The 72,089-nt window shown below is 41.4% G+C and overlaps 2 protein-coding genes across 6 annotated transcripts in view; both read right to left on the bottom strand.

The window, feature by feature from the left end:
- Nucleotides 1-3,813: 3,813 nt before the first annotated feature.
- On the bottom strand, nt 3,814-44,314 carry ptpn11b (protein tyrosine phosphatase non-receptor type 11b). The gene is made up of 11 exons (XM_018741946.2): nt 44,188-44,314; nt 25,853-25,975; nt 9,756-9,950; nt 8,967-9,159; nt 8,754-8,870; nt 8,083-8,196; nt 7,562-7,658; nt 6,713-6,807; nt 6,465-6,620; nt 4,115-4,246; nt 3,814-3,972 (listed from the first exon to the last, which is right to left on the bottom strand). The coding sequence occupies exons 1-11, from the start codon at nt 44,199-44,201 to the stop codon at nt 3,814-3,816; spliced, it is 1,395 nt and encodes a 464-aa protein (XP_018597462.1). The 5' UTR covers nt 44,202-44,314.
- A 15,498-nt stretch (nt 44,315-59,812) lies between these two features.
- The window catches only part of agrn (agrin), a 230,540-nt gene continuing 218,263 nt past the window's right edge, over nt 59,813-72,089 (bottom strand). For 3 of the 5 annotated variants that reach the window (XM_018742004.2, XM_018742003.2, XM_018742007.2), the window contains 5 exons: nt 71,491-71,674; nt 71,176-71,263; nt 65,925-66,149; nt 65,317-65,420; nt 59,813-62,538 (listed from right to left, as the gene is read on the bottom strand). In XM_018742004.2, coding sequence (XP_018597520.1) covers nt 62,381-62,538; nt 65,317-65,420; nt 65,925-66,149; nt 71,176-71,263; nt 71,491-71,674 — 759 coding nt within the window. In that variant the 3' untranslated portion in view covers nt 59,813-62,380. Of the gene's footprint in view, nt 62,539-65,316; nt 65,421-65,924; nt 66,150-68,639; nt 68,673-71,175; nt 71,264-71,490; nt 71,675-72,089 lie in introns of all 5 variants that reach the window. The other 2 variants (XM_029249477.1, XM_029249479.1) reach the window with 1 other exon arrangement.

A 72,089-nucleotide genomic window follows, 5' to 3' on the forward strand; every position in this document is an offset into this window, starting at 1 on the left:
TGCAAATTTTCTTATATACACACACACACACACACACACACACACACGCACATTTTCAGAACCGCTTGTCCCATATGGGGTCGCGGGGAACCGGAGCCTACCCGGCAACACAGGGCATAGGGCCGGAGGGGGAGGGGACACACCCAGGACGGGACGCCAGTCCGCCGCAAGGCACCCCAAGCGGGACGCGAACCCCAGACCCACTGGAGAGCAGGACCCGGTCCAACCCACTGCACCACCACGCCCCCCTTTTTCTTATATATTTGTAGTTAATTTCCATGATCATACAAGCTAAACTGTACCTGAACAAAGTCTAGACTTTAATGTGCTTAATGAGTATTAGTATAATTGGTACGACTTTCAGAGCCCAGCTGGAGGAGCCCCCCACACGTTATGTTCTGTAAAAATGTATATTCCTTAACGCATAATATTAATCATTGTCCAAAAAAGCTCAAATTGGCTTGATTGAAGTGTGGATAAATTTGTTATACAAGTATAATTTAATTTGTATGCATTCATGTCTTTATTTATTAGTTTCATGTATTTGTTTTCTCGTTTTGAATTTAGAAGCAACTTTGTAAAGCAAGAAGCTTAACTAAGAATAGGCGCAATGTTAATTATACAGGCAGCTCTCCATATGACAACAAAGAAATATTCCCCACTTCAGATTCAGTTTCATAATTGTGTAACATATACTTGTTTTGCTCCAAAATTAAGTGATTTTCATATTCTATAGTTCCAATGAATCCGTTAATGAAAACAGCTAGGGTTTACTAGTTTCTGTTAGAGGGCAGCTGCTGGCGTCGTGGTTGGGCCAGCTGTAGTACCCTTGAGCAAGGTGCTTGTCCTGCAATTGTTCTAGCACCTTTGCCTTGGTAACGAGTTGTGGCGTTGCGATGGACTGGTGTCCTGTCGAGGGTGTGTGACCCCCACACCTTCAGCCTTGCGCCCAATGTCTCTGGGATAGACTCTGGCTCATCACAAACCCGCTTGGGACAAGTGGTTATTGCAATTGGTTGGTTGGTTAATTTCTGTTTGTAAAAGGTACAAGAACAGTTCTCTAGACATTAACTAGAATTTGGTGGAAAGTCTCAGAACCATTATGCTTCCACATAAAAAAGATTGGCAGCTTCCAGGTTGCATGGTTATGGTTACATATTTGTAAGTTAGCTGAATCAAATTCTGAAAGTGCCAGATATTGAATTGCTCCACTAAAACACTCAAATGTGTAAATGGATCAAATTATAAGTTGTGTTGATGAAAGGGTTAACTGAACAGTAAAATAATTATAGAAATTAGTCACTATGAAGAACAAATAAGGGAAGGCCACCTGTTCCTTGTCCAGCCTCTTCTGGATCTTGTTGATGTACTGCTGCACAGCCATGTAAATGAACTTGTACTGGGCCTCTGTCTGCACCATTCCTGAACGCTGCCTCCGGACCATCTGGATAGTCTTGGGGATGTCAATGTCACAGTCCAGCCCTACAGGACACATCAAGGTCACAGGGATCAGTGGGTACTCTAAAACAGCAGGCTCCTCTGTGCTACTACAACACAGAAGTTAATGCAATAACCATGAGAGCTAAGTAAGATAAGTTTATCCCAACTACCAAGTATTTAACTAAGATTTCATGCACTGTAGACTGCAGCCATATGTTACTGGTTCGATGCTGGGTGTAGGTAGATTACACACTGCTTTTTTGCTTTAGTGGCTTAGCAGCACTGCATCATTTAGTGTCAATCTCCCATGACACAGACAATCTGTCACACATTAATAGATGCCAGTTAAAAAAATAGGTATGTGGAGAGAGAGAAGGTTATAAAAAAAAGAAATGAAGAAAAACAGCACTTAAATTAAATATCAAGCTCTTATAAAAAAAACAACTACAACCTTTAACAAAAGATAACAAGTGCTTTTTAGGGAGTGGAATGGATTCCTAAACAAATAAAGTTGAGTTTCAGAAGTCCCAATTAGCCAAGCAAAGCAAAAGTAACAATCTTATGTATTCAGATTCAGCCTGGGTTTTGGTAGAAGTACACAAAGGCTCATCGGTGAGATTTTATTCATGCTTTTTACCAACAGATTCTCACCTTGTCTGTTAATGATGTCAATGAGGATATCTATCACAATAATAGTTCCAGTCCTCCCAATGCCAGCACTGAAAATGTAAAAGAAATAGGAAAACAACATCAGTTACAGGCTGTGCCTCAGTTTCTGCTGTAATGAAGATTATGAATAATGATGTTAAGGGATTTGATTCTAAAGAAAATTGTTCTAATTCTTTTAGTACAATCATTGGCTTTTGATAATGTTCATCATGCCTGTTACACGCTGAACATCTGTTGTTTATTGTTTAAAGTCATTCGCTGCTTTGATAATTATCAAAGTTCAAGAATATATTGTTACGCTGAAGTCTACTTTTCCTGCTGTAAAAATTGTGTCCCACACAGTCCCATATTGAGTCCTACTGTACATAGAATGCATATTAACAATTGGACCTATATGAAATTTACTTCACCACCCCACCATATCTTGTATAAAATAAATACCAGTTCATGACATTGGCTAAATTAAAGGTAATTGCATTAGATATTAAAATAATTCCTAATTAAAAATGTGGTCAGCTGCAGTCATTATGTGAAAAGGCCTCTTTACCACCTTCTGATTATCTATCCACTATATCGTTGAGCTTATTTGTTGAGCTGAGGTCTACAAGGGGTACCTCACAAAATTATTTTCTTAGATTAAAACCTTTTTACATCAGACATGAAAATGCCAGTGATAAACACTAACAATAACATCACTGACACTTGAATAGCTCACTGCATCTTACATTAAAACTAAAAAATAAATATATATGAACATCTAACAAATTATTAATAATCAAAGACCAAATCATGAGTAGGGCTGCCCTTTGCCTTTTGAATAGCTTCAGTCCTTCATGGAATGCCGACAGGTCACAAATTGTGTGCAGTAGGATACTGCACTATTCTTCAAGAAGAAAAGCCTCAAGTTCTTTGAGGGATGAAGGAGGTGGAAATTTACTTTACACTTTCTGCTCCAGAACTTTCTATAAAGATTCAGTGATATCTAGATCATGATTAGTGAGGCCATGGAAGGCCTTTGACTTTATCCCGGTGTTCATGAAATCCCTTTTAAATTGGTTTAGCAGGTTTTACAGTGCATTCGAATCCTGGAATATAGGCGCATCATGAGGGAACAGTGTTTGAAATACTGGGTACAATATTTTATGTATATATATTTAGATCAATATTCTCTCAAAATGGGGGATGCGTTGGTGCAGTGGGTTGGACCGGGTCCTGCTCTCTAGTGGGTCTGGGGTTCGAGTCCCGCTTGGGGTGCCTTGCAACGGACTGGCGTCCCGTCCTGGGTGTGTCCCTTCCCCCTCTGGCCTTACGCCCTGAGTTGCCGGGTAGGCTCCCGTGACCCCGTACGGGACAAGCGGTTCAGATGCTGTGATTCTCTCAAAATTTAAAGGAGTCACAATATGTAATGGGGAATGATTACCCTCACAATCAGTTTAATTGGTATATTCAACTGCAGAACAAAATATCCCTGGCCCTCCCCGATGAATAGCAAAACCAAACTCTATGTGCTAAGATCAGTACAGGGGAATCTGCTGAACTGAGGAACACTCTATGTTTGCACTGGGAAGTGGTTACTATAGTACCCAAGTGCTGAGGTTTCAAAGAGTGGAGTTAGTTCATATCTATATAGACTTTTACAGTACTTTTACGATATATCTTTGCCTGTCTAGAATAATAAGAATGAGTACAAGGAAATTGTATCGACTACCTGCAATGCACAACAATGGGTCCGGCACCAGGGATGGCATTCTGAGCCTGGTTGATCTGCTCCAGAAAACTAAGAACTCCTCCAGACTCACTAGGGACACCATGATCAGGCCAACTGAGGTACTGGTAGTGCCAAATGGTTCTTGGAGGCTCACTCTGGAATCAGAACAAGAAGCACATCAGAACCAAATTCAGGTCCAGTGCGACTCTGATACAGTCCCCCAAACTGAGTGGCACCACAGGTTGGGGTCTGCTTGGATGGCTTTGAGCGATATATAATAGGCCGGGGGGAACTCACTCGGTCCACACATAGCACCTCCAGTTCCCGCAAGACGTAGTCCTGGGCATTCTGCTCCTCTATGTTCTTCACACTGATCCGTCCAAAGTCCATGGTGGAGTCACTATCTGGCCAGTACCGGACACATTTGTTCTGAGGAGAATGTTCAACATGGAATTAAGCCACAATTTTACATTTACTGATTTTCCAGTAGCTGTTCTCCACAACAAACCTGAATTCAGAGTATACAGAAGTGCATCAACATTAGATGGGGAGCTTTAGATACAGATGCAAAATTATTAAAGCACTGCTTATTTGTCTGTTTATGATGCAAACCACTGAAGCAGCTGTCGACAAAAGTGACAGTCAAACAGCAAAAATATAATCATAGCAGATGGTGTTGAGTAAATTTATGAATCTGGAATAACTGGAGGTAATTGGAAGTTCTGCGGGAGAGGGGAACTTTGATCCAGAACATAATATCAAGGCTGAGACCTGGCAGGCTTTCAGTTTTTGTGCCCTTATTAGGAGGAGAAGACAGAGGTGCAAGAGCAAGCAATCAGAGGAAGACGACCATAATGATCTTGTTAGGGTGTAAGGATTGATCATGTCCTGTCAGTACTGGGTTGCTGATCCTGTTACCATCTTGTTGGTCACAAGCAGTCTTGATCTTAATACGGGGAACCACAGGAAGCCAATGCAGGAAGTTGAGGAAGGGAGACAGACAGGAACTCTTTGGCAGGTCAAACACATTGAGGAACGCTGAAGGGAAGAAAGTTAGCCACATCAAAATAGCTAGTAAGATCTATGTGACAGGTAAGAACGAAATCATTTCAATGAGGGTCTGTTAATTTCAAGTTGTTTGGGCCAGCAAAGTGGGGTCTGGTGAATGACTAGGTAAAATGTTGCTGAGAAGTCAAGAAGAAGCAAGGAAAAGAAGGCAGCTCAAGCAGACAAGAAAGCATGTCACACCCCAGGAAGGGCAGATTCAGGGGAATGACAGATTTTGAACTCAAACTGATATTGATCAAGGAAATTATCAGCCACATTCAAGGGCTTTGAAAAGAAAAGGGAGGATGGAGATTATCCTGTTGTTTTGGGCTGTGTTTGTGTTCAGTGGTAAGGCATGAGCAATTGTGAAGATATACATTTACATTTACTTTATTCATTTAGCAGACACTTTTGTCCAAAGCGACGTACATCACAGCAAAAGTACAATTTATGCATTACATTAAGAGAAAGAGACACAGCTGCAGACATGTGACTCTCAAGTAAACCTAGTTTGCTACCCTCTGCTTGCTGCACTGATGTTCATCGTTCAAATAGATGCATTAAACAGAGGATAGACAAATCCTGATATCACTGATATAGAGAAAGCAACCAGAAGAGACTCAGGAGTGAACGTGAAAGATTAAGTAAAAGGAATAAGTTTCAGAGAAATTTATTTTGAAAAAGAAGGAGAAGGAACGAGTGGTGTCTGGTGGTAGGAGGTCAAGGGATGTCCATTTCAGAAAGGGATTAAAAAGAGGAAAACAAGGCCTTACTGGTAATGTTATTATGTACTAAGAAGATGGGTATGGAGAATTTACTGGTGATGGAATCAATTTTCTCTTTTAATAATGAGGCCAAATCTTCCGCAGTGAGGTTATATGAAAGCAGTGGTGAGGCAGGGTCATGGAGCAATGAGACAGAGCCAAAAAGTTAATCAGGATTATGGGAAGCCAACTTTAATTCTCTGTGTAAAAAAATGTGCTGCTACTACAAAAACAGTGAGGTAAAAGCAAGAAAGGAGCTCCTTATAAACTGTTCAGCATGTGAGAATTAGATTTTTGTGGTGTTTGATTGTAACTGTGTATAACAGGTATAATGACAATGAGCTGGAGGTGGGATTAGGTTTTCTGGAGGTAAGAAGAATGTGGACTTGAAAACAAGAGATTTAGTGGCATTGTCAGTGACCAGATATAAGAAATTCACAATATAATTAGGAGAGACCACAAAGGTAGACGGAAGAAAGCTAAAAGTAACAGAGGAAAGACGAATGAAGGTTAAGAGGTATAAGGTGGAACAGGAGAGATATGGAGGGTGAAAAGAAAACAAAGTCATCATGAAGGGGAATAGTAGGGAGCACCAGAGATCAATAATTCCTAGTGAAGACAAGGTCAAGGTGGTTGCCTGGAACATAGAGAGGTTAAAGTGGCTACATGAATGTCCAGAAGATGCAAGTTGAAGTCACCCAGAAGAATCATCAAAGCACTGTGAACTGACAGAGAGCTCAAGACAATATCAAGGTAATGCAAGAAGTAGCATGGGACCTATCACAAAAAAAAAAAACGTTATCACATAAATGAAAAAAATGTTAATAAACCATTACCCGGCCTCGCTCCATCTCCTTGGTCGTCATGACAATAACATGTGTGTTCTCCTGATACACCATCTTCCAGAAGTCTATTACAGTGTTCTGCATGCATCCCTGGGTGGCAATGAAGACCTTGCTCTCTGCTGCATAGCGCCCTTCATTGTGCATATTCTGGGGGGTGGGTGAGAACAATTGGACCACAGAAGGATACAGCAAAGAATGCTCATTATTTAATTGATATAAGACAGTTCAATGGTAGCCACAACTCTACCACTCACCCGGATGTAATTGGCATTGATGTAGTCAGAGCCGGGCATATCCAGGTCTACCTCCTTTAGCTCCACACGAGTGGTGTCAACTTGGACAGATAGAATGAAGACCAGATAGATGACACTCAAAGTAACTAATCAAAGTACAACACGCTTACAGGGTAAGTACACTGTACATTTGTATGCTTTTGGAAGGATCCATATACTCTCACCATGCACTTTATTAGGAATATATTTTGACAGTACAGACTTTTGGCGGTGGTATAATGGTATGGGGTTTATATTTTGGACACACATTAAGTTTTTAGTACCGACTGAACATTTGAATGCCGAAGTACCAAAATATTGCTGTAGCCTTTCTCAAATTGATATTCCCAGCAGCATTATGCACCATGATACAAAGCATGGATCATTTCAAGATGCTTCCACATTTACAGTGCCTTTACTTCAGTCCACTGGCCTGCACAGACCCCACCTATCAAAGCAATAGGGCTTCTTTGGCATGAGATGGAATACGATGTTAGCAGAAAGAATGTGCAACCAAAATATCTACAGAAATGGTATGAAGCTGTTAAGCAACCATGGACCAAGAACCCCTTTGGAATGCATCAAGGATATTGTCGCTGAATTCATAGAGTTCTGGAGGCAAAAGTTGGCCAAACCTGGTACTAGCTAAATGCTCCTAATACTGAGGTCAGTGAAATTAAGTGTATGTAAGATTTGTGGTCTATTTAGTTTTTTTTTTTTAATGTGTTTAATTAGATGTATTCTATTTCCCAGTTTCTTTGTGGGCATTCACAATCATCTATACAGACACAGATGGGTGTGTGAATGCAAACTCACAGGGTAGGATGTTCTTGTATCGATTCTTGCCCTTGTTCTCTGGCCTCTGCCCTTCTTTCCTGGGGTACAAAAGCTTGCACTCCTGCTGCTGTAGCATCTGGTGGATGGAAGAGTGGGGATGACAGATTGAAGACAACAGTTAGGACCTCATCTCTAATAAATCCAGCAAAAGAGGAAGCCATGATCATTACCAGACGTGCAAACAATGCAAAAGCGACATATGGGAGCAGAGAGTGAACACAACATATCAGCCGCATCCACTCTGAGTTAAGCTTAAACTGAGCTAAATTGTTTAATGATCAAAGAAAGTAATTTGCAATCAGTAGGTTACAGGGTTGACACCCAAACAAGGCATACTGCTGAAGTTGAGAAAAAGGTCCTTATTTATGCAACAATTTAAACAGAGAAACATCATTCAAACTGAAACATTGCATGCTGGGCTTGCAGCACTTTCCAAAGGAGGTCAATAAACATTATTTGTTTATTTATTAATTTATTTATTAACCTAATTAGAAACGCACCTCAAACTCCTCCCAAAACCCCTGTTTGGGCTTCTCTGAACTGTCCGCCACTTTGTTCAGCTCTCGCACCCTGTTCTCAATGTTGGCCGCATTGATCCTGGTTGTGTTGAATGGCTGCAATTCGGAACAAGTGGAAAAATCTTATTGGTTTTTCTTAATTATGAATATCTTTAATCTTGTGAAGCGATACAAACGTAAACATGTAGGAGAGACAGTGGAGTTGACAGTTAAACAGCCACTGATTGTCATATTGAATGTTATTCTTGTACAATATGTTAACAGTCATAATTAATAATCTTAAGTCACACACAGGCTGCACATTACTACTGTATAGTACAACTATATTATAAGCAACTATGTTTGTTTTTGTTATTTAGAGTTGCAAAACTAAGGGCAGTTACCTATTTTATTTTTTCCTGTTGAAGCTTTGGTTTAGAAGAGTCAATGTTGCATAAAATAGCAAATAAATGAATACGGTAAAAAACAAAAACTTCAGGATTTGAGTATTTAAAAGTGTTAATGGATTTTACTCATGATAAATATGATACACATACCCTGGTGATGGGCTGAATCAAAGGTACGACTTTCAAAAATTACCCCAAGAGACACAACACAGCAGTGCCTTGTATGTGACATCACTTTTGGTTGCTCTCCAGGGTTATTGGACTCACCTGTCTGAGGTGTACCACAATGCCGCTCTTCTCCACCATGGGATTTTTCTTGTACTGCTCGACTAAGTCAGACAATGTGTCAAACGTCTCTCCACCTCCCACATCATACTTGCCGTCCTACAATTTTCACACAATAGGATAGATTGAACTGTCTGTTCTATGCAAGTGTTGCTGCCCTACAGGTGGTGGGCAAGAGATGCTTTTTTACCGTACCTGATGGTGGATCATGACGTGGGTGACCTTGGTCCTGCGGTCAGCATTCTCGGGCTTCTCCTCATGAGTGAGAACAGAAAGCACAAAATCACCTGGCTTGCTTTGGCTCTCGCGTACTAGGAAACTGCCAAGCTTGCCCTTTTCTGTCAGTAGTTTCTCCGCATCCTTCCCAGACACCTGTCCGTGGTACCACCTGAAGAGGGAGCCACAGGCTGTCATCAAATTGGCCTCTCACATCACCAAAGCATGTATCATACCCACCAAAAAGAGGGCAGGATGTTTCTATCTATCAGTTTTATTATGTCATTTAAGGTTACACATCAGAAAATGCAGTATATATTTTGGCTTTCAACATTTTTTTGGGCCTTAATTGCAACTCTTCAGAAAACACAATGCTTGAAAAGTAAACTTTTCAGAACTTTCTGCATGTTTGATGTTCCTAGTACTTAACATTTCCGTACTAAAATTTACTAGAAAAATTGTAATTTAACTGACAAATTTATAGGAGTTGCTTGATCAGCCCAGTAAAAAAGTCATAATTCATCAGGAATTTAGTACGGGCTGACCTGTCGGACAAAAAAAAAAAATATTTTCCTAGCACACAAGTCTATTTTTCCAAGGGGTTGCAGTGGCCAGTTGCGGCACAGAGGTGGCCATCAGGGTGCACCAGACAGCAGGTTTTTCCCCATGAAACAGGAAAAACCCTGCTGTTTGTCTGGTCTGGTCTGGTCATGACATTTAGTCACCAGGTGGCAGCCTTTGCCACTGTAAAGACAACAAGCAGCTTACCGCTCAGAGGTGGGGTCCTTGCAGTTCAGGGGGTATTTGAGTTCAATGACATTGCCGTTTTTCTCCCGCAGCAGGCCCTGCTGTTCAGTGTAGTACTGTATCAGTTCAGCCAGTGTGGCAAACTTCTCCCCGCCATACAAGTCGTAGTAGTCTCCAGAATTCTGGATCTTTATATGGGTGACCTCGCTGTGTCGCCTGCCCAGGAAAAACATGACAGTCAGTCTGTCAACAATGAAACGATAACATTTATTCACAATATGCAAACACATAATGAAATGTAACATTCCTCCAAAAAACTACAAAGAGGGACACTAATGACAGGGTTGACAGAACTTGGGAAAGACATTGGTGAGTTCACTCTTTGGATTGTGCAACTGTTCAGATGCTTTCAGGCTGTCGGCACGTTGGTATAAGGACACATCCATTAAAACAAAAAACATGAAAGGGGTTATTGGCTATTATGAACTTAACCAAATTGCTGTGTCATTTAGAAATCATGAAAGTGCCACTAGAGTGGTTTTTATTAAAACTGCTCTGCATGTGGTTAAGACGAGGTTGACGGAAAGATGTCTCCAGCTCAAATATTCTTAATATTTCAAACTGTAAAATAGCCACCATATTGTAAATGGTGGTATGTAGGAAACTCTGATATAACTTTGAACCAAAAGCAAACTGTATAATTATAGCAACCATTGAACAGCCAAAGCAGAAGAGTAGTAAACATGACCAGTGGCTCTAAGCACCAGATCTTCCTCAAGTTCAGGTCCTCTACCAGAGGCCTTGGAGTTTGAGGGTTCTGAACAGTATCTTAACTGTTCTTAGGACAGCACTCTTTTGGAGAGAGACTTCAGATGTTGTTCCCAGAATCTGCTTGAGCCACTCTCCAAGTTCAGGGGTCACACACACACACACACACACACACACACTGTCTAAACCGCTTGTCCCATACGGGGTTGCGGGGAGCCGGAGCCTAACCTAGCAACACAGGGTGTAAGGCTGGAGGGGGAGGGGACACACTCAGGACGGGATGCCAGTCTGTCTCAAGGCACCCCAAGCAGGACTCAAACCCCAGACCCACCAGAGAGCAGGACCCGGTCCAACCCACTGCGCCACCCAGTCACAACCCCGAGTGCTCCTATTACTACTGGGACCACTCTGGACTTCACCTTCCACATCCATTCCAATTCTTCCTTCAGCCCTTGTTACTTCTTGATCTACTCATGCTCCTTCTTTCTGATATTCCTATCATTTGGGATTGCTACATCTATCACAATTGCCCTCTTATCCTCCTTGTCGACCACCACTTTGTTTGGTTGGTTGCCCAGCAACTGCTTGTCAGTCTGGAACTTTAAATCCCACAGGACCTTAGCTCTGCTGTTTTCAACCACCTTTGGTGGTGTCTCCCATTTGGACTTACGGACTTCCAGTCTGTATTCTTCACTGATGTTCCTGTACACTATCCCAGCCACTTGTTTATGCCTCTCAGTTTATACAAATATACAGGCTTAATGGTTGTCATGCATGAAAAAAAGACATTTGCTTCTGCATTTTCATTCATTTTAGCTTCATTCTCAGGCAGTCTCTCAAGCTTCAAATTATAATGATTCTATTCTTCTGCATCCAGTTACGTTTGATACAACTTAATCTTTTGCTCCAGACCAGCTATAGGTTTAGATTGGTCTGAGTCCTACTTATCTGACAAATCGTATCAAGTGGTCTGGCGGAGCTCTCATTCTTCTCCTCTGCCTCTCTCAACGGGTGTCCCGCAGGGCTCGGTATTGGGTCCTCTTCTTTTCTTGATCTACACTTCCTCCCTTGGTCCGGTCATAGCCTCTCATGGATTCAAATACCACTGCTATGCTGATGATACTCAGCTCTTCCTCTCTGTTCCACCTGCAACTCTCTCCTGTGTGAGTTCCTGCTACTGCCATCAGACCTCTGCAGCTTCAACAAAATGCTGCTGCACGAGTTGTGTTTGATTTGCCAAAGCGTTCCCACGTATCTCCTCTTATCATTTCTCTGCACTGGCTTCCTATAGCTGCCCAAATCAAATTCAAGACCCTGCTTATTGTCTACAGTTGCATAAATAGAACTGTTCCCAGCTATTTACACGTCTTGATCAACTGCTACACCCCAGCTAGACCCCTTCATTTGTCTGCTTCTGCTTGCTTGGTGGTCCTGTGCACAAAAGGTAAAACATGGAGGTTCTTGGTTCTGGCTCCGTTGTGGTGAAACGAACTGTGGAAACTCTGTCTACATTCAAGAATGGTCTGAAAACTCACCTTTTCCGGACCCATTTTGCCCAAGATCTCTCCAGCTCATATACGGTGCAAATGTTCATGCACTGTAACTTCATGAGCATCACCAGATAAAGCCTTTTATCAGCCACTACTCCGGCATTGTATTTGCTTGCTTCTGCATCTTAATATTATTAAAAAAAAAAAATGGTAGTAGGGTATCAAGATTTGTCAATCCTGTATTTTATGCACCTAGTCGAACGATGAACCTTGTTGCAGCAAGCGGAAGGTAACAAACTTGAGTCACATGTCTGCAGCCATGTCTTTTTCTCTTAATGTAATGCACAAACTGTGTTTTTGCTGAGATGTACGTCGCTTCGGAGAAAACAAAGGTGTCTGCTAAATGAATAAATGTAAATGTAGATTGTGAGTCATCAGTCTTCTCCGAAGCAGAAATCCTTTGTTCAGTGCAGGTAATGCAATTTTCCAAACTGTTCATTCGACCAGTTAAATTTGTGAATTTATTTTCATTGCCACAACAGATGAGAAGAGTTTCTTTAGATCAGCAGTGAGATCGTCCAACTTTGCAGTTTTAGCTTCCGTACCACTTAGCTTAACTTCCATATTCTTGTAATCACATATGATTTGGCTATTTATCTCTCTTGTCCCATAGCTCATCTCTTTCATCCTAACTCCCAAATCTACTTTTGAAGGTGAGCTGGTACAGTTCGCAATAGAACAGGTGGTCAGAGCCCCAATTTCTTCTTTTTCATCAAAAGATTCAGATGCGTCTCTGACAATGATGTTTGATAGCGTGCTCCATATCGGCCTTTTCCCTCTCTGAGAATGTGTTGAAGACAAAACTTGGATAATTTTTGAAACGACATATGTTGAATTCTGTCAATTGTTGTAAAATGACATGTGGGGAAAGTATAAAAGTTGTGGGACTCTGTAGTGGAGCCAGAGTTTAAGCGGCCATATTGGAAAACAGCCACATGACAAGTTTGGCCAGGTCTTTTTCAAAACTAATATTTTCCCAGTACTTCGGTGACTTGACCAGATGTTATGCCACAATATTTGCCTTTAAAAGTTCAGGCTTCCTACAAAGTTTATATTTTTGTAATAACTTTTACAAATATTTATTTGTATTATTTATATTTTATCTATATCATGCGAGCTAATTTCTTGAAAACAACACTAATGCTTGGCATAGTCAGTGTGAGGAGAAGAAGACGCTGGCTGGACATCATTAAGGCCGATACGAACATGCCCTTAAAAGAATTAAAAGACATGGACAAAAATCGTAAAGCATGGAGAATGATGATCCGTAAAGTGACCGAAAGTCGGCCTCGACTGAAGGCTTAAATCATCATCATCATCATATTTTATCTGCATTTCAAGCAGTAGCATTTTGTCACAGTAGACTGTTCTCATTGTATGGATGTAAAGTACATATTATATGTATATTTTAATCTAATTCTTATTTATTTTAAGTGTTCTTTCTGCTGCTGTTTTCTGAGGGTTGCCACACAAAATTTCATTGTATTGTATACAATGACAATAAAGTATCTTACCTATCACAGCATAGCTATCATTTGTATTATTTATATTTATTCACGATGTCTTGAAATCTGTTCATGAATATGTCACTTTGAAAAATGCCTTTCTTCTAGCTTTTACAGGATCATGAAAATGTTTGCTTGCAGCACCTTAAGGAAGGAAGGTACATTCTTGTAGTGCATTAACTTCAGTTAGAACATAATATATTTTAGTATAGTAGATAAGTACAACCCACTTAAAAGTGTTAAATGAAAAAGTACACAAACAGAATATGAACTGAATGCTGTTTTAGCAGGAATGAGATACTGACCAGCTAAAAGCAAGGGGAACAGCTATATAATTCTCAAAATATCACTGGAATGATGATGCATTTGAAAAGGTAGGTCTTTCAGTGTAAGAGACGCTTGTGTAAGGTGATTAAGTTGTCTTTTAGTCATATTTACCTTTGAAACCCTTGAAAAACTTTTTTTTTTTTTTTGACAGGAAACATGACGCACCCTGTTCAATTTAAAGGCGTGAAATGTCGGCATGTTACTGGCTTTATGGTTTTTCTCTGGGGTTTTGTGTTTGTGTTGCAAAAGGTCAACAGGAAAAACAAGATCTTCAAAATGTCGGTGCATTCACATATCTCTAAGACCGTGGCTTACCTTCAAGCTCAACAGAATTCCTACAACAAATATAAAATATATAAAATTCTAAAGTAGGTTTTTAAAGCTGAGCCCATGCAGTGCTACATGTTAACTGATTGTCCAAACTTCTTTCTATTTATTCATTTAGCTAATGCTTTTCTACAAAGCAGCTTACAATATTAAGGTACATACCATTGCTTCTGCTTTTATGCAGCCCAGTAGTTTTTACTATAACAATTTTAGGGTTAATACTCTTCTCAAGGGTATTACAACAGTAGGTCAACCTGCAACTAAGGGGGGGGGGCAGTGGCATGGTGGGTTTGAAGGGGTCCTGCTCTTCAGTGGGTCTGGGGTTCAAGTCCCACTTGAGGTACTTTGCAACAGACTGGTGTCCTGTCCTGGGTGTGTCCCCTCCCCCGCTGCACTGCCAGGCTAGGCTCCAGCTCCCCACAACCCCACATGGGACAAGTGGCTTCAGACTGTGTGTATGTGAACCCACAACCTTTGCATTCAAAGGCAGAAGCTTGATCCACTACACTATCTGCTGCCCTTTCCAAAGTCTAACTGATCTAGTTCATTTTCATCATATTTACTATGAATATATACACACACACACACACACACACACACACACACACACACACTTTCAGAACCACTTGTCCCATACAGGATCACGGGGAACCAGAGCCAACCCAGTAACACAGGGCACAAGGCTGGAGGGGGAGGGGACACACCCAGGACAGGATGCCAGTCCATCACAAGGCACTCCAAGTGGGACTCGAACCCCAGATCCACCGGAGAGGAGGACTGTGGTCCAACCCACTGCGCCACCACACCCCCTACTATGAATATACCTTTCTCCAAAATCATTTACTGCAAGTAAAACATTATTCTTGGCCCAATGAAATTACAATAACCTCATGCACATTTTGAAGCATCAGTTATTAAGTATCAGACTGTTTTCTGAGAATCAGCTACTGTACCTGCTCACACACATATCCTGTCTCTTTTAATAGTGGAAAACTCTACACATGACCTTTCCAGGAATGGGCATAGATCCAACCTGCTCCTGGGGTGGGGTGGATCTCATGCCAGGATTCCAAATGATTTAACACTGGCTAAAGGGAAACATATCTAAATTCATTAGAACCTTTAAGTAAAACTACAAAATAAATAAAGAAGGAGTAGGAAGAGTTTTGCATCATTTGCACCAGACTACACAAAAAAAATATGTAAGATACAGGACTGGTCACTGTTGACTATCTGCAGTTTTTCCTCAGTTGTAGCCAAATTGCAGCTGGATAAAGAATATTTGAAGTCTATTCAAGCTTCTCAACTGTCATATAATACAACCAACAAATTAATCAAAACTACGGCATAACCTACATGAAACTTGTGATGCCAGTCTAGAGAACATCATGGGAAACTGACCTGCTACTTTGTCTAGGTATGTATTTTCTGCATGTTCTGCACCTCCCTTTTTGTGTCCGTCCCCTGATTCGCCGCAGGTGCTCGTCGTTGCACCGAGGGGGGCGTGACAAATTCAAAAATTACAGCTGGATAAAATTACTTTTTCTGCGCCATTTCTTCTTTAAATACTTTAAATACTTTAAAATGTTACTGTCAGAAATCCCCCGTCTGTTTCTGTCTTCAAATCGAAACTAAAGACTTACATGTTCACTCTGGAATTCCACCTCAAAATGTAATTCCGCTTGCCTGTGTTTGTTATTACCACCTTTACACCAATGCATATTAAATTGACTTGTTTAAGTCACAAATTACTAACTCTGTTCTTTCTTCTTGTTGAGCATTGTCTCACTACATAAGACTTAGGGAGGCTGGCCATTGGTGACAGACGAATCCCATGCTCACTGAAGATGATGACTAACTGCCATGATGAACGAGACATACCATGCTGAGCTAGGGATTCAAGATACCATACAGCACAATATCATTATTACTTGTTAACTGGCTTAGAATTGTTACTTAATCTAGAATGCCCAGGAGGGGTGGGCAACTACTGGCCCTTGGACCCCCAGAGGTTTTTTCTCCCTCAACTTTCAATTGAGAGTTTTTGTTCCTTTCCTCTGTGGCCAAATAGGCATACTTATAGCTCTATAAAAATACTATATTACGATAGTCAGTAGTCAACTGTCTTCTTTGTTTCTTATCTGGTGTATTTGTTTTTCTTGCCTTATGCCTGGGTTAAAGTGCTCTGTGTCACTGCGCGAGAAGAGTGCTCTATAAAAATAAATTGAACTCAATTGAATTGAAAATAGAATGAGCCTTCAGCTTAGAAACTGATGCACCTTTCTACTGAGATCTAGATATTAGAGGTAATTAAAGTCATTTATGAGAAAAGATTCTTAAGTACAGGAGGCAATTTAATATAGGCTAACTTTTAGCTGTGTCACTGAGTAACAGAATAAGATCAGTGCTTTTACCTATCCTTCAGTTTAACACCAGTTAACACTTATGGTATGACTACATACCTTCTGTAATTTTTTTTTTAATTGACATACTAATTAAAAACTATTAACAGTACTTCTGTGAATCTCATGACAAATAGCACAGCATATTCAGTTTAGGTTTCATGATGAACAGAGGACGCAGGGAAGGTAGGACCAAAGTACAGGATCGTTTATTTAGAACTACGGGATCTGATGTGTTCTCACTGTCAGATTATAAATATAGATGTGTTTTCTTTCAAATCATACTTGACCAAACATCTCAGCAACAAAGTTTTCAACATCTGACCTCTCTATTAAAAAAACTGAGGAATAAAAGCATTAAATTGAAAGTATCGAAGTTCAATTATCTCAATGTGTAGATGCAGCCCTGAGGTTTCTATGTGTTCAGAACATGGCACGGGGGGCTTCTCCATCAAGCTATTCTGCTGGATCACATCTCACATCAAAGAGAAAGACAGTTAGGGGGACCCAGAACTACCATTTGCAAATTCTGTTCCTCCCTTAGACTTCCACCTTCTTGCTTTAACCAGGCAGCTGCACACAAGATCCCTCAGTAGTGCCAGTAGATTATGTCCCCTTTACTGCAGATTACTAGTTTTGTGATATCCAGACATGATATGAACATTGAGTGTTTTGCAGTAACATCCAGATACAGATGTAAAGTGTAATAATCCCAACAAGCAGAGCATACAGTATGTTGTTTTCTTGTTTTTTAATGTAGTTCTGAAAGACCCAGTGGTAGAAATCACTGCCCCTAACTGCTTGTCCCAAGTGGGGGTCGCAGCAAATTGGGGCCTAACCCAGCAACACTGGGTGTAAGGCTGGAGGGGGAGGGGACACACCTAGGATGGGACACCAGTCCCCCACAAGGCACCCCAAGCAGGACTCGAAACCCAGACCCACCACACAACAGGTACAGACCAAACCTGCTGCACCACCGCACCCCTTGCACCAATGCTTGAAAGAGAGACACAAATAGGTTTTAATCTCTGAGATGCTTTCCTGCAGCCTTCTCGCTTCTCATCCCTTTTGCTTGTGTAATCCTTCTTGTTCACCTAGAAGTAGTTTTCATGCTAATGTGGGCTAATTAGACCAAGTCAAGTCTAGCTGGTTGAATGCTCGACAACCTGGAGGGGTGTAAAAGCCAAAATCTGAAATGATCTAGTCTGAAGATCATTCAGTTGAAAAATATGACTGCATGACACTGAGATTTTTGGACCCCAGGTAAAATAAAAAAGAAATTTTGAATTTGGGGAAAAAAAAGCACTTTTATGAAGCATATACAGTCATGTGAAAAAATGAGTACACCCCGTGGAAAATTTTGCCTTTTTCAACAAATTTGGACACGCAGACATTTTTTCTTCATTTATTCACTGCCTATATGTAAAGGTGATATACCTGAACAATCCTTCCATCTATTCATTTTCTTGACCGCTTGTCCTACTAGGGTCACAGTGACAAAAGGGAGAGCAGAGAAACCCAAACGTCCCTGTCCCTTGAAACTTCTTCCGGCTCAATCCGAAGAATAACCAGCCACTCCCAGGCCAACTGGGAGATGCAATCTCTCAATCGGGTCTTGGGACAACCTCGGGGCCTCTTCCCAATTGGTTGTGCCTGGTATACCTCCAAAGGGAGGCACACAGGGGGGATCCCTACCAGATGCCCAAACCACCTCAACTGGTTCCTCTCAATGCAGAGGATTAGTGGCTTTACTCTGAGTTCCTCCTGGATGGCCGAACTCCTCATCCTGTCACGAAGAGTGAGTCCCTTGCAGAGAAAACTCATTTCAGCTGCTTGTACCCGTGATCTTATTCTTTTGGTCATTTACCCAGAGTTCATGACCATAGGTGAGGGTAGGGGCGTAGACCGACCGGCAAATAGAGAGCTTTGCCATATTGCTCAGCTCCCCCTTCACAACTACAGTCCGGTACAGCGACCGCATTATTGCTGTCGCTGCTCCCAGTCTGCAGCCGATCTCACGCTCCCTTCTCCTCTCACTCATGAAAAAGACCCCAAGATACTTAAACTTCTCCACTTGGGGCAAATTTTCTCCCCTTACCTGAAGGGGGCATGACATCCTTTTCCTTTTAAATATGCTCCCAGATTCCTGCCTTTGAATCTGGTAAGGGATTTAAAGAGATCTACAAATTATTTGAAATGTCTCTTTCTCTTAATGTAATGGAGAAATTGTACTTTTGCTGAGATGTACATTGCTTTGGACAAAAGCGTTTGCTAAATGAATAAATGTAAATGCAAGAAAACCCTCAACACCTCACAATTAAAGGAATTCTGCATGGAGGAGTGGTTAAAAAAAAAAACTTTCTTGATTTTAAAGGCTGGTAGACAGTTGTAAAAAACAGCTACAAGTTATTTCTGGTAAAGGGGACAATACCAGCTTCTGGGACCTGGGGTGTACTTATTTTTTCCTACATAGAAATATACACCCACACAATGCTTGTCCCCAGTGGGGTGGTGGCGAGCCGGAGCCTAACCCAGCAATACAGGACACAAGGCCGAAGCGGGAGGGGACACCCCCTGGATAGGACGCCAGCCTGCTGCATGCATCCTAAGCAGGACTCACACCTCAGACCTACCACAGAGCAGGCCCCAGCCAAACCCACTGCGCCACTGTGCCTGCCACATAGGAATGTTATCAGTTATTTTTTTTGTTGAATATATGATTGACATTTCAAAATGATTGTGTTTTTGATCAAGTATATCACTTTCACCTACAGAAGCTATCTAAATGGAGATCAAATGTCTGCATGTCCAAATAAAAACAGCAAGCTTTTCCATGGGGTGTACTTTTTCACATGATGGTATGATGACATCCTTAATCAAGGCATAAAAAATTCTGTGTAATGCCCATCCCTGTCTTCAGAAAACTGCCCTACTGCAAGTTAATAATGACCTATTGATTGCTGCAGATTCTGGTTCCTTTTCCTTCCTATTTTGCCTGGAAGTCAGTGCTGTTTTCAACACTTTCTGACATTTTATTACGCCACTTTGAATATCTCCTTGGTATATCATACTAAAATTCAGCCAACTGAATACACACACACACATTTTCTAAACCGCTTGTCCCATACAGGGTCGCAGGGAACTGGAGACTGCCCAGCAACACAGGGCATAAGGCCGGAGGGGGAGGGGACACACCCAGGATGGGACGCCAGTCCATCGCAAGGCACCCTAAGCGGGACTCAAACCCCAGACCCACTGGAGAGCAGGACCCGGTCCAACCCACTGCACCACCATGCCCCCTGGTCAACTGAATACACATCCAGAACCGCTTATCCTATACGGGGTCACGGGGAACCAGAGCCTACCCGGCAACACAGGGCGTAAGGCCGGAGAGGGAGGGGACACACCCAGGACGGGACGCCAGTCCGTCACAAGGCACCCCAAGCGGGACTCGAACCCCAGACCCACCAGAGAGCAGGACTGTGGTTCAACCCACTGCGCCACCGCACCCCCCAACTGAATACATTGTCAGTATATAAAAACAAAAGGATTGGATGTGGTTTGGTGCCAGTAAGGAAAACACAGGACAAGAACAATATACAATACAACCATACTGTGCAAGCAATAACTAAGACAACATCGCAAAACCAGGCAGCACGGTGGCACAGCAAGTAGCGCTTCTGTCTCACAGTACCTGGGTGATGTGAGAGGACGAAGGTGTGATACATGTTCAGTCTGTGTGGAGTTTGCATATTTTCCTCATGTTTGTGTGGGTTTCATCTGGGTGCTCTGGTTTCCTTCCACAGACGAAAGACATACTGTTCAGGTTCACCCATAGTGTGTGAGTGCCAGAGAGAGTGTGTTCCACTGATGTATGGATGAGTGACCCAGTGTAAGTAGTGTATCTAGCAGTGTAAGTCACCTTGGTGAATAAGGTGTGTGGGCTGATAACATTACATAGAATTCATTGGAAGTTGCTTTGAAAAAAAAATGTCTGCTAAATCAATAAATGTAAACCCATCACCCTTGGTGTTAATGGCTTCTTGTACGGTTTAAAGTTGACATCAATATCCTCATGCTTATCTAAAGTATAAAGCTTTACATGGTTTGGCACCTTTGTACTTCTTTGACTTTCTACCAGTCTATTCCCCACCTCATAGTCTTTGTTCATTTGACTCCGGTCTCTTACATGTCCCTCAAGCTTGCCTACTCATGACACAAAGAACACGGACATGAGTAATCATGCTTTTTCCTGTTGCAATTCCCATTCCAAGAATATCAGGGAATCTCATTCTCTGAGCATCTTAATTTTCAGACTCTAGACCTACATTATAGAATTGCCCTCAAACACATTTCTATTCTATTTTCCTTTCTCTCATCATTTGTCTATTATTTTCTCTTTATATTATTTTGTTGTTTGTGTATGCCTTATTATGGGTAATTTTCTTTGTAATGCTGATTTTATTATACATTTAAATCTATTGTTGTATTATATAAAGCAGAAACCAGATGTTTCCATTTGTATAAAACAGGCCCACAGTCCATCTCATTTCATTACTGTACATGAATAGTTGGAATCAATACATGTCCAGGCTGTGGTGGGACTCTATTAAATTGACCAGTGGGTTACATAAGGGAGGAGAGCAACATACCATAAAGTGCTGTCCAGTGTGTTTATTCAGGCATGGGATATGGTAAAGGCCAGTGTCTCAGACAAAGCTGACTCTTCACAACAACGCATGGTTTTCACAGTAGGGAAATAAAGACCCACTTGCTCAGTCCTCAGCACCTGTCCTGCTGTAACAAGGCTCTCTCTTACACTCAGTGGTGATGCAACAACCTTGCAAACACTCTCCCATGCCTCGAAGTCAGAGACAGCAGAGATAAGGCAGGAAGACGGTGAAGTGAGTGGAAGAGGGAGATAATGCAAGAGAGGGAGTCCCTAAGTGCCTATTTGTGGAGAACATCAAGCCTTGAAGAAACACAGGGAGCATTTTCCTTTCGTAATGACTCTGTAATTGGCCTCTCAGCCCCTTCTCTAAAAGGCCATTCTCACACATACACTAAAGTGCTTATTTCCATTGGGTTCATCCAGCCTTTGCAAACCCAGCACTTTCATTGCACCAGTTACAGAGCTCTCTTTACACCAGAAAAATGTATGCATCTGATAGTATCCTGTGCACAACTGCCAGTGGTAATAAGTCCTGGTAGACCAAAGTAGAGTATTGAACAAAGAAGCTGTACTTCCTAATGGACGGAACTAATTTAACATAAATGAAAATAAAAATACTTCTTCTCCACAAACTCCCATTCAATGCTGATTGTTGAACGATGCATCCCACTGACATTTAATGTTTGAGACAGAACGTTTGTTACTGATCATGTAAAGTCTTTAAAACCAGTCATGAGCTGTAAACACTCTGTCTCGGTGCTCTTTACTGCCTTGTATACCTCCAGGCACGGCCAACTGGGAGATTATATCTCCCAGTTGGCCTTGGAGCGGCTGGGGATCCCAAGGTTGAACTGGAGGAAGTCACGAGGGAGAGGGATGTCTGGGCTTCTCTGCTCTCCCTATTGCCACCTAGAAGGACTAAGCTGCCTAGAAAATGGATGGATGGATGCTCTTTACTGCCAGCTGGTTGCAAACAGGAAAGTAGATTTTTCCTTGCAAAAGAGACATTTTTTAAGGATGCTTAAGATGTAACTAAAAACAAATAAATATGCTGGAAAGTTATCTGAAAATTTGTAACTTGAACATTAATAATGTGAGGATCCAGTGTATTGACAGTGTACAGTGAAATTTTATGAATCTTGAATCAGTCAATGAATTTTGAGTGTGTTCATAATTTGATCCATAATATTTGGCCTAAAAGATAGCACTGTAGTTTTAAATCTTCAAAGATCTAGGTGGGTGAACAGAGCCTGGGTTTTTACATATTTGAGTCAAGCAGTCAACAATCAATTGCCTAAAATTTTAGTATGCAAATACATAGTTCATCTACAAAGATGGGATCACAGCTATCAAGCTATTCCTTTCCTGACCATACAAGTCTAAGCGCTTGTCATGTCCAGAGGTAAAACAGACACTTACGCCTGTTATTAAAATGTCCAGATATGGACGTAAGGCATGATAATCTCAAGTGCAGAGTGGGAAGGCAAGTGCACCATGCCAATTATGAAATGAAGTGTAGATGTGGTACAAGAAACACAGAGCAGAGAGACACACAGGGTGTTTCCACAAGGACCCTAAGTGGAACAGAATTAGTATGCAGAAGCCTGACTTAGGGCTCAGGGCTGGGACACAAGACCGGGAGAGGAGCACAGAAGACTGGCGCAAACAGAATAGGATTTCAGGATTGGAGCAGAAACAAACTGTAAATTGGATTTTGGAAAATTGTAAGTAAACAGGGAACAAGGACTGTTAGGTTATCACAGGCAAAAACAGAAGATAGCTGGTAAAGGATTCACAACTTTATGAACCTCCTTTCCTTCATAGTTTGTGCTACAATTTTATTATTTGGAACAGCTGTGCCACGTTCGGCCAGGTGACTTGGAACCGGACCTCTGGTGGTTACTACAATTATTGCTCATGGCAGACACAACAGGTCTCTTCATACCCTACTCTCATATACTAGATTATTTTTATTGACCTATGTGTCTCCATTGATTTCCACTGAACTAAATCCCTGTATATGAACAAAGTTACTTACAGAAGTCAGCAAAAAAGAACAAGTCATAAAATCTGCTGGCTTAGATCTTGAGACCATTTGACTTTTTAACTGAAACACACACACACACACACACATACATTCTCTGAACCGCTTGTCCCACACGGGGTCGTGGGGAACTGGAGCCTACCCGGCAGCACAGAGCGTAATTACCTGAAACAGATAAATAAAACTATCTACATTTCCAATGTAGCATTTTGTAAAAATTTATTATTCAAATGATTAATGACTTACACAGCAACATACACACTGCTCAAAAGCTGAAACAGAAACAGCTGATCTTTATATGTGGCATTTTCTAACTTCATTTCTGCCCTTCATGTTTCAGCTCAGATTTAATTTAACTGAAATTAATTTTGCATATTTAAGTTTTTTAACTAATGTCTTCAGATGCCAATACTCGAGCAAAGAAAGAGGTATGGTGTCCTTCGACCATGAAGCAATAACATACTCTAACCTAAGAGTACCTCATAATCTTTCCTTGCTTTTCATCATGGCTGGTTTTATAATTAAATGAACCTAGGCAATCACCTAGGGCCATCGACATTGGAGGAAGCCAAATTCTACTACTGAAACTACAGTTTAAATAGTAATGCTGGGGGGGCAATTTAATTTAACAGCCCAGGGGATGCGGTGGCGCAGTGGGTTTGACTGGGTCCTGCTCTCTGGTGGGTCTGGGGTTTAAGTCCTGCTTGGGGTGCCCTGAGACGAGCTGGTGTCCTGTCCTGGGTGCGTCCCCTCCCCCTCCAGCCTTATGCCTTGTGTTGCTGAGTTAGGCTCTGGCTCCCCGTGACCCCACATGGGACAAGCGGTTTCAGAAAATATATGTGTATGTGAATAAACAGTTAAATTAGAAAACTGAAGAAGGTCTGCCACCTGATGTTCTATGTAAACATCTTTTGATACATTACCACCCTTGGTTTGACATATTGGCAACTTTGTAGGAAAAACTTCCTATGAAGCAGTAAATAGTATATTATCAATCTTGAAAATATGTTTAGTTTTTAGTTTCTTTTTAGTTGTTAAGGTATGTTTGTGTTTTGAGCATAACATACGTGTTATAATTAATTACATAAAAAAAATAACATTTATGACTTAAAATTGTATTTCCATATCTATCCAGTTTCAATAACTGCTTGTCCTGAGCAGCGCAACAGTAAACCGGAGCTTTCCTGGAAGAATTGGACGTAGAGATGATGCCAAAAGTTGTCAGGAACACCCCGTCTGTCTCAGCCTTTAAATCCAGGCTGAAGACTCATCTGTTCACATTGGCATATCCATCATAATTATAATTCCTGTTTGCTGCATTGCTATATTTTGTCTTTTGGTATCAAATTCTCTACCCTCGTTATGTCATCAGTTATGAAACCTTTCTCTTGTGTTCAGCATTGTTTCCCATCTGACGAGACCTGAGGAGACCAGCTGTGATACCTGCACTCTATGTTGACATAAGCTGATGACTGTGTGACATGATGGAGGAGATCAGCACATGTGAACCTGGACATCAGGTTATCAGCTTATTAGCTTTCATTGACTGTTGTAATGTTATAAATGGCTGAATAATTCTGCCTAAAATTCTTTTTTCTATCAAGAATGCCCAGGAAGGGTGGGTAGCCACTAGCAGTTGAATCCGTAAAGGTTATTTTCCTCCTTTGCCTTCAGTTGGGAGTTTTTTTTTTATTTTAATATCCAGTTGGCTTACTTATAGCTTTTATAACAAATATAGCTCTTGTAGTAATTTAATGTTGAACCAACTTTTTATTTGTATTATGTTTCCTTATCCTTTGTTTAATGCTTTGTGTCACTATGAGAGAAGAGCACTCTATAAAAATAAATTTGATTGATTTTTTAATTGAGTTTAATTAATTTTTGTTAAAATTTACAAATAGATATTTGTATCCTTCCCAGAGGTCATACGAGCAGCTGTGACTGCATTCTACTTTTGCAGTTACTAACATCCTGCTGGATTAGTCACTAATCCACCTCTTGTTGTCTCTTGGCTCACACAGAGCAGCTTTACAGAACTTGTGTCTAGCAGGACTCAAAATACATGCCGAGAGATCTCAGAAGGTGGCTCTTTCTAGTCCAACTGCTCGGTCAATTCTGTCTTAATCACTCTATAATGGCAAATATCAATCTAGTGAAATCACCTGTGGTCATGTCAATGTCATCCGAGGTCATGTCATTACTTGATTCCTGATCATAAGAATTATGGCTCTTATTTTCCTTATACAAGAATGGAAACATCTACAAAAACTGGACACTGGACAAGAAGCCCTCACATCTCACAGAAGAGACATGTGCAAGATGCTTCCTTTGGTTGTCAAAATATACCTGGAGTGTAATTCAAAACAGCACGGGTTGAATATACTTTGGGTCAGCTTGCTCAGTTACACTAGCCTAAAGCTGAGCTGAAACTGTTGAACTTGCATTGAACCTGACATCAGGCAGCACTTATGTCACCCCAAGCTCATTCATACCCACCCCCAAAAAAAGTTAAAAGCTCCATACTTGACCGACAGCGTGAAATCTCCTGGGTTGCTCTTGCTTGGCCTTGCCAGGAAACTGCCATGGACACCCCGGGTCAGTAGGAGTTGCTCAGCCTCCATCCCAGTAATGTTGGGGTGGAACCACCTGATTGGAGAACAGAGATGTAATGCAGTGAAACTTCTATCCCAGCAATGCTAAGGTGCAACCAAATAGTCAAAGACTAGACTTTAGGAAATATTTAGCTAAATTTAGCTAAAAACTCCTTTGTAGTGGTGTTGGTTTGGAACCACATGATCACAGAACAGTGCCACATTTCAATCAGGCTTGTTTCAGCCTAATTTATTGAAGATTCTTTATGGTTTTCAGAAAATTTTAAGGTACATTTTGGCATATTTTGAAAGTGGAATTAAAGTTTACACCTCACAACATGCCAGGAGTCTCGCATGACACAAATTGTGAAAGAAGAATTGCTGTTATAAAGTTGAGGTTTAACATTGGTAATACATGAGCGTTCCATTCTTGATTTCATTTTATAAAAAGCTTATTAGGACTTCAGGAAACTCTAGGAGAAAATGGTTGCTCTAATGGAACATTTTGATGAAATCAGTTTATCTGTCTTTATCCATTACTGTGAACCTGAGCAGACAGAAAGTAGAGCTTGATTCTTTGACCATTTCCATCACTGTCACAGCCTTGACAGTGATAGAGTGATGACACTTATCAGTGTACATGAACCATTCAATAATTTATACGTTTAAACAGCTACAAAGTTTTTTGTTTTTTATGAACAGCACAGGGTCACAACAGCATACAGGTAGAAACATTACACTGAGAAGTTGCAAATATTTCCACATACTGTACATAGAACAAAGTCTGATCATGCAGCACTTTCTAATAACTTCCAGAAGGGTGTCCGGACATTCCAGAATTCCTTACAATTGTCATGCTCATCAAATGTCAAATTTTCAAGTGGGAGATGTTAAAACATGTCAATCATCCACATATTTACAGAAGGAACTTTTAGTATAGACCACAACACTAAAATACATTTTTATCAAATATTAAACAATAATTAGCTTACATATCATAACATCATCAAGAAAGGAGTGTGCAGGATGTCTCACAATGTTTCAGTGAAAAGCTTTATTTCTGACACATCTACAAATTTTAGAAAAAATTTAATTTTCTCCCCCCTGTGCGTATTTTGTTGGACTTTACCTCTTCCCTGAAGAATTCAGTGCAAAGCCTAACCACAGGAGGACTCATGACATCTTCCACCTGTGTCTGCTCTTTATGTTGGTTTCAGTGTTCTACCAATACCGCTTTTCTCTTGTCTGAAAAGTGGCACCACTAGCTTTACATTTATTCAGTTAGCAGACACTTTTCTCCAAAGCAGCTTCCAATCAACACTATGCAGTGTTCCAACACCTTACTCACCCAAGGTGACTCATAATGCTATGTACACTACTATGTACAATGAGTCACTTATCCATACATCAGTGAAACATGCTTTCTCCTTGTCACTCACACACACTTTTAGAGTCACCATTCCACCTGAGCAGCATTTCTTTGGACTGTAGGAGGAAACTCACCTCGATATGGGATGAATCTGCAAACTGAGCAGGGATCAAACCCACATTTTCTCATTCCACCCAGACGCTGTGAGACAGCAGTGCTACCCACTATGCCGCCATGCAACCTTACCAGCTTACATGTCATAGTGATCCAAACAACAGCAGCTCTCATGGGAACAGAGTAGCAAAAAGATTACTTAAGCACAAATACAATATCTTAAAGGATATCCGGCCTTACGCCCTGTGTTACCGGGTAGGCTCCGGTTCCCCGTGACCCCGTATGGGACAAGCGGTTCTGAAAATGTGTGTGTGTGTGTGTGTGTGTGATATCTGGATGCCATATTAGATACTGTATGATAAGTATTTTCTCTCTGAGTTTACCTTATGTATGGTAACACATAAGCAGAAGGCCAAATGTTGTTACCCCATATTACATATTTGCACATAGTGTAATATTTTACATTTGATAATAAATATAGCTATATAAAATTTCATCACAAAATAATTTCTTTTTTGGAAACAGCTTACAACACTTTCATTATTTTAATGAAATAAAGGAACATAACAGAGACAAATCCTTGAAGCCAGTAATATTCTGATTCTAAGACATATAATGTCTCAGTTTGAATGGATGGAATTATATCAAACAAGCAGTTCAGCAAAAAAGTAATTTAGTTAATTTTTGATGGTGATGAGCTCTATTTTAAACTTTCAAAACACAGTTTTGATGATGCAGTAAGCGCTCCTGTGATGAGGCCTTATACTTAGTCCACCAAAATATACATGGTAAAAATACTGCAAAAACACAGACTGAATATAATGATTGCAAGATATTGTCAAGGGACAGAAATTTATATTTCTGCAGACACCCTACCAATCTGTGGTGGTGAAATGGGAGCTGAGGCTTTGGACAAGGCTCTTGGTTTATTACTCAAGCTACGGACCATCCTTACCTCTGGACATGAGCTTTGGGTAATGACCAAAAGAACGAGACCACAGATGCAAGTGTGACATCAGGTTTCTCCACAAGAACACTGGGCTCCCTTTTCATAACAGGGGGAGGTGACTAAAAGCCCAGCACTGCAGGTGTCCCCAGTAGCCACACTTGCCATCATGACCCAAGACACATGGTCTTGACATAGTAGATCCTTATGTTCACAATGGTGCAATGACATGTAGGCTGCTATTGATCACCCAGTGGAACAATTTGTGGAGCAATTTGTGGGATGACAAGAGCCTGGAGGGATTACAGTGTGGAGAGACTGGCTCAATGTACATCACCTTAAGGCATCGAGGGTCACAGAGAGGCAGACGGTTAAGCCAGAAGAGTAAGGAAACACACACCAGAGCTCATGTTGTGTCAATCCTCAAGTGAGAACAGGAGCGGGCAGAATCTGGCCTGCAGCTCCTACAGTCCCTATCCAATTAACAACTCATTTCCACCTGTCATGCTACATGGACATCAGTTTAACCAATAAGAACTCAGGCAAGAAAAAAAAGGAGCATAGCATAATCTATTTAAATTTATTCGTTTAGCCGACTTACAGCGTTAAGCTACTTACAATTATTTAAGGATGCTGGGTAATTTATGGGTAACCTGGAAAGTCTGACAGTCTACAATAAATAATCAGAAATAACTCACCAGTAAATAACTGTACCTGCGTCTGTGACACAAAATATATGACATGGTGCCAGCGTTTTTTTGGTTTACACAGAATATACATTGTTATGAATACTTTACAACTCAAGTACCCCAAAGTAGACTGGGATGCTGCAAATGTGTATCAACAGTTTCAGATATTCAAAAATCACATTGTACATGTCTTTGATGGTCCTCTGAGTTATCATCTAAGGAACAAGCAGGTGGCTAGGCATATATATTGGTAAGCAAGGCAGAAAAAAACACAATATTTTAGAATGGAGTGAAAATGAGAAGGAGGTTCTTTCCAAAGGGCTGGATAAGTTTGCTAACTTAATATCTTGGGAAAATAAGAGGATCATCAGACATTGATTCAAACAGAAGAAGGAACGAAGGAACGAATGACAGTTTTAACCAGTTTGAAGGATCTATGACTCGTACTTACAGACTGTTGGTGCAAATGATAGTTTAACTGATGCCATAACTGTGGCAGCCTGTGACCAAATTACTATAGTAATGATCACAGGATAAGGTTGAGGAATTGACATGGCTACAGCAAGAAGCAGGGGGCTAGGCATACATATCAGTGAGCAAGGCAGTGAAAACCATAATATTTTACAATGGACTGAAATTGAGAAATAGGTTCTTTCCAAAGTGCTTGATAAGTTTGCTAACCTAAGACCTTGGGGAAATAAGAGGATCATCAGACATTGGTTCAAACAGAAGAAGTAAGGAGATACTAGAGAAACTATTTGAAGAGGTAGCCTCAGACCTGTTTGAATTTAAGCCACACTGCTATAGAGGCTCTGAAAGATCAGTTTAGCAGGCATGGTACCACCCTTAGGGTGGATAGTGGCCCACAGTATAGATCATATGAGTTTAAAGTATTCTGTAAGAGGTGTGGCATAATGCACAAAACTGCTTGACAACATTCACCATGCTCAAATGGTGAAGCAGAGCAGGCGGTGCAAACAGTCAAGAAACTTTAGAGTAAAGCACCAGACAGACAACTTCACCTAAGTCAGAAGGCTACCACTATCTCAGCATCTCACAATAGCAGCACTTTGAGGAGATCAAAGTCAAGCACCTGCAAAACAAGACCGAAGACACCAAGAAGTTCTATTAAGAGGACAGGCTATCCTCGAGCTGTCCTAAAGCCTGGGGAAGATGTCAGGATGGCAGCACATCCAGACAACCACAAACAGTCCCCCAGAATGGTGGTTAAAACTACACAGTGGTCCATAATCATATATTAACCACAGCAGAAGCAAGGAGTTTGGCCGTAACAGTGAACATCTCTCCAGAAGCACTGCAGCTGCCAACCAGTCATGGAATCTCATGTGCAATGAGGCTTGGAGTGAGCTGCAATATCATTAGTGGGAAAAGAGCCGCAGGTTCCAGCTCCCCTTAAAACATTTCAGTGACCACCTAAAGGACTTCTGGCTTTCACTCGAGTTCAACTAGTTAAACAATATATGACCAGAAAGGGTTGAGTGGCGAAACCCCTTAATATGAGCCCACAAACAGAATCATAGCTAGGGAGGGGTGCAGCAAAGACACACTGAGGAAGTGAAGTGCTAGAAACCTGTCTTTCTAAATTAGCTGAAGTGTCATGAAATTCATTTACATTTATTCATTTAGCTGACACTTTTCTCCAAAGCAACTTACAATGTTAAGGTTACAGTTATCACAAGCTTACAGTTATTTACCCATTTATTTAGCTGGGTAATTTTACAGGAGCAATTTAGGGCTAGTACCTTGCTCAAGAGTACTACAGCCAGAAGTGGGGATCAAATCGGCAACCTTTAGATCCAAAAGCAGTAGCTCTAATCTGTATGGTACCAGCTGTCCCCTAGATTCAAGATCATTTTTCTTGTTTATTGATGCAAGACATGCTCAGGCTGAGTATTGAGATTTAACCAACCAACCAATTTCAATAATTGCTTGTCCCAAGCAGGACTGCGGTGAGCTGGAGTCTATCCCGGAGACATTGAGCGCAAGGCTGAGGGAGTAGGGTGGCATACCCTTGACAGGACGCCAGTCCATCACAGGGCCACAACTAGTTACTCTGGCACAGAGCTGGGCAAAGGTACCAGAGCAATTGCAGGGTAAGCACCTCGCTCAAGGGCACTACAGCCGGAGAGGGGGATCAAACCACAACCTTTGGAGCCAAAGGCAGCTGCTTCAACCATGACGCCACCAGCCATCCCATAGTATTGAGATTTATTGTTTTTTCAAAGTAAAAGAAATAATAATAATACAATAACATACTATAAACAAACTACTAGCATTACAAAGTCATAGACGGGACAGTAAAACATATATTTCCATTGCTGAAGAGGGCCATATTGTTATTTTTGCAACATGACCCTTGATGTTGTGTCTTGTTTTAGGACTTTGCTTTGTATTGTTCCTGCTGGGTACCCATAGTCTTCTGGTCCATAATTAATAATCAGAAAGGGCTCGCCATGAACGCGCATGTCCTTTGCATCCTGTGTCATGCAACATACTGCAAGTACCTTTGTCAAGGGTACTACAGAAAGAGTGCAGATTCAAACTCTTGTCCTTTGAGTCCAAACGTGGTAACCCTAAAGACTACACTGCCTGCTGCTTCTTGCGCAATGCTTTTCCCTATACTTTTTGGTAGCCTTTTTATGAGGCTTTAACTGTTGCACTGTTGTATTATGACAAAAAAATAAACTTGTTGGGAAATGCTACAGTTCAAACTAGCATAGAAAGGCCCTGTAAGAGACAAACCCAATGAACCCAAGTCCCTAATCATTATCTAGCACCACCACCTGCCTTTCATGTGTTAGTGCTGAGTGCAGAGAAGGGAAAGGGAACACACACGTGCACACGCAGATGTAAGAGCATCTGAGGATACATTGCATAGCTTAATATTTTCATGAGGCTAATTGAAAAATGCTTGGTCAATGTAAAAAAGTGGAAAGTTGGCCCCAGATCCTGAACTTAAACTGAATTACTTTTCCACGTGCGTGCCCTGTGAAAGATACAGCACAAGAGCAATACTTCCGAATGGTGTCCATGTCCCCTGTGGTCCCACTCATCCACCACTAACATTTCTACATATTTGAAACATAAAAAGTAATTTAGTTGCTGGGGTTTTTGTTTATTAAAAGCCATTATAGGCAAAACAAAACACCCTGTGGATACTCCATCCATTCTGAAATTTTGCAGATTGATGAGCAGCAATATAGACAACAATTTACAGTAGAATAAACTAAATCTCATATTATACAAGTTATTCAGAACAAATTACCATACTACTTATTTGCAGAGCTGTATTTTACAGAGGTAATGTAAAATGTCACTCTCAAGCGTAGAAAAGCAGGGCCTCTCCAGGACTCTCACGGCAACTATCTGTGCCCTTCCATGTTATGCCACCTACTGTTTCATTAACAGAAACCATTCTGCTGAGGTGACCAGCATTGAAATTATTAAAACCATTGAAATTATAATAAGACCCAAACTGTACACACAGGATTTAACAGTGGCTTTTATAAGGTAAACATAAAGCAATCATACCAGTATTTATAAAACAAACATGAACAGCCAACGTATAGTGTTATGATTAAAGTCATCACCTCCTACATGAAGGACTGAGGTTTGAATCCCACCTCTTGCTGTGGTATTCCTTACCAAAGTATTTTCAGTTGCTACAGCTAAATCCACAAGCTGTATAAATGGGCAAATCGACACAAATGTAAATATGAATGCAATAATCTGTTCTACATCTGTAGTCTCACTTCACAGTGAGATCTTACAGAATCACATATATTTAATGCAAGAACACAAACTTATTAGGACCCATGTCATCTTTATTTCCTACAGCTTGAATAATTCAGTCGTAATACTTTGTTGTTGTGGCCCATACATGAAGTCACTTAAAAAAACCCTATGGATGATGTATGGAATGATATTTCATTTGTATGATAACTCATGCTAATTCTGGACAGCTTTTGGGACACTACTTCTGGGACAATGGGGCACAAGCACACTTTTGAAATATTGAAATATCTTCCCTTTTTTATGATTGTACACGTGGATGTATTCATAACATACAACATTCCCAGTGTTGCTGCAGTTGATGATTAAAAAAATGTAAGAGTAAGAAAAAGTATGTTAATCAAAAATCTTCTTCCTAGAAAACTAAACCAGCTCAAGTTGAAATGTTTTCTTAACACATTTCTCCAAGAAAACTTGGGCTGGGAACAGATGGCCTTATCATACTAGTCTGTGAAATGTGTTTTGCTTCACGTACGAGGGTCTTTTACAAACATTTTATTTTACTGGCCCATCGCCACATCTATCATTCTTTTCACTGACTATCAGCTGTTGAGAACCACGTTTATGGAGCTTAATGTTCAATATTCTACTTGACTGTGCTACGGAGCATATTCCTTTTTTGCCATTATTTTACTGTTATTATTACTATTATAAGAATAAACTACACTAATGAAATACACTAGGCCAAAAATAGTTGATCAAACACCCTTATATTTCTGTCCTCTTTCTCTGGGTCACCTCAGCTGCACAACTGATCGTTCCCGTCATTCATACTGAAAAACTAGAACAGCATTTGCCACGGCAGAAGACAATTTATTACAGCACAAAAATAAAAGCATAAGACACTAATCCCCCACCAATCTGTCATCTGAAGTCTCCATGCCCAGTAAAAAAGGATACAGCATCTTTTTCAGGCAGCTGACTGGTGTGCTGTTTTACTGTGTTAGTGTGAAGGAAATCTTAATTATGACCATTAATGTAATATATTGCATTGATAAAACCGCCAGAGTGTAGGCATATGCAGAAGGATCTGAACAGTGCAGGTTTTTGGGTTATGACCTGCCTGTTAGGGGTGCTGCAGCCCACCCTTCAGAAGTCCTTGGTTAGTCACTGGTGCTCAGTGCATACTGTATGGTGGGATCACCCCGTTGGTGAGTACCCCCCACTGGTAACACAGGGAGATGCTAAAAGGGCCCTACCAGAAACACAGATGGAGCACGGTGTATCTAGCACCCTGGACATTTACTTTCCCACATAAACACACACACTGACACACATAAAGCGACAGTGAAAATTCAAGAGTATTTTTAAGATGTGTTAATGGCAGAGTGTGAGAGTGAACGGGAGTGTAGAACGAGTGAATTCCTACCTGACCATTGTAGTGGGAGCGCGTGGGGGAACCCAGTCAGCTCAGCGTGCACTAATCCACGATCAGGGCCGTTATACAAGCAGGATGGGGGAGGGCAGGGCCTGCTGCACTGGGCAGGGGGGGGTGGTTTAATCTGGGATCGGAGGAGTAGTACATCAGCCTCCAAGCGACCACATGTAGCCTTGAAGACGACAGAATGGCAGGGTTCCAGAAACCTCTGTCCATCCCTCGGCAGCAAACTTTTCTCTTTCCAACATGTTTCTGCTTCTGACTCGTCACTGGCGGCTGGACAAAGTTTTTAAATCTCACTCACGCTGTGACTATATGCAATGAAAAATAATTTTTTCCTTTTTTGATTTTTCTCATTGCAAATATTGTAGTCTGTCCTCCACATCTGCAGGGGTTAGGGGCACAGGACCACCGTGAAAATGGAAAAACTGCAAATATCTTCAGGCGCCCCCAAACCTTTACTCTTAATACTGTTGACCATACAGTATTTAACACACAAAAAAGTAAAACAATATACTGTCTTGCAACAGTATGTTGGGCGTACCCAAACAGAATACGTAGTCTGCAGTTCCTTAGTGCACTGAAACTTGTTACAAAATGTAACTTTTTCTAATAAATTTGTGTATATATTTATGGTAGTAAGTGATAAAATAGATTAATAATACATACACAATATTTTATGCATTTATGACTTACTAAACTTTTTTTTGTTTTCTTTACATTTTCTAGTCTCCAGCCTAAGATCTAAGATCTCTTAAGTTCATGCAATGTGTAAGTGTTCATGTACTATAACTTTAACATCATGCCTGGAAAAACCTTTACGCAACTACTCCTGTAATGTAACATAAATGTTTATACACACATCATCATCTGAAACCGCTTGTCCCATACGGGGTCGCAGGGAGCCGGAGTCTAACCTGGCAACACAGGGCGAAAGGCTGGAGGGGGAGGGGACACACCCAGGACGGGACGCCAGTCCGTCGCAAGGCACCCCAGACGAGACTTGAACCCCAGACCCACCAGAGAGCAGGATCCAGTCCAACCCACTGCACCACTACACCCCTCTTAAATGTTTACATATCTCAAAAAAAAAAAAAACTACTAGGAAGGTGATCAGGAATCATTGATATTCTGATAAAGTTCTATGCAGCTACTCATGTGATGAACATTGGTTCATACAGTGGAAACTAACAAACAAACTGTGCTTAAGAATCCCATGTCCAGCTATAATACTTTTGAGCAAGGTACTTACCCTAAATGATTTCAGTAAAATTACCCAGCTGTATAGACGGCTAAGTAATTGCAAATAGCTTAACACTATCAGTTGTTTTTTCTAAAAACTAATTAATAAGTTAAATGAGCAAATCATGTTAAAAAAGGCTTCAGCTAAAGGTAAATAATAAACAGAGTGGTAACAATTTCGAAAAGAAAAGTTGTCACACTGTTGAGCAGAAGATAGACTCAAGAGCAAAAGATCATCTGTTTAAAACCAGAACCGCTAAACTAACATGAAACTATATATCTGTACAGGTTGTTTTCTGTTTATAAAAACAGTTGTTTAACTACCACACTACCTGCTACCTAGTACAGTGTTAACTGATACTGTAAAAATTGTTGTATAAATGTATACAGCAAGGGGGCACAGTGGCACAGTAGGTTGGACCGGGTCCTGCTCTCCGGTGGGTCTGGGGTTCAAGTCCTGCTTGGGGTGCCTTGCGACAGACTGGCGTCCCGTCCTGGGTGTGTCCCCTCCCCCCTCCAGCCTTACACCCTGAGTTGCCGGGTTAGGCTCCGGCTCCCTGCGACCTCGTATAGGATAAGCGGTTCGGTAAGTGTGTGTGTGTGTGTGTATACAGCAATACAAACTGTAAGTCCCAGTAAAGAAAGCAAAATACATACATATAAATCCTCTCAAATAAATAAGACCGTAACAATTGTTCTTTTGTCACGCAAATCCTAAAAGGAAAAGACTTTGGTGACACTGCTGAATGTCACAGACAGCAGTGGCACCAAGGAATCTTAGAAAGTGTTGGTTTTAGGGTCAATGACAATTTATTCATGTTGCCAGTGTTTTTCTACCAAAAAACTTACACTGATTTTCCCATTTTATACAGCTTAGTCATTTTTACACTATTAATTCAAGGTAAATACCATGATCAAGGCTAATACAGCAGGAGCTGGGAATCAAACCTGGGTCCTTTGGCTGCAAGTTTACAGCTCTAACAACTATGCCATCAGCTGTCCCTGCTGAACACTGTATGCCCCTCTCTGCCCCACCAAAGCACCCTTAGCTTGCAAACAGGCAAACACACAACCCCTCCAGTGAGAGAAATCCATAGCAGAACTTCGACCACTGACCACATGTCCCAGGAAGTAATTATGCAAAGAATTCAGCATTTAGCACTGATGCAGCTTCTACTCAAAAGATGCACTCTCGCTTTCACAGACACACACAGAGACACGTGCATGCGCACACATACACAGTAAATCATGCTGCTACAAAGCGGTGCTACAGCGCAAGCGGGGTCCACGGGGCACTGAGATAGTGTAATCTGCGCTGTGCAGCTTCGTGTTTAGCACAGCAGCCCATCCAAAGACACAAACGAAACACACTCTTCAGCTTCAAACACAACAATCATAAAACTGCCAAGGAGCTGATATACTTACTGCAGGTTCATGTAGAAAAACTGCACTTTAGGACAAAAAAGTTTATATAAATTAAGAAGGGAGGAAGCATTTAAGGGATGTTATCAATAAATACAGAGACATTATCAGCATCTACCATTCGGGCAGCACAACATTTGTGGGACAAAGACATGGAGCTTATTTTGAGCAGTAAGTCTTCAGATGGACATCACTGCGCCTCCTGCCAAGGCGCGATAACTGCAGCTGCACCTTGTCACACATCGAGTGCACTGTCCACAAAGAGGTCCAAATTTGAAGAAGACCATTGTAGGGAAAATCAGATACTTTCAGGCCTCACCGTAGTACTACAGGCATTGCGGAATGGGTGCCAAAAAGGCAAGGAAATTCGCAGTAAGCGAAAATCCAATGGCATTCATCACCGAGCATCTCAGCTCAAGTTTTCAGCGAGGAACCTACCAAGCGATCGCTCCCCAGTTCCCGGCAAACCCAACTGACTGATAATACCGAGGGTATCCAACACGGCCAGGTAGTTCTCCTGCAGGAAGGGGACTGGAGCTGCTAGATGCTGGTCATAGATGAGGTCAAAGAATCTTTTGTTGCACCCCTCAGATCTGCAAAAAAGCTATCGTGAATGTCAGTCTCTTTCAAGTCCATTCCAGTCTATTTTAAAGTACAACACCAAGTGGATTTCACGCTTCAGCAGTCTTTTTTCGGTTATGAACTGGAGATGTTTTTGACAGTTATGCTCACATTAACCATCACGTTGTGTTGTGCTCACATGAGTCATTTACAACTTTTATCTGTTATAAATATGGTTTCTTTCATCTGATTGCCACAAGGCCTCAAGATGTCCTCCACCAAAGGCATCTTCAAACATAAAATTAATGATCACAAGTTTCATTGAATTTTAGGTGTTTAATTCACATTTTATACATTTTTGGTGGGTGCAGTCAGATTTGTCAGCTATGGGAAATTAATGGGTTAGACTATAACAACACCCTGCGATGGACTGGGCATCCAAGGTGTACACCCCTCAATCTTGTGCCCAATGCTTCCAGGATAGATTCTGGATCACCACAACCTCGCTTAAGACAAGCAGTTATTGAAATTGAATGGACTGGATGCAGAGAGGATCAAATGTCAGATTCAGGAGTATTATCATTTTAGGTAAATGGGCTCATTAAATTAAACATTTACGGTTACCATAATTCAGCCAAAGAGGAGATTTTTGACAACTGTATCACTTTTTGTGTGCAGCAAAGACTTCTGTTCAACGGTCAAACACCTCCAAAAAATCACCCATGCACCCTTATGCCCTCAAAGAGCCTCCCCAGACTGACGCCAGCACAACCCTGAAGAATCAACACAGCACTGGCTGAGAATGACCAACAGCACCCTTCATTGTGAATCTCTCAGGTTCAAAGGTCAGGAGCTAGAGCCAGTAGCCACAGCAATGTAACAAATATTGTACTCAATTTTACAGAAGAAGAAAAATCACAGCTTAACAGCTGCACATGCTATCGGGAATTCTTCCCCAACCCAAAAAGTGAGAGTGCTACATATTGTACAAGAAGAACCCCACTGCTTAGGTGGCACGACAGCTCTGACCCTTACAACCACGTCCGTGCCTTTTGAACAGTTTGAACAGTTATAAAATAGAAACTTTCCTTGAAAAATGGGGGAGACTGATGATATAATAAATATGCACGACTGTATTAATTTCAGAATTTCATTTTCAAAGTTCTACATGATATATTCAGAACACAGTAGCATAAAGAGATTTTTTGCAAACCTTTTTGTGAAATTATACAACATCTATGCATCGAACTTCTTACCGGAATGTAGATTGTTGAGAAAGACCAAATTTGCTTTCAACATGGAAAGATTTCACTTTATATGAGAGAGCAGTCATAAGAGCAGCTGCTTCTCTGAGATCCTGCACCACTCTATCTTAACTGATATTCACAGACCCAGCTAAATCTTTCAGCTGAAGAGCACCTTGGCAAAATACTGAGTCATAATGAAAATAAAAAGAAATAAGATGAATAGCCAGTGATAACACAGCAAATAGGAAGCCTGGTCCTTTTAAATTATCATTTTATCTTTTCAAATACCTGACCTTTTCCCAAAGTGATGTCTAAGTGATGTCTCAGAGTAAACAGAAGATGTTTCAGCACAGAGACATGATTCTCAAATTAGTTTCCCCAACAGCACTGTGTCTACTGGTGCACATTACACAAGTAGTTGCATGTAGAATTGATATGGAGTATTTTTTTAATTGATAATAAGTGAAAGCTTAAGGAGGTGTCAGGAGATCAGGACAGAAATAAGTCTGAAAGAGATGTTGTTTAAGACACATTGAATTTTGAAAGCAACTAAGCAGCTCCGAGGGACAGAGGGGCATCATTGAGAGAACCTACTGAGAATTGATAACTCAGTGACTTTTAATTTTGGACTCCTTGTGAGTGGGACCACCAAGCGGCCATAGATACAGGAGGACAGTGTTCTTGTTGGGAGTGTCCAGGTCCTTTGACCGGCCTGTGGGGTGTAACCTAAAAAGAGCCATATCTTGACTCTCAAAAACCAAATAAAATTGTCCAGTTAAGAAGGCCAACTTGGCCTCAGAGGTTATAAGCTATGGTTTCCAAGAAGTACAGACTGAATAAACTGAGTACGAAAACTACAGCGGCTCTGACAAGCCATCAGGAGTTGTTATGCAGTTTGGACACGCCCAGGATGCTCATCCACTCAATTCCAGGAAGTGCAGGAAGTGCTATCTTATTTCTTCACCTTGCCTGTTGTCTCCCGGCCTGCTCAGTGGACGTCTGTTTCTGTTTCCAGTAATGAGTCACGGCTCCCCGGTTTCGTGCAAATATGCTAAAAAAAAACCTCTAGAAACACACATTCCAGAGATTTTCTTTCCTCCCTCTGTCACTGTCAAAGAGAAGTGTGTCCTATGCCTGAGAAATGAGTAAGGGTGCTTTTATGGATTCTTCTCTTTTTAACAGGTCTCTCTGGGTGAAGAAACCAGACAGAGACAGACAAACAGAAGACAGGCTGATGTTCAGCCTGGAGATTCTCATGGAACATCACACATGGCACATAAGTATCTGTATCAACACTGTCAGAATGGTGCATAATACTGCATCTTCAGAAATTCAAGTCTCCAAAGCTATGAGATGCTCCTCTCCATTCCCATAGGCCACTGTTCCACAATGGCCACCACAGCCCTGTGACTTCAGCTGAAGAATACAGTGAAAAGGCACAGACACAAAAATCTAAAGTATCTTCACAGAGTATGAGTGATCAAAGATTCCCAACCTCATGAACCATGGAAATGACCACTCAGTAGTGTTATCCTTGAAAAGACTATGCAGGTTCGGCAAGTGCTCAAAAGCCAAATGCAGCTCATAGCAATCACTCACATGCTGTTCTTGTTAAGGAAGTGTGTCAAAGTGGTTTACCGTTGCCTTCTGCCATGTGTGTTGATGGATTGTGGCCACGAGGTGAACATTCACTGAACCATAGGTAATGTTGGAGGTGAACATTACAAACCAGGGCCGGTTTCGTGATTAGGAGAAACTAGAAGATTGCTTCAGAGTGCTGAAATTTGGCAGTACTGAGTTTTGCTAGTAAAATAAATACAGAAATCATAATCACAGAAAAAAAATAAACAAAAAACCTTGCTTGCCTAATAACAAACTGTTTTATAAGAACATCGAACATCTGCTGCATTATTTATTATGTAGATATTGTACAAAACATCGCTGAACTGCCTTTGAAATGTTCCAGCTTTGTAGGTTACATTGTCTGTTGAATTGAATTGAATTAAACATTGTCTTTGAAACAAACTCTTGCTCTATGCAGTAAATACTGTAGATCTATTTGTTCCCTTAACCAATTTCAGTTTTGAAAATTAGTTTGGAGTCTTTTTTCAGTTGTTAAATACAAATTTGTGTTCTGTGCATATGTAATGTTCACATAAATGTACAATAAAAGCAACATTTATTATTTTCAAATTCCCTTCTTCATTACCTGTATGTGTCTATTTCTGAAATAAAAACATCAATTGTCATATATATGTATGTGTACCTTAATAAATGTACAGATGGAAGTCTAATCAGTGCTGAACTGATTCTTGCCCAACAGTACCAAAAATACTAACGCCAGCTTATCCTGCAATCAGTGGGTGCAGAAGTTTGGTGGGAGGATACACCCTGGATGGGATGCTAGCCCATTGCAGGATACCCACACATACACACAAAATCACACACTATGAGCAATACAGCATCTCCAGTTCATCTGAACTACATGTCTTCTGAAGGAAACCAGAGCACCAGGCAGAAACCCACAAAGACACAGGGAGATCATGCAAACTCTCAGACTGAGCTGGACTCGAGCACACTGCACCACCACACCACCCATTATCACTAGACTGATTGCATTAAATCGTTATTAATGGAGAGTAATGATTTTTGAGATTTAATATACAACTCAGTACTGGATGGTATTGAAGATCTTACCACCAGAGAAAACTGAGCACGGTTCTGTAAGCTTTGAAGGAGTTTAATCAGTGCACACAGGGATTAAAAAGAGAGCTGATTGAATTCCGATCTGTTTGTGGTGCATGCAGTGCTTGGGTGACAACTGCAGTTACAGTACTCCACTCTAGTAAAGTATTATATTCTAAAATACTAAAAATATCTCCTGGGACAAGGTCCTTGTGAGGATTTTTTTTAGTCAGGTAAATTGCACTCCAGTACGTAGACAGGGCTGCCATGATGAATATTGGTAATAGATCATCGAGGTGCCCATGCCAGTAAATACAGTTCTGTGTTAGCCTTAGTCTTAGTCATCATGACTGCAAGTGGCCCTCAACATTTTTGTTTAATTTACTCTGCAAATGCATTTTAAAAATGTGTGCAAAGTGTTAAAAATGCACAAATGTACGTACTGTATTAAAAATGTCCACTTTTTGCATAATACTGTTAGTTGTATATATTCATGATACTTTTTGCATTTAAAAGTGTAGGCAAGTATGGGGTTAAAACATTATTCATTATAAACAATTCAATCACTGAATTTGGCACACTCTACGAACACAACCACAGACACAAACATAAACCTGCTGACACCACCTTTTCTCCACTGTTTAGTGAAACCCACCTGTGTAAACATCAAGAACCACTCCAACACAACAAAAACAAAAAAATCTCCACTCACATATTCCTGAGTTGTACTCTTGCCCCTTTTCTCTTGATGATGATGATGCCAGATTATTTGTTAGAGGTAGATAAATTAGTAAATTGGTATATATTGGTACTTTATATTCAGATAAAAAAGTCAGTGCTCTAAGAGCAGAGGCTGTGTCTATCACAGTGAAACCATGTAACACGACTGCATACACGCAGAACATGGGCCTTTCTTAGTTTTTATTATCCTGCCTATAATCGACACAGTTCTCGGCTCTAATTGAATGACCGTGGAAAAGACTTTTAGTCAATAAACTATTATGTAATGTTTCTCACTGTAAAGCCTGTGTGAACACATTGTGAAGATGTTTCTGGAAAAATAAACTATAACCTTACAGAAAAGTTGGGAATATCAAAATTGTCACTGTGATAAATTAGATTATCTTATTTCTTATTTGGTAAAAGTTTTTTTTTTTTCCCCCTAATATTGAAAATTAGATTTATAAGTTTTTTTTACATGTGCTTTTCATGATTTCCTGAAAAGCTGGCACCCTTGGCAAAGAGAAAAAACATAAACAGGAAAATTGTATAAAATATGAAATCTTTTAAATCATTTCTGTATATTTGCTGATAAGAATGCCATTTATAAATTTCATATTAAAATGTTAAAAACTTCATACTCCTCAGCATGTCAGAGGTGCCACTCTATTACAAAATGGGATTTCAATATTTACTATAGTTTTTAAAAAAATAAAATTATAATACAAATAAAAATGTGCAACTGAATGCTGGGCTAACAATAGCGAATTCTCCCATTGTCACGCATGTGGGGACAAAAACATGTGATGGGGCATTTAAATCAAACTTAGCTGATTTCCACCAATACGTTTTACCATCACACTCCAGCTCATTCTCCTTTGGAGTATCTACTGAACAATTTACACCTTGGTTGTTCTAATATTTTGCATTATATAATTTTTAGTAATAAAGGACATTTGCACATGATATTTGTCCACTTACAATGTACATGAACAAATTTATTCATTTATACAGCAGGGAGGGGGTGCGGTGGCGCAGTGGGTTGGACCTCAGTCCTGCTCTCCGGTAGGTCTGGGGTTCGATTCCTGCTTGGGGTGCCTTGCGACGGACTGGCGTCCCGTCCTGGGTGTGTCCCCTCCCCCTCTGGCCTTACGCCCTGTGTTAACGGGTTGGCTCCGGTTCCCTGTGACCCCGTATGGGACAAGCGGTTCTGAAAGTGTGTGTGTGTGTACAGCAGGGTATTCTTACTCTATCAGTTCAGGGTAAATACTTTACTCAAGACAACTATAGCAAGAGCAAGATTCAGACTAGGAATTTTGAGATTACAAGGCTACAGCCCTAACCTCAACACTACCTGCTGCCCTCCTAATGGGCAAAGAAAATGCATGAGGTGCTCAGAACAGCTGCGCTCCCCTGGTTTGCACTTTCATCTCCACCACATGTACCTCCTGCTTGGTGTAATTTGTCCTCCAGACCTGTTTTGATGGACTTTTTATTTTTACAAGGTTTGTGTTCAGGTCACTATCACAAACTCACTGTAATATTTTCCCCTTTTGACTATTATGCTGATGTGACACTAGAACCTTTGTTTCACAACCTTCATGTAACACATACTCTAAAACACTGTGTAAAAAGCGTTCAGTTAGTATGGAATATAAGAGATAATATCCAGCTCATCAGGTGGCATAATGGTTAGGGCTGAAAGAGGAGTTGAAAAAGTAAAAAGTTGCCATTATATAAGAGGGTAAATAATTTTAAGCAACTAGTAGTTGTTATACAACCCTAACACTGTAAGTCACGACTGAAAAAAGCAGACAAACAGACAGACAGAAACAATGGTCCAGCACTTACAGTTGGAGGGCCACCAGTTACTGGCTGATGAGCTTTTTATTATTGCAAATCATATAATGGTTATTATATGATTTTTTTCAAGTGAAGTGCTAAACGGGGTCGGATTCCGATTCCACCCACAGAGTTTTAAGCCGGACCCGAGAGCTGCCAACACCCGCAATCTCGACAGCGCACTCGGAAGACACGGGTCCGAGTCTCGCGTTCCCGGCCGCGTCCCCCTCGCCACTCACCTGCGGGACGTCATGACGGCGAAAGAGCGGGTCTGATCGCACAAACACCAGGACCTGGTGCACCCGATCCTGGGGTCTACCCGGCCGTGTCGGGGTCCGAGTGTGATCGAGCGCCGGACACAGCGACCTTTGAGTGTAGAAACCCCGCCCCTGTCCGCAGCAGCACTGCCTTTAAACACGCAGTGACCGGACGGACAGCAGCGACAACCTCCGTATTTCCCTTCATCTCAGACATCGGGCAACTCTGCAGCGTCTCGTAAAACAAATGTTAGAACATTATTTAGGTTTATTCGATTGTACAGGGAGGGACACGGGAGGGGAGGACTGTCACAAATTACAGAAATAATTCAATTTATTTTTATACAGCGCTCTTCTCACGCAATGACACAGGCATAAGGCAGGCAAAGAAACAAATACATCAGACAAAACAAAGAAGCCAGCTGACTAAACTATCGTATGTTTCTGCAGTATTTCTATTGTCTCTGTCTCTGTCCATAGTCTGTGGAGAAGCATTCGGGAAGAATTTCATGATACTCGTACATGGTACTTGTACCTATGACAATAAACTTGAACTTGAATACTTGAATTATCAATGCTTTTAAGCTATGTCTACTGGCTGGAGGAAAGGAACAAAAAACTCTCAACTGAAAGTTGAGGAAGGAGAAAAAACCTCGGGGGTCCAAGTGCCAATGGCTGCCCACCCATCCTGGGCATTCTAGATTAAATAAGACTTGTAAGTCAGTTTACCACTAATAATAGCATTTTTGCTGTATGTTAACTCGACTGGGGTTCACCAAGGTACGTCTCGTCCATCACGGCAGTTGGTCATCATCTTCAGTCAGCATGGGGTGCTTCTGTAATGGCTGGCCAGCCTCTTCGGGTCATATTGTAGGGATTTCTTAATGATATGCCCAAGTGAACATGTAAGTCTTTAGTCTAGATTTAAAGACTGAGACAGACAGGGCATTTCTGACAGTAACTGGTAGACTTTTCCAGCAGTTTAGCTGCTCTATACCTAAAGGCACACCCTCCTATTGAGGTCTTATTGATCACAGGTACTTTAAGATAACCTACATCCAATGAATGAAGATATCATCCAGGGATATAAAATCAATAGTCTCACAAAGTTAAGTCAGAGCAATGTCACGTACTGAGTACAAGAGCAGGATTTTGTAATCAAGTGTAACTGGAAGCCAATGCAGCCATTTCAGTACCTGTGTAATACCGTATGGTCGTACTTCCTAGTTTTAGTGACAATTCTCGCAGCAGCATTGTGTACCAACTGTAGCCTGGATACAGTCCAGTATGGACAACTCGATAATAAAGCATTACAATAGTCCAGCCTGCTTGAAACAAAAACATTAACCAGTTTCTCAGCATCCTGCATACATAGGAATTGCTTTAATTTAGCTATGTTTCTCAACTGAAGGAAGAACGCATTGACAATGCATTAACAAGAGACACAAACTATAGCTTTCCACTCAACAAGACACCCATATCCTTGACACAATCTGTACGCTTGACGCTTATAACATTTGTGGTAAATATTGGTATGATTGGATTGAGTTTTGGCATCACCACCACCAGCTAAAGACACCACATATGATGGGTCATCAGGCTTAAAGAAAACATATAGCTATAACATATAACATTTAGAGTGAGAATAATAATAGACCTAACACAGAACCCTGTGGCACACCATATCGAATCGTAGTTGAGATGGAGGGGGTGCAGTCATTAGACTTCAAAACAAATTGTTCACGATTAGCTACTGTAAATATGAGTCGAACCACTTTGAACCACACAACAGGGCCGCCGCAATGCTCGCAAGACTGGCTGCTTCTGTTTGTGCAGCACTCCTGCTTTTGTGAAGTTGTTGTCACTTTCTCCGCCATGTCGCCCCTTTTTAGGGTAGCTTGAAGGGACTTCATTCAAGCCAGGGGCTTTCTCCACCATAGTGGCAGCCTCTTTAAACACTGGTGATCTCACGTTCAAGGGTTCGCTCATTTTGGCTGGAAAGCCCTGTCTGTGCGTAGACTGGGTACGCTGTTCCACGCCATCTAACACGTCATCCGGCACCTTCAGGAACGCGCTCTCCTCCTCGGGTGGAGGGGGACTTTCCCAAACACAAACGCTTGCACTCAGCCGTGGTTCGCTGCCTTCTTTTACTGCTTTTCTCCCAGGCGCAGCGAGACCCAACTCTACCTGCTCACCCGCCTTCAGCAGCACCTCACTGCTCTTCTCCACCATCTTTGCCAGAGCATGCTTTTTCTCAGGATTCCCCTGGATGCCAGTGCTTTGTGACAGCTCCTTCGCTTCGACTCTGACCACCACAAGATCTTCTTTTGCCTCTTCGGGGGTTGCACACTCAGGCAGTCTGACTGGTGGGTGGTACACAAGCTGTGCTCTTCAGCTTCCGGAAAGGAGAGGAAAGAGATGGTAGTCTGAGAATTTGTCAGAATGGAAGAGGAAAAGTTAAAATAAAGGCACTTAGTAAACAGCAACAAGGCTCTTGTACTATTTGTGATACTGTGATCAGCTGAACTGTAAGTTGATGTGAAAGATACCATAGTCCAGACAATGGTCCCTCAATACGGTTCCCTATGATTCCCTCTCAAGCCCCAGCACCCTCTGCCGGTGGTATGGCTCCAAAAAGTGCCACTTCTGTAATACCCCAAATGTCAGGTTGCACAATCACAAGGTTGGTACAGGTGGTGACATGATCAAGTCCTGCAGAAGATGGTGGAGGTCCTGGGGACAAGCAGACAGGAAGTAAACAAAGGTCACCCTCTCCCATAAAAACATCTGATCCAGTTGGTCAAATAAAAAAAGCTGGCACAGAGCATCACACAAAGGGAGAATAGCACTGTGTTTTCTCCTGGAAACAGCTGGCCCATGATAGTAGACCTCATCTGGCAGATCTAGTTTCCCACCAAAATTATAACAACCCTTCTAAGGCCAGACACCACAGTACGGTCAATCAAAATGGTCATAATGGTCAAATTTACCATCTCTTGGGGGGACAGAATGGAGGCAGCCCACAAAAGGAAGAGGCAGAAATATTCAAAGCTTGTGGCCAAATGCAGGGAAGGAGTATGGAGAGCAGTCATCTATCAAGTGGAAGTGGGATGATTAAACTTCCACTCAGCATCTACTGAAGCAGGTTGAAGTGACAGGAGCAAAGTTGAAGAAAGTACTGAAGGAGCTGGCCAAGAAGGCAAGAAGTGGCAAGCTTCTGGCTGTGGCTAGGCAGAGAGATAAAAACTGGGAAACACATGGTTCATGAAGGCAGCTGGAAGACCCCAATGGAGACGTTTGCTATGGTCATACAGAAAGGGCAATACCTTGAAAAGATGAATAGAGGGCTCCCAACTGATGACTCTGCAGCTGGTCCAAAGACACCTGTCATGGAGGCGAGGCTCAGGAAGGTGACGGACTCAAGCGCAGTGTGAGTTTCCACTTTTATTGGAAAACAAGGAGCAGGCGAAAGAATGGTCAAGGGCCAGGCAAGGGTCAGGCGATCTTCATAGAAGGGACAAGACAGAAATCGTGGTCGAGGAGAAAACAGGCAAAAGGTCAGAAATCCAGGAGGTGATTCAGCAAGCGTGGGTGCAGTGAGAAACAGCAGTTTCTCATTTCTGGGGTTCAGCGTGGGGGACCCATTGGCGTTGCCTCTTCTCCACCCTCTCATCAGGGTGTGGCAGGTGTCGCCGATGTGCTGGCAGACGGGGTCACAACAACAAGGTTGGAGGTGTGACAAGCAGTATTGCTCAGCAGGAACTTGTATGTCAACACCTACTTGTGTGCGTAACTGAATTTTTAAATATCTCATACAAAAATAATATCTATAATAAAATTTCCTAAACTGTCATCACCTGTTATCTTGCAATCCACCTTCTGAGCACTTTTTGTCTTGTATAAAACCATCCCTGTAACCGACCTTGGACAAACTATCAAACAAATACAGGCAGTCCCTGGGTTACAAATGTCCAACTTACATACAAACCATAGTAACCACCCCCTTACTGACAGGGAGTAAATTTTTTTGTCACCCTTTAAGTAAAAATCAGATGAAAACTTAATAATTAAGCCTATTAAATTAAAAATTTAAGTTACATACAATGGTTCGTAATAACAAACGGGCGCTATATTGCGACACACATCAAAACATTGTGCGTCTACAGCAGTTCATAGGCTCGTGAGCCTGAGGTAAGACAGACTTCATTCTTTTCAGTCAGACCACATTGCTCTTAACAGTGTCTCGTGTGTTACTGCATTTGGCTTTAATTTTTTTTTTTTGTTTTTACCCTGCTAACTATGGCACCAAAGCATAAATGTGATACAAGTGACAGTGATCCATCAAAGAAAAGGAAAACGACCACGATTGAAACTAAATGGAAATAATACAGTGATCAGAAAAAGGTAAAATGCAAACGAACATTGGAAAGCGAAGATTAATGTTTCTTTCGTGTTTTGCGCACTCACTGTCTCCCTCTCTCTATTATAAATACTGCAGTTGTCATGACCACGTCCTGCACCTCAACCAGCAGCTTCAATCAGAGCACTTGCTATAAAAGACACTTGCGAAATCTCACTCGAGACAACTGCCCCCTGTGCGCTCCCAAACGTACCTCGCTTTGCTCTTCCAAGTCCTGTCCCTCATTGTTCCACAGTCCCGTTCCATGTCTCCTTGATAATGACCACGATTTCAGATCCTTGGCTCTGTTCAATTCGCCGATAAACTGACAATTCGCCCGTCCCCAACCACGAGAACACGTCTAGTCCTTTGATTCTGAATAAATAATCGTGCACTTGGGTCCAGCCTCCTCCATGTGCTCTGTTCATCATGACAGTAGTAACATTTATTCTTATCTCTTTGTATGTCTCTCTCTATTATAAATACTGCAATTACATTTATTATTAATACATCCTTTTAAACAACCACCCAATGACAACAACCACTCATCCCAAGAGGAGTCGTGGCAAGCCGGAGCCTAACCTGACAACACAGGGCGCAAGGCTGGAAGGGGAGGGGACACACCGAGGACAGGATGCCACGCTGCTGCAAGGCACCCCAAGCAGGGCCTGAAACCCAAACCCTCCAGAGAGCGGGACCCAGCCAAGCCCACTGCGCCACCGCGTCTCCCTTGTCGTAATCATTGTCATCATACTAAAGATGTTTTAGTGTATCCAGAAGTATTTCACGTCAAAATCTGACTTAAAGACAGATTGAGGAACGGGACTCATTCGTAATCTGGGGACTGCCTGTACAATAATAATCAAGCAAGACCATTGTCTCCAACACCCCTATTTGTGTGTATCGACACTAAGTACTGAAAGTTACGGTTGTGTTACCTTTGCAGTATTCCATTCCTTTTTTCTAATTTCTCTTTCCACTTTCTGCCCATAAACTGCAAGAAAACATTAGTGTAAGTGTTGATTTGGTGCGGTCAGTTATAATTACTTACCTTTTTGCAGATGAATTTCCCTTAATTATTTGTCAGGTATTCAGTAATAAATACCCATTTCTCAGGTATTATTAATAAATAATATAAGAAACTTTGCAGTAGTGGGGGGACTGCTGCTTGGAGTTTCACAGTGCTGCTAATCCTAGAAGAATTCACATCTTTATTGCCCCAGCTTTAATACCGCGACAGCTGTCCTGTGACGTGCGTGCAGAGGTCAAGCGGCCGATCACTCGAGCTCCTCGTTTTCTTGTTGACGTCACTATGGTGCAGCAATATGCAGGGGTTAATCTGTTGCATGTTAAGGTTACGCAATTGTCTGAAGATGCTGCTTCACATATCGATGTCATGTATTACACCTTCGCTAGTTAAAGTTTGTTATTATATCAATGATAAACTCCAAAAACAATTTATAACTTGTGGTCATTTATTGTTTGTGAATGAGAGAATTTAGTGAATCATTTCCTGTATTGTATTTGTTAAGCAGCTTAGAAAACAGTAAACTGGGAGTGATGTAATCCATAATGATGTAATTTCAAGATATATTTAGTTTTAAAGTGGTTTTGTTTTTGCACTTTTGTCTTATCCATACAATCAAGTTGACTCCTCACCCTTCTCCTTTTCCTATTTTTTTGTTTGTTTATCTTGTACTTTTTCCTGCTCGTTTTCTTCTTACTGTAATTACTGTTATTACTGTTACTGTTGTTTTGTTGTTATTGTTGCTGCCACTGTGGCCAACAATAAAGATGGTCTTACTTAACAAACACAGACAATATTTTGCAATGCCATATCTTCATTAAACAAACAGTTTAAACAATCATGGTCATTAATAGAAAAAAACATGTGAACCTGAAAGATCATCTTGAAAAGAAGGTGGTTGGAGTCCAGTATTCCAACCAATGAGTAAAGTGATCTACTCAGAATCAGGTTTGACCTCCCTTGCCATGTAGAAAGCCAACAAAGTCTGATTACCTGTTCTTTACATTTATTCATATAGGTGATCCCTTTCTCTGAAGGGACTTTCAATGTTAACCTACCTTCAATTACTTGCCCATTTATCAAGCTAGGTAATTTTTAACTGGAGCAGTTTAGGGTAAGGGGTACTAAAGCCAGAAGTGAGATTCAAACCTGTGACCTTTTGGTTCAAAGATAGTAGCTTTAACCACTACACTACCAGCTGTCACTGGGGAACTATGCTGACATGCAGTATGGCCAATATGGCAATATGGATTTCAGGGGACCTCAGTGAAGAGTTGTTGAAGTTCATAGAAGTGGGAAGGGTTACAAAAGAATTTCTAAAGACTTGGGGCTCTATCAGTCCACAGTCAGGCAGATAGTTTACAAATGCAAGAAATTCAGCACAGCTGCCACTCTTCACATGAGTTGGTGTCCTAGGAAGACCGATGTAGCGGCAAGTCACATAGTCCTCAAACAAGTAACAAAGCATGATAGCTAAAGATCTGTAGACATGTTTTGTGCATGATAACACCTGTGTTCATGTGTCTACAATAACAAAAAAATAAACACGAGTGGTGTTCATGGGTGGTTACAGTGAGGGAAACCACAGCTCTCAAAAAAACATTCCTGCTCATCTCCAGTTTGCTAAAGAGCCCTTGGATGTTCCACAGCACTAGTGCATAAATCTTCTGTGGACAGGTGAGACAATAGTTGAACTAGTAAATGTACAAAGTAATGCACAAGAACTGTTACTTGAAACAAAATACTCAGATAAAAGTACTTCTCCAAAAACCTACTTGAGTAAGATAAAAAATAAAAGTATTGTAATGGCCTTGAGGGGTGCTGGTGTAGATTATTGTAAATAGTTGGTATTATTGTCTATTCCTTTATATAGTCCTGGGTTCCTTTCTGATTGGCTGTCACATTAGCTGCTCAGTTTGCCACTGGAGAATTCTGGGGGGGTTCAAGGGGTGACCCCCTAACCATTGTGTGGAGTAGGAGTGTTCAGGTTCACCCATAGAATGTGAATGATGGAGAGAGTGTGTTCCACTGGTGTATGGATGAGTTACCTATTGTATGTAGTGTATCTAGCAATGTAAGTTTGTACCGTTCACCTGTTTTACTAAAATATCAATAGGGAGACGTGTTGTGAAAAGGAAAACACCCAAGAACGGTAGGTAAGGTGTATGGTAACACCCGTGGAAAAGGCCAGAGGACCGCACATTTTGATCGGTGGAGTTGCTGGGTGAGTTCCTTTTAATTATTTATGGTTTTAAGTCTTGGGGTATGTCCTTTACTGTTTTAAAAGTCCTGTCATGCAGTCTTTATAATAGTTGGTTTTATTGATTTTATTGTTTTATTTTAGATTTTATTATTGGCATGACAGTTTTTAGGATTTATTTATTGAATAAAGATTTTAATTGTCGGAAATGATGAGTGGAGAAACATTTACTTGTCGAGTATTAATCGTTAAACATTATTTAGTGAACGGTTGAATGAATGGCCTTACTGTAGCAGCCTTGAGAAAAGAAGGCCTTTGGGCAAACCAACACTAAAAGCTCACCTCATTGTGAAGCCTGGTGGAATCAGGGCAATGCTGTTGGGCTGCTTTGCTGCCTCAGAGGCTGGACTGCTGGCAGTCATTGAGGGACCAATGGATTCCGAGTTCTATCAGGAAATTCTACAGCGGAATGTCAGGTCGTCTGTCTGTCATCTAAAGCTCAGAAGTTGGGTCATACAAGATGACAGTGATTGAGAACACAGGAGTGAATCAACAACAGAGTCATCCAAATGGAGGAAATGCCACATTTCAGAAGGGTCAAATCAAAGTTCTGACCTCAGTCCCACTGTAATTTTGTGCTGTGATCTGAAGCAGGATATCCAAGCAAAATGTAGATACAAAAATATACATTAACTGAAACAGTTTTTGTTCAGGATTGGACAAAATACCTCCCAACTGCTGCACTGGTCTGATCAAAATTTACCAGAAGTGTTTGGTTGAAGTTACTATCAATAAAGGAGGTTACACTCGTTAAATAAGAGTTCCCTTACTTTTTTCATCAATGGCTTTCAGTGTTTAAACCATTTGTTCACGAAAGATATGACACTGTTAAATGTTGCGTGTGTTGTTTGTTACAACATTACACTTACATTCATTAATTTAGCTGGTGCTTACATCTTGCATGGATTTACAGTGTTAAGCTGTCTTTATTGTTGAATTTTTAATTATTATTATTATGAATTAAATTAGTATCACATTTCTAGAACCATTCTTCCAAATTATTCCTAAAGGTTCACAAGTTTTTCTCAAGACTGCACGTCATGTAACTGCTCTTTTCAGGTAAAACTCTGTGAACATATGCGCCACACTTATCTTCATAAAAATACCGTGCAGCACATGGTGCAACAATTTTCTTAAATTACATTTACAAACCCCATTTCCAGAAAAGTTGGGACACTTTCTAAAAATACAACAAAAACTAAAAACTCTAATCTGTTCATTCACTTGAACCTTTATTTAACAAAGGAACAAAGAAAAGATTTTCAGTGTTTTCACTGATGAACTTAATTCTATTTGTTAAATATAAACAAATTTAGAAATTGATGCCTGCAACACACTCAAAAAAAGTTGGGACAGAGGCATTTTTACCACTGGGTCACATCACCCTTTCTTTTAATTACACTTTGGTATTGTTTGGGAACTGAAGAAATCAATTGTTTTTTTCAAGTGGAATTTTTGCCCATTCTTGCTGTATGCAAGACTTGAGCTGCTCAACACTCCGTGGTCACCATTGTCTCATTGGAGTCTTCATGATGCGCCATATATTTTTCAACAGGAGACAGATCTGGACTGCAGGCAGTCCAGTCAAGCATACGCACTCTATGCCTCTGAAGCCACGTTGTTGTAACTTGTGCAGAATGAGGCTTGGTATTGTCCTGCTGAAATATAATGGAGTTCCAGGAAAAGACATCGTCTTGACGGCAGCATATGTCTCTCCAAAATTCCAGCATAAGCCTCCGCATCAATGGTATCTTCACATATATGCAGATCACCCATGCCATGGGCACTGATGCACCCCCATACCATCACAGAGGCTGGTTTTTGCACTTTTCGTTGGTAACAGTCTGGATGGTCTTTTTCATCTTTGGCACATAGAATCCGATGTCCGTTTTTCCCAAAAACAAGCTGAAACGTAGACTCAACTGACCACAGAACATGTTTCCACTGTCTTTCAGTCCATCTCAGATGACTTCAGGCCCAGAGAACTCGGCGGTGTTTGTGAGCAAAATTAATAAATGGCTTCCTTTTTGCATAAAACAATTTCAAGTTGCATTTCTTGATGCAGCGGCGGACTGTGTTGAGTGACAATGATTTTTCAAAGTACTCCCGAGCCCATGTGGCTATGTCCATCACGGTAGCATGACGGTTTCTCAAACAATGCCGCCTGAGTGCCCGATGGTCACACGCATTCAGCAGCGGTTTCCGCCCTTGGCCTTTATGCACCTAGATTTTCCATGACTCCCTGAATCTTTTCACAATATTATCAACTGTAGATGGTGAAAGACCTCAATTCTTTGCAATCTTGCGCTGAGAAACATCGTCTTTGAGCTGACTGACAGTTCTCTCATGAAGTTTGGTGAACCACAACCCATCCTTGCTTGCAAAGACTAAGCCTTTGGTGGATGCTCCTTTTATGCTCAATCTTGATAACCTCACCTGTTACTGGTTAAACTGCTAATTGTGGAACCTTCCAGAACAGTGTTACTTATAACCTTTTCAGTCTTGTTTTGCCTCTGTCCCAACTTTTTTTGAATGTGTTGCAGGCATCACATTCTGTTGTTTTTTATATTTACAAAATACAATTAGCTTTGTCAGTGAAAACACTGAAAATGTTTTCTCTGTACTTTTATCAGTTAAATAAAAGTTCAAGTGATTGAACAAATTACAGTTTTTAGTTTTTGTTGCATTTTTAGAAAGTGTCCCAACTTTTCTGGAAATGGGGTTTGTACATTTATTCATTTAGCAGATGCTTTTCTCCAAAGCGATGTACATCTCAGAGAAATACAATTTGTATTACATTAGGAGAAAGAGGCATGGCTGCAGACATGTGATTCTTAAGTAAACCTAGTTTGTTACTTTTCACTTGATGCACTGATGTTCATCGCTCGAGTAGGTGCATAAAACGCAGGATAGCTGAATTCTGATAACCTTCCTACATTTTTTTTAAGAAGGTACACAAACATTTACATACAATACAGGAGTAGCGGCTGTGTAAAGGCTTATCTGGGGATGATCATAAAGTTACGGTGCATGAAAATTTATACCAAAGATGAGCATGAGAGATCATGGGCGAAGTGAGGTCAGAAAAGGTGAGTTTTCACACCCTTCTTGAATGTGGACAGAGTTTCAGCAGTTCTGAGAGGGGGAGATCATTCCACCACAACAGAGCCAGAACCGAGAACCTCCATGCTTTACCTTTTGTGCGTGGGAACACTAAGCGAGCAGAAGTAAATGAGCGAAGGGGTCTGGCTGGGGTGTAGCAGTTGATCAAGTCTTGTAAATAGCTAGAAGCAGTTCTATTGATGCATCTGTAGACAATAACCAGGGTCTTGAATTTGATCCAGGCAGCTATAGGAAGCCAGTTCAGAGAAATGAGTAGAGATAGCAGATCGTTTGAAACCGTTTGTCCCAAATGGGGTTGCAGCGAACCGGAGCCTAACCCCAGCAACACAGGGCATAATGCTGGAGGTGGGAGGGACACACCCAGGACGGGACGCCAGTCCATCGCAAAGTACCCCAAGTGGGACTCAGACCCCAGACCCACTGGAGAGCAGGACCCAGTCAATCCCGCTTGGCCAGTAAATAAGTAAGTAAGTAAGTAAATAAATAAATAAACAAACAGAACTGAACATGTCCTGGATAAATTAAAGATTTACTGCGTGAAACTAGACTTTAATAGTTGATCATCTGATATCTACAACGTTCTAAAAGTAACAAGCACAATTTCTTAAAAATTAAGTATTAAATTAATTTATCTACCTACTTCAGGATACTCAGATAAGACACTTTACAAAGTCAGGTTTTCAGATACTAATGTTTTAACATCCGATCCCTAAAGTATCATTTAGTGAGATCTTAGAATTATCCATGCAGATTTAATTAACATTAACACATAATATGCAATTGCTTCAGTCACCATCATCTCAGATGATTAGGTAGCACTTAAACAGTATCATAATTCAATTTCTCATTATTGCAGATATACTGCAAAGAACATGGTAATGACCAACATGAGTCACAGTAAGGATTAGAACTTAAAAAGAGAGCAAAATAAAGCAACCGTGTTCTTTAGCAAAACTTCTCTTTGCATGAATGGTTTATTTTTAACATCATTTAATTGCTTAGGGAACAGTTTTATGCAAAGAAACTTAGCTTTATTTGTTTATATAAGTCTGCAGTGCATGTGCAGAGTGATGCTCGAGGATACTACTGCAAGGCTTCTTCCAAGACTTGGACTGTCTTTACCTTGTCCTCTACTACCACTCTGCCTGTTACACCACTATATTAATCATTAATCATTCAGTTAAATTCAATTTCTTTTTACAGAGTGCTATTCTTGACACACAGTGTCACAGAGTGCTGAACAAAGGATGAAGATGCATACCAGTAACACAAATAAAAAATGTGCTATACAAATTAAATTACTACAAAAATTATACTGGGTAGCAAAGCTATAAAGTAAACCAACTGGCCACAGAGGAAAGGAAAATAAAAAACTCCAAGTCGAAAGCAAGGCAGAAAAAACCTCTTTAGATCCAAGTCACAGGGTACTCCCCCCACCCCCTCCTCTGGGCTATCTAGACTGAAAAACAGTGCTGGTAGTTGCAGCTTACAGAAGCAAACAGCTATATATGATATTACTAGAGTCACTAGAAGCTAATACAACACTAGAAAGTTTTACACTAAAAACAAGACACAGGGGTCCAGCAAACAGAAATTAACAGCAGTTATGTTGGAGAAGTGAACAGATGAGTCTTTAGCCTGGATTTAAAGGCAGAGACAAAAGGGGCATTCCTGACAACATCTGGCAGACTCCTCCAAAGATACATCACTCTACAGCTAAAGACACACTGAAGACACATCTTCCTGTTCAAATTTTATTTATCACAGGTACTTTAAGGTAATCCGCATCCAATGAATGAAGTCAGCATTCCGGAACATAAGTATCAATAATGTCACTAAGGTAAGTTGGAGAAATGACTTTTACTGCCTTATATGTCAAGAGTAAGATTTTAAATCTTCTTTAAGATTCCCAGCTGGAGAAATCTAACAGACTCAGGAGAGAAGATTCTGGTCAATAAGAAAGTAGATAGTTGATAAGAAAGGAGCCTTATAATCAAAAACTTGCATATTTAGAAGTAATTCTGAGCTTTTCCCATCTACCTAGCTGAAGTGGGTGACCTGAATGTCTGTGTATATGGGTAGGTGAAAGAAGAAAAATTGAGATGTACAGTTATCAACTATGAGCTAAGAAAAGAGAACAATGCAATGCATTATTGGCAATGATCTTTTTAGCCTTTTTTTTTAGAAGGATTTCCACCCTTAGCCACTGCTGGAACCAGTGAGGCAGACCTTTACACAGGCATGAACCAGGTGTGGGGTGTACACCTTGTGCACATGGTCACAGTTTGGAGAGACATGGCAGATATCAAAGGTCACCATTCCTCCGTGAGTGTTACAGCTTCATATTTTCTCTCAGATTCTCCAGATTCTTCTGATTTTCTGTTCCCAGCTGGAAAAAATTAAATTCATTTTGCTGTCAGGCGCCATGCCTCATCAGGGCTTTGAAGAGGCTCTGCCCCCTCTTCATTACCTCAAGGCTGCCACTGGCTGACATACCTGGTACTTTATTTCACACTACCTGTAAAAATGCCAACATTTTTGCATAATTCTTTAATCCACCCTGACCTTTACAGTAATGAAATCTCCTGCTTTGTTAAAAATAACTTCAAACAAGTTTGTCGCTCATGGGTACTACGCTTGGACTTACTCCATAAGTGCAACTCAGAACCCAGCAAATAAGACTCTGTGTCATTTTGTGGTGTAAAAAGTCTCATCTTTGTGCTTTATAAGAAGATTTTACATTAAGCTTAGACAATGCCTTTTAGGACAGATTAAGAAATAATTTCTGCTTTGATGCCAAAAGGTTTACATTGACGTTGTATGTTAGACATACAGTAATTTGAATCAGTGAAGCTGTAGTCCTTAGATGATTTTTGGCTTTGATGGATGCGTTCTCAATGACATTCTCAGACTTTGGTTATAATCCTTCCATTCATTATGAAAAACCACTTGTCCAGTATAGAGTCACAGCAATCCAGAGCCTATCCCAGAAAACGGAATTTAGGCAGTGTACACCCTTAATGGGATGTTAGTATATTGTAAGGCAGTTGCACAGACGGTCATGTGTTCTTGACGTGCTTGCATGGGTTTCTTCTGGGGACTCCGGTTCCTCTCAGTGTGCAAACTGAACTGCTGACTCTGAATGGTACACACACACACACACACACACACATACACACACACATTTTCAGAACCGCTTGTCCCATACGGGGTCACGGGGAACCAGAGCCTACCCGCTAACACAGGGCGTAAGGCCGGAGGGGTAGGGGACACACCCAGGACGGGACGCCAGTCCGTCGCAAGGCACCCCAAGCGGGACTCGAACCCCAGACCCACCAGAGAGCAGGATTGTGGTCCAACCCACTGCACCACCGCACCCCCTCCTCTGAATGGTACATAATGTGTATATTTACATTAATGTCTGTTTATGTGTGTGGAACTGCCTTGCGATATCCTAGTATCCCATTCAGGGTGTTCACTGCTTCAACATGGCACACACATCAGTGCTACATTGAGTTCAAGGTTCCATCCCACAGTCATGGAGCTGTGAGGCAGCAATGCTACCTGCCATGTCACCATGCCACCTGGCAATTAATTAATTAATTAATTAAAACGATCATTGTTCTCAGTTTGATGGCTGTAGTCTCATCAAAGTTGTTGTTGCTAAATTTAAACAATTTCAGAGTCAGAATCAGAATCCAGTTTGGCCAAATATGCGCACACATACAGGGAATTTGGCTTCGGCTTCCAATGGCTCAAAGTGTAGAGCAGACGAAAAAAAAAAACTAATTGGCAAGGAAAAATATTTCATGAACAGTACGCCACATACCAGTGTTTTTCAGCTGCATTGTGATGGTATCAACATTGTGAATCAGCTCTGAACATGTACAGCAGTGTATCCACATTGTATATCCAAGCTATGTTATGTATTAGTTCACTGTATGTAATAGTACTCTACACCATCAAAGGTCCAATTACCAAGTAAATGGTACATATTTCACTGCTGGCTACTGGAACCTGCACACTCCTCCAGAATGGTTTCTAGGAGATCAGCTGGCATAACCTTTTTGACTTAAACCATCCCACTTAGACCCAGCTGGTACTGCTTTGCCCCACACTGAGAGCTTAAGCCTGTGCTCAGGTGGAGCGCCTTTACCAGCAGAATGACTCAGGATGTCCTATAATTACATCTCCATGCTGTCATAGCGACTAGCTAATAATCATTTTCAGGGAGATATGTTATTTTGATTGCAGCTTAATTCTATTTTGTGTATATTTATAAATTGACAACTGGTGGGATCAGCAACCTTGGGCTTGTACAGACAACAAATTTAGTTTCCGTAGACTATAGCTCAATCCTGATTTTTTTAATATATTAGCCATATCCACACAGCTCACCTGTCACCACACTGTCACCAGGAGGGCTGGGCAGCTACTGGTACTTGGACCCCCAGAGGTTTATTTTTTCTCACTTTCTTGTTTCTAGTTGGATGTTTTGTTTTCCTCTCCTTAGCTGTCAGTTGACTTACGTTACAGTTAACTGCAAGTATTTTAACTCTAATATTAGATCACCTACAGTGACTTTGTTCAGTGCTCTGCGTCACCCTAGAGAGAAGAGTGCTCTGCAAAAATAAACTGAAGCAAACGGAATTTAATTTTCTCACTATGTGTGTGGTTTTCTCATGTTGGCCAATATGCTGCTTTGAAAAATAATAAAGGCATCATACAAAATGCAGGATTTACAGTCATACATGTAATACACAGAAAAGTCCAAAGCTGATTTTCTAACATTTTATTTCATTGTGGTAGGAACACAAGACACAAGTAATAAAGTTAGTAATGGTAACATCATGCCACTCATATTCTGTGCACTGTCCTTCAGGTATATTTCATTCAAACAGCTGTTCTTTCACAAGGGAAATACTGCGACTCCACATACACACATAAATAAGCAACTGAATATACATATATATCATTTTTATCCAGCCCAGAATGTCCACATATGCGTCTATATGTGTATACCTCCCAGAATGACACCTATGGAAACTATGGGCTTTATAACCATATAATTATTACCATTACAAGTAATTTTGCATCATCGGGTGATACCAATATACTGGCTAAAGTAAGGGCACAGAACAGCATGGACACAACTGTAAGTGGTGATTTTAAGTTTTAAGGCAATTCTTAAAGTTTTCATCCAAATATCTGGTGTATTTTTTGTCAGGTCCTTGCTGATCAGGAGTTTCATTATATGAACAGCTATTTCATTCAAGTTAAAAACACAAAAATAATTCTGTGTTTTTACTTATTTCCCTGTCCACAAAGTTCATTTTAATAAATACCTGTATACAGTATGTTGTTGACATTTTATTCCAAGTTCCAAAGCTGATGTGCACATGAAGGCCTCCTGGGGTATAACTGAACAGGCAAATTAGAAATGATACTCAAAATGTAGATACTTAAATATTTTATTTACTCCACTCCCATGCAACCCCTTCCCCTTTCCTTCCCCTCCTCCACGAAGAAACAGGAAGAGAAAAATATGCTTGGTGAGCTTTCTGGGACAGCTTGGACTTTGTTCCAGTGTATGTTACCAAGACAACTCTCCAAAGTTATACATTTCCAACGTGCACTTCAGTTTGCAGGGCTATATAAAGTGGTTTTGTCTTTCTTAAGGGGAAAAAATATACGCATTTAATAAAAACAAAACACCTAGTAAAACAAGGTAAATTCTACCACAGGAAAATCTTTGTCTTGCTGTTAGACTATTTCAGTAACTTGAATTGGAGGAATATTTCAGTGACAGTTGAATACATCATTTCAACTCCATTTGTCTGCATTCAAGGTTAAAAAAAAAAAAAAAAATCATCCTCACAATTTTAAACCATGCATTATTTTGTCTCTCTGTTATTTATTAGTTAATTTCATTTCAGTGCTGCTTAGGGGCCAAAGTTCAGAGATGCAAGGGTTTAGCATTAACAAAATCTTGTATAGCTATTTTCTCCATAGCCAGAGCAGACAATTTAACATGGTTTTTAGTCAGCATTAAAAAAAACATGAGCAGTAAAAAAAAAAAAAAAAGAAACTGCATATTTGTTAGGACTGAACATCACAAAACTAATTTTTTTGTGTCTCTTTTTGCCCCCTGGGATTCAAGTTTGACCTCTCACTAACCTGCCCTCAAAGTATTTGTCACTTCAGCCTATGCTACAGTGCCTCCAGGTGGTCTAAGGTATAACTTTTTAAAATTATACCACCATGTCTTCCACAAAATTCAAAGTTGTAGAATTAAAATTAAAAAAAAAAATCTGTCACAAAAACTAAAATGATTTTTTTTTTCCCGAAGCTCAGCAACTGTTACAGTCATGCAGATGAAACGCCACAACACGTGCATAACAAAAGTGATTTCAAAACACAAAGCTTGTAAATTGAAATGTATGCAACCAGAAGAGCGACATCTTTGCTCAAAATGTGGCTGTGAAAATTGGCTCAACAGAGAGGAAAAAAGGACTGAATTAACATGAACCCAGGGAGCAGCATGCAGCAAGTTCTCATTACTAAAGCTCCTGTCCGTCTTAAATATGAGCCACAGTCCACAGGAGGCAGGATTCCTATACCAAACTAGACTTATTCACAGTTTCTGGTATTTATATATCTATTTATTACATTTTCATCTTAGAATAAAATAAAACATGAATGTATTAAATAGTGGAATATGCAGTTCAGAGAACAGTGTGATATTCCTGGAATGTCTAGAATGTTAAGGGTTCCAAAATTATCTGGAGACTGAAAACAGGCAAATACAATACAGTAAAATAAATAAAATTGGAAACGTATATAAATGTTTGTGTGTACTGTGTACGTAAAGGACATGTATGTATTTTAGTAAGTGCCAGGGACAGGGGTCATTTCAGTACTGCAACGTTTTCTTCTGCAGATGCACAATATGCCATTCCACAGTGCACCTGATGGGGCTGTCAGCCTTTGCCTTCTGCGGTCTCCTAGGACTGCGATTCGTGTTTACAGAGAAGAGCGTTGAGAAAGGCAAAGAGGAACCACGGCTCTGCTGGGAAGGCAGTAAAGAGCATGCCAGCACTGCTGTGGTGTTCCACTGTTCAAGTAATGAGCAAGATGTTGCTTTTTTTTTGCCCTTAAAATCTTAATAAATATCTCAGCATTTGTGTCGATTTTTGATACATGTACACCTGTACTTGGAAAAGGAAATATGTATGGAGGAGTCAAAAAAAAAAAAAACAAAAAAAATCAAAATGTATTTTTCCAATATAAAAAGTAATGAAAAGTATACAAAAATAGAAAATAATTACAGCAGTAGACATGGCGTGTGCAGGGAGCTGGAGGCAAGCTACTGGGTGGAGCAGTGTAGAATTCTGGGGCTGTTTAAGGCGTCCTCCACCAGGTGCAGCTCCACGCCATCCACACTCACGTCCTTCACGCAACCCACAAAACCTGTGCTGTAGGCCTTGGGCAGCCGGCGCGCTACTGCTAGCTCCTCCAGGCCACCTGGGGGGCGATGGAGAACAGTGCTTGCATGTGATGAAGCAGAAATGCACTGATATTTAAGGGTGGTTTAAAGGGCCTACTTGACAGCTCTGGGTCGAATCATATTTAATTTTGTGGTGGGAAGACAAACAGGTGTTCATTTTGGGGCTTAGACTCCTGCTCTAGGGGCGTGAACAGCACATAAACCACTAAACTTGAGTTAGATGTATGAATGAAAAGCCTGAAAAGCTACACATGCAGTGGCCTAGAAGAACCAAGCGTGCAGATCCACACTGTAGCAGTGTGGACAGATAGGCTGCTGAAGGTGTGTTGGGAGACATGCCAACGGATCTGCTGTAGCAGGATGTCAGCTTTCAAAGAGAAGCTGACAGAGCTGTTGGCGCTCTGATTATAGAAGCAGATGAAACAGGTCACCCCTGACACACTGCTCCAACACATTCAGCTTGAAGGTTCTTCACCTCTCTCACTTTGATACTCCAGCTCAGCCCCAATATGTATATATGGATTTTCTCATAAATTAGCTTGAGGCACCGATGGATAATTTCTCATCCCACTTGCTCGTCCCCCCCGTTACGCCCCTGTATTCTTAAACTGAACCACGTGCCTGGAAACCTTGTGTATTGATGGATCTCATTTCACTTGGGACACAGCGGAACAAGTAAATAAATAATGAGATATGAAAGAGGGGATTTAGGGGGCTGGCTCTTGATGTAAGGGCTCCCCATGGAAAATGTATTTGAGCTGTAGGGCTTAGTGTGCACCTGCTCCCGCTTCTAGGCCTCTTTCCAACCACCACAGAAGAGCACAGGTATGCAGAAATGGGATTCTCCTCCCTCTCCTTCCCACCATCCATCTACTCAGAGCACCCATTCATCAAAACTTTGTCATATCCATTCTGAGAGCCGGAAAAAAGTATTTACATATACGGGGAGTTCTTAAGATGGAGTTTTGCTGTGGTGACCAATAGGACTTAAATTATTTTATTATAATTTTTTTCATCAATTCCATGTTCAGTTGACCCTTGAACAACACGACTTTGAACTGCATGAGTCCACTTTTACGTGGATTTTTTTTCAATAAATATATTGGAAAATTGTTAGATTTGTGACATTTGAAAAAACTTGTAGACGAACCGCGCAGCGTAGAAATCTCGAAAAAATTAAGAAAAAGTTAGGTATGTCATGAATGCATGAAATATATGTCGATACTAGTCTATTTTATCAGTTACTACCATAAAATATACACATAATACAGATAACACGTATAGTGTTTTGTATTATATAAGACAATATTGATATAGGTACCGACAGAGAGACAAGTCGTCTTGTAAACAGACGACATAAACTTAACGATATCAATAAATACAGTACAGTAAAATGTATTTTCTCTTCCTTATGATTTCCTTAACATTTTTGTCTCTAGCTTACTTTATTGTAAGAATACAGTATATAAAACATATAACAAACAAAATATGTGTTAATCAACTGTTTATGTTATCGGTAAGGATTCCAGTCAGCAGTAGGCTATTAGTAGTTAAGTTTTAGGAAATCAAAAGTTAGACACGGATTTTCGACTGTGCGGGGGTCGGCGCTCCTAATCCCTGTGTTGTTCAAGGGTGAACTGTACTATTGATGTAAAAATAACACACACACACACACACACACACACACACACACACACACACTTTCTGAACCACTTGTCCCATACGGGGTTGCAGGGAACTGGAGCCTACCCGGCAACACAGGGCATAAGGCCGGAGGGGGAGGGGACACACCCAGGACGGGACACCAGTCCATCGCAAGGCACCCCAAGCAGGACTCGAACCCCAGACCCACCGGAGAGCAAGACTGTGGTCCAACCCACTGCGCCACCGCACCCCCCTTAATTACTATATAGTCATAGTAAATTATTATATTTTCATGCTGCACTATTAATTTTACTTTCATTTCTAAATGTAATGTCTTTTGCTTTTTCTTCTCAGCACCACCGCAAGAATCATTTTACAGGAAAAAATAACTTGAAGGGAATTACAAACGAAAAGTGTTGCGAATAAAAAATAATCAGTGCTAGATGCTCAGGCACTGAGACAATATGTTGCCTTGTGGCAGCGTTCCCAGTCAAAGTTATCGTACAGCAGATGGAATGGTCGACATTACGACCAAACGATAAGGCCCGAAAACAATATAATGTCAACGGGATGTCCATCATACTCCCAGGTGGTCATGAGTCACATGTGGTAGGCTGAGGACCACCTGTACTCTGGTGAAAGAAGAAAATAAGATAACTTCTAAAAAGGAACGTGAAGGGAATCACAAACTAAAAGTTTTGTAAACAAAACGCAGTCACTCCTATACACCCAACTTTGTAACTGAGGCCCAAAAAATAACAAATATGGCTGCCTTGCCTTGTTCTCATAGAGCATAGCATTGTCATTAGACGTTAAGACTAAACGTTGAAACTTGAAAAGTATATAATAAGGTTAAGTCTGGGTGTTGTAAACCATGTACTGTAACTGTATGGTGGGCCAGAATCCAACTAAGGAGGGAAATAGTGGTGCCCTTGAAAGGTTGTGGGAGGGTGCAGCTATCTTTTTAGTGAGCTTGGCAGCTGTAATTTTGCTAAAGTGGAATTAATAATTTTCTCAGAATATTTGTGACACTGAATATTTATTCTCAAAGGGTACGTCTGCCTGGAAGTAAGTGTTGAGAATGGCTGAATGCTCGTACGCAGGGATGCAAATGACAAGGTGCAGCATGGAAGGCAAAGGGATCTACCTACCCAACCAGAGCGCCCCGTCCGTGTCGAGCTGTGTAGCTGCCAGGGGCGATGACCCTGTGATGGGAGCCTCGTTGCCCACCTGCAGGAAGCCATCCCTCATCGCTCTGCAGACAGATGAGAAACAGAAGGCGAAATGAGCTTCTGAAGCAGAGGTCATACTCCAGGCATCAGTCACTAAGAGGACCCTCTGTGGGACTTGAACAGGCAACCACCACAATACCTGCACTAGCTGATATAAAAGTCAAGAGTGTGCCTGAGCCAACAATGTGCTTTTTCAAGAGCATCGGCTAAGAACAGTAAATAGTCACAAGTTCAGAAGCTCTAACTGTAACTAAAAAGTATGACTAGACATACACTGGACCAGTTGTGCAAGGAGTGGAACCGGAGGTCATTTCTGTCAGCGGCCATGAGGCTCTGTAATCAGTAGTCTTAGCGTCAGGGTGCTAATGACCTCCCATTCCCCAAGCAGTAATGAGGTGACAGTATTATAACATTCAGTGCCAGCTTGTTGTGTGTCAGTGCCTTTAAAAATATATGGCTTGAAACGAACCACACATTTTTAGTTTCTTATGATGCAGGTCTGTTTTTCATCAGTCTACCCCCCATACCTGCTGGCCTTGATTCGGATCCAGCGATTGGTGTTGACGCGCACTGTTGACTGGAGCACTACAGGCTTGGAACCCAGGTCATAGGTCATCTGCACACGGCCGTCCACAATGGCCAGGGCAATATAGTCGGAGCGCTCTGTACCCTTGCCGCTCCACAGGATTAGGCCTTGCGTGGCCTCCGTCCTGATGCTGAGATCGAACTTGTTCACCAGAAGGGCCTTCTCGCTGTGGTGAGATGATCAGGACACTGTCAGAATTCCTGAACCACTGTTCTCCAGCACAGTACTGCCTCTGCTGACTCATCACCTCTTAGCAACCACCACTTCCTCCTAATTGCCCGGACTTTCTAGTAGCTCAATTGCTCCTCAGCCCATGTTGGAAATCAGGAAATTCAAGTAACCACGATGAGCTAAGTTCAGATAGAGTGACTAAACTTTGGAGGCCATGTCTGTATGGATGGTTTTAGACAAAGATCTTCACACCTGGTCCTGGAAGGCCATGGAGCGTACAGGCTTTCAAACTTTTTTTAAACAATGGGTGGTTTTTTTTGGAAGAGAGAGTTCAGCTTGGTTTGTGCTTTGAGACACCAAATAAAGAGCTAAGAAGAGCAATTAGCAGGAGTCTCAACATTTCACACATACTGTACACGAACACAATAAAGAAGCATGACACAACACAGGACGCCAAATAGATGTAACATGGTGTTAGCACAACAAACGTAGAGGCATATAGACAGATATAAGCACAAAAAACAGAAGATAAAACATTTAGATGGAAACAGCTGCCAGCTCTCCAGACATGCTCTCTCCGCTGGACAGTGAAGCCAAGCTAACACCACAGTGACCCTATGGAGCCACAGCCAAAATATCATACCATATTAGTAAACCAGTTTTACAGGGACTCTGCCGCAGCACTGCACTGGAGGAAGTCCTACAAAAATTATGTAGTTATCCTACATCAAGGACAACCCCAAAGACATCATGTTTTTGCCTTATATTGGAAATAGCAGTACAAACATCATGATACTACTCTGCAAGCATCATGTTGTGTTGGGGACAGCACTACAATCACAGTTCTGCCTTACAAACATCATGCTGTTTGACCTGCACTGGGGACAGCCCTACAAACATAACGTTGGAACTCTTCATACATGTTGTTGTCCCATAATGAGGACAGCATTAAAAACATCAATGTAGGTTTACACTGGTACAACTCTACAAACATCATGTTCTAAAAAGTGGAAAGCCTGAAAATACAATACGAAAAATGTCATGTTATGTAGGGCCAGTCCTAGGAAGCGTTTTTTATAAGACTGTTCATTTGCTAATATGAGACTGTTTTTTTTAAGTGTTTGTGGAAATATCTGGGTGCGTTTTCTAAAGTCCAGGAACGTATATTTTTTTCCCGTGTAAAATAACAGGAGAGAATCTCCCGGTTTACAGACTTTGGCATATGGACTGTTTTCAGGAACAAATTAGGTCTGTATAACTGGCAATACCTGTTTATTTACTTTTGTGTCTAAATGGAGATTAACTGGATTTTTCAACACAGAGATTCTACAGGTGAACACACTCCGTGAGCTCTCTTAACAGCAGGCTTGGAAGAAGGGCATCACGGTTTCTGTACTGCACTGAGGACAGCCCAACAAACATCATGCACATATATATAATAAATATAAATACTATATAAATAACACACACACACACACACACACACACACACACTTTCAGAACCGCTCGTCCCATACGGGGTCACAGAGCCAACCCGGTAACACAGGGCGTAAGGCCGGAGGGGGAGGGGACACACCCAGGATGGGACGCCAGTCCGTCGTAAGGCACCCCAAGCGGGACTTGAACCCCAGACCCACGGGAGAGCAGGACTGCAGTCCAACCCACTGCACCACCGCACCCCCTAAATAATATATTAATTATATAATATATAGTTTATCATATAGTATAACTAGTAATTACGGTATATAATTATTGCTATCATAGTATATTATAATATATATATATATATATACACACACACACACACACACACACTTTCTACCGCTTGTCCTATACGGGGTCGCAGCCTACCCGACAACACAGGGCATAAGGCTGGAGGGGGCACACCCAGGACGAGACGCCAATCCGTCGCAAGGCACCCCAAGCAGGACTCGAACCCTAGACCCACTGGAGAGCAGGACTGCGGTCCAACACGCTGCGCCACCGCGCCCCCTATACGCACGCACGCACGCACAGTCTGAAACTGCTTTTCCCAAGCAGGGGTCACTAAGGCTGGAGGGAGAGGGGACACACCCAGGACGGGACGCCAGTCTGTCGCAAGGCACCACAAGCGGGACTCCAACCCCAGACCCACCGGAGAGCAGGACCCGGTCAAACCCCCCCCCGACTATACACTTTACATAAGATTTATATTTGAGAAAGTAAATGAAACAACCCTTAGCAGTAATTTCTAGATTAAACCTCAGAATCCTCAGTGTCACGGCTCATTCCTACCTATAACATAACCCCTAAAAGAGCTTTTAATGTGCATATGGGTTTTATTCTTAATAAGGTTGTGGTTGGACGACAGAGTGGAAATCACTAAGAGGCTTCGTCATGCACTCCCTACTGGCTCCCGAAAAGGAGAGCAGGAGCAAGTAGGGCATGTGGATGGCACTGGGGAGGGCAGCATGCCAGTGTGGGGAGGATATTGCTCACCACTCACCTCTGGTCTGATGGACTCTCCAGTGACTTGGGACTTAAGGAGCAGGGGAGAGAATGAAGGGCATGCAGTAAGAGTGAGGGGCAGAATGACCCTCGACCCCCCCATGATGATACCTGGGAGTTACAAATGGGCTCCAGCTGTGAGCTGCACCACATACACCTGACTACACTTTCAATATACTCCAGAGTCCCTACAGTCAGGCTGGGAAAGAAGAACACTCTGCCATGTGAACATGGGTCCTACAGAGGTTCGAAAGTATCAATACAGCAGGTAGTTCAGGCTTCCTTATCAAGGGTGTTTGCTCTGAGTGAGCTTTCATTAATCATGGAAGGATTTATGCTTGTTTAGACAGAGAGGTAAAATAAGGCAGTTTAGCCGCAATGAGAGGTGTCAAAAGTCTCATTATGAGAAAAGCAAATATTTAAGATTGGCCACTCCTGACGCACAGGAGGCGATCAATCCCAGTTTACGGGATGCGGCACAGTGAAGGAAGATCGACCGGGCCTGCTGTAAATGAGAGGCGTGATTATTGAAAGAGCCGACACAGCGGCCCCACTCTAATGTGACGAGGGGAATTCATGAACTTTCGCGGCAGCACTCAACACCGAATTGTGGCTGATCGATGATGCTCATTCAGAAAGACTTCTTGGCCCACTGATCGGAGAACGGAGTTAATCCTGAATTTCGTTCATGGAAGAAGTGACATCAATTAAAACCCTAGGTAGCCTTGGAGTGACTCCAGAGCATCTCCCTGAAGCCATACTTCTCGTCTAGATGTCAAGAACATTCTAGTTAATGTTTCTCCTTTAATGGGTCAAAGGCTTTATTGATGAGCAGTCCTCTTCTGTTCTAGCTTGGCCTCAGTATTCAAATTATGGCTCTGCATTCAGGGAAATAAAATTACAGCGCTAAATATGCAGGGAGGTTTCTGAAGGATCTACTTGGCTTAAATCTGTGTAAACTGGACTTCAGGATTTTCCGCTGCTAGTTACTAAGATTACGGGAAAACAAACACTGCTGTCCGTTTCAGCACTTCTTAGGAATAATGCATTTTTAAAGTAGTTTCAAGGATTAATTATGTCAGTTAGACATTAGGCATTTTCCTAATTTGAAAACGAACAACTCTTGATTCAAAGATTAAACTGTTTTATAAGTGTTAATGAACAAGGGAAACGGAATACAGGAGACTTGTAGTTAGAATGCTTATATGTATTATTGCAGTAGTTAACATTCAGGACAAGGTGCAGGGGCAATCTAATTTTCTTAACTCTCTTTCAAGGAGCACATGCAGCAACACAAGTGCTTATTTCAATTACATCCGGGACCGTGTTATGAGTCTGACCACAATGCTTGTCTGACATGCGAACATGCACTCCTGGGAACTGGAGCATGACGACTTTTCAGCATCAACCAGAAAACACAGTGTAACACCCCTGTTCTGTGCTAATTTGCCCTGGTCTTAAAGCAGACCATACAATGTGCTAACAGGAGTGCTCATGTTAAGCATGGAAGAGTATTTCCTGTTCTAAGTGGAAATTGAAATAACTTTTAAACACCCAAACTCTACAGGTGTACTTACTCTGGGATCTCATTGGTCAGTTGGCTTGAGAGCAGGAAAGAGACAACAGGCACATTCATATAAAGCAAACAGAGAGACAGACAGATAGACACGGACAGAGAGACAAAGCAGCAGACGAACTAGATTCTGACAGGAAAGGTCACGAATGACAGCACATGGACAAGTACAACATTCCAAAACAAATGTATTGTAAATAGATGAATGTGCATCTGTTTGTATGTTTACAATCAGACTACAAATGAGTATCGCTCTTCGCAGTTCTACAAAGCTTAAATTTTAACAAGTTGCATAACAGCACCTGCAGATGATGATGACAATAATAAAATAATAATAATAAAGGCATATAAAAATTCTGATTCATTTGCTTTTCTAACCCTAGTTGCACACACTGGCAGCACCAGTGATGGAGTTCAAGAATGAAAGGTGTGTCCGTATAGCAATTTTCCCTCCGTCACATGCCACTGGCTGATGGAGGCGAACACTAATTATTTGAAGTCTCGTAATCTGGACCATCGCGTTTCCCCAAACCCGCAGTGCAAAGGAAAAGGACACATCTGGGCAACCGATGTGCAATGTGCTGAAGGCAATTAAGAAAAGGAAGAGAGCAGATAAGCCTGGTGGGGCTCTTAAAGCACGGGCGAACTAAATAAGAGGCTGACTTGGGTGCATGCATTTGTATGTGTGTGTGGGTTTACGTGCGTGTGCAGGGAGGGGTAAGACTCGTGGCGGCCTTTTAATTGGGGCGGCCGTGCTGATTAAACAGACCGGGCCCAGACTGCGGAAAGGCCATTAGCTGCAGAAGACAAGAGCAAACTTCGAACCAAAATGGAAATTAAGTAAGAGGTGTTGTCACACTGGTGAGTCTCATATGGGCACACACCCTGGAAAGGAAAGAACTATGTATGTTCAGCGACAAACAGTGATTGAGAAGCTGCTGCCCAGCTAGCATCTTTTTACCTTTTAGTAACTGCGTTGTGGTACTCAATAAATGTCTTCCCGTCAAAGGCGATGGACTCCGTCTCACCAGCGGACTTCTCGTAGATGGCTGTGAAGGATTGGATGCACAATGAGCCCGCCAACGGGAACACTTTTTTTGCTTATGCTCAAAAGCACTAAGGAGACATGAGAATCATATTTACTGTGAGGAGAACTTCTGTGAGGCTTCGGTGAGGGGCTCTGAAGTGTCTTCACTGGTGTACCCTTTATTCAGTGTATCCCCCATTTAAAACCCAGCAGAGGTTAGGGTTAAATATACGCACAAACATCCCTCACCGTTCTGGCACTGTGTGCCGCTGAAGCCGTGCTGGCAGATGCACTCGTACCGCTCCAGCAGGGGGAGGCAGAGACCCCCATTCTGGCATACATTCTGGGCGCAGGGGTGGTGCGAGTACATAGAGACGTCGCTGGAGCGAAGGGCGTTGGCGCGGCTCAGGATCGGAGTGCCCATCAGGGTGATCTTTGGACAACCACACGCGCACACACGCACACACACACACACACACACACACACACACACACAGAGAGCCAGGTCAGACGACTGCAGACACCAGGACACATGGCTTTATGTGGACTTAACTGTCAAGACTTTGGGCATTGGAAATTTTAGAAAAAAAAGAACCAGTTTCAAGGATGGACTCTTAAGATATTCCTGTTGTGCCTTCTGATTCTGAGTGCTTTAACCATCTCGTTCTCAGATAAGCATTGTTTCGGGACCTTTCAGTGAGAGAGGGGCAATGTCACCACCTGCCACTTTGGCGGCAATTTAAACATTGTGAGCATGATCTCCAGACCTCAGTTCTGAATACAAAAATGGAGAACCATTCAAATGTCAAAAATTAAAACTTACACTCAAAAGCATGTTATTGTCATAT

The sequence above is a fragment of the Scleropages formosus genome, chromosome 25 (assembly GCF_900964775.1).
Source record: "Scleropages formosus chromosome 25, fSclFor1.1, whole genome shotgun sequence".
In the NCBI taxonomy this organism is placed as follows: domain Eukaryota; kingdom Metazoa; phylum Chordata; class Actinopteri; order Osteoglossiformes; family Osteoglossidae; genus Scleropages; species Scleropages formosus.

Excerpts from the sequence above, each read along its gene's own strand:
- ptpn11b (XM_018741946.2), bottom strand. Across the intron at positions 7,659-8,082 it reads GGTTTTGGGAGGAGTTTGAG|ATGCTACAGCAGCAGGAGTG; the intron begins GTGCGTTTCTAA and ends TCCATCCACCAG. Across the intron at positions 4,247-6,464 it reads AGGAGATGGAGCGAGGCCGG|AACAAATGTGTCCGGTACTG; the intron begins GTAATGGTTTAT and ends CATTCTCCTCAG.